The sequence below is a fragment of the Symphalangus syndactylus genome, chromosome 12, assembly GCF_028878055.3.
Source record: "Symphalangus syndactylus isolate Jambi chromosome 12, NHGRI_mSymSyn1-v2.1_pri, whole genome shotgun sequence".
Lineage (NCBI taxonomy): Eukaryota > Metazoa > Chordata > Mammalia > Primates > Hylobatidae > Symphalangus > Symphalangus syndactylus.
The window spans coordinates 98,318,777-98,390,865 of NC_072441.2; the positions used below are offsets into that span (position 1 = coordinate 98,318,777).

Sequence of the window (72,089 nt, forward strand, 5' to 3'; positions counted from 1 at the left end):
CAGGCCCAGCTGGCTTTGCCTAGTGGATCCCACGCAGGGGCCATGGGCGGAGCTGCCTGCCAGTTCCGCACTGCGCACCTGCACCACGCACCCACACCCCTCAGCCCTTGGGCATGATGGGACCGGGTGCCATGGAGCAGGGGGCGGAGCCCATAGGGGAGGCTCGGGTCTGCGGAGGCCAACGGGGAGGGAGGCAGGAGGGGGAACTCGGGCATAGTGGGCTGCAGGTCCCAACCCCTGCCCTGCAGGGAGGTGGCTGAGGCTGAGCGAGAATTCGAGCGTTGCGTGGGCCAGCCGGCGGTGCTGGGGGATCGGGCACACCCTCCGTAGCTGCTGCCTTGGGTGCTAAGCCCCTCTCTGCTGGGGGCTGGTGGGCTGGCTGGCTGCCCAAGTGCCGGGCTGCAGAGCCCGCGCCCACCCGGAACTCACACTGGCCTGTGAGCATCGCCCGTAGCTCCAGTTCGTGCCCGCACCTCTCCCTCCACACCTCCCCGCAAGCAGAGGGAGCAGCCTCCGGCCTCGGCCTGCCCAGGGAGGGGCTCCCACAGTGCAGCAGCAGGCTGAAGGGCTCCTCAAGCGTGGCCAGAGTGGATGTGGAGGCTGAGGAGGCCCCGAGGGCAAGCGAGGGCTGCTAGCACGTTGTCACCTCTCATAAGCACAATCAACTTTCAAACCATAAGAGATGATAATAAAATGATTGTGTTATTTTAAGCCACTAAGTTTTGGGGTAAATCATTATGCAGCAATAAATAACTGGAGCTGTATTCTATTTTGGTTAATGAAACATTTACCAAGTCACATATGTTTGTATTCTTAGTCATCTGTGACTCTTCCTTCTTATTCCACAAATTCGATAAATTCTCAAATTCCTACCAATTCTATCTCATAATTTTATGTTGAGTATATCCCCTTTCTTATATTCTCTGTTTCCCTGCCTTTTGGAAACCATTAAGATATGCATATAAAAGAGGATAAGAAATTAAACTGACTGTCCAGGCTTCAATCTCTTCCTGCTTGAATCCATCCTCAAGCTTATGTGGAGTGATCTTTTAAAAATACACATCTGAACTGTGCCCCTTCCCTGCCTGCCACCTTCTGTGTTAATGATGTATGAAAAGATACTCTTCATATGAAGTCCTCCGTAGCCTAGTTCCCCAAACTACTTTTCCAGCCTTGTCACCTGGCTTATACCCCATGCCCCCTCCTCATTTTGTCCGAGGTAAGTACCTTCCAGGCTCCTCTACCTTTGCCCATGTTCTTTCTTCTTCATAAAATGCATTTATCCACATTTGCTGTCCAATAAGCTCTTACATATTCGTCAAGACCTAGATTACATATCACTGCTTTGAAGAACTTTCTCGGACCATTCCCTTGCTTCCCAGAAGTTACCTTTTTTTCTCTCCTATAATAAAACCTTGCAATACTTCTCTCATTTTATTAGAATTATTTCTGTCTAGGCATCTCTCCCATTAGACTGAGAAATTTATAGCACTAGGACCACTGAATCTAGATCCAGTGCTCAATATTGGTGATTTTAAGAACAATGTACTATAGTCACCATCATCCATCCATTATCTATCCACCCATTCATTGTTCTATCCATCTATACATTCAGCTATTTATTGATTGATTTATTTCCCTATCAAATATTACCTACCAGTGGTACTTTACTCCAAGGAAAGAGTGAGCATATCATCTTTCTTATTTTGATTTAGAGAGTCTGAAAACTAAAGCCTTGCCTTTGCCTAGACAGTGCATAGGAAATTTTGTGAACAACTTTTTTTTGTCTCCAGTCTCGCTCTTTTGCCCAGGCTGGAGTGCAGTGGTGCTATCTCAGATCACTGCAAGCTCTGCCTCCTGGGTTCACGCCATTCTCCTGCCTCAGCCTCCCGAGTAGCTGGGCCTACAGGTGCCTGCCACCATGCCTGGCTAAGTTTTTGTATTTTTAGTAGAGATGGGTTTCACCATGTTAGCCAGGATAGTCTCGATCTCCTGACCTCGTGATCCACCTGCCTTGGCCTCCCAAAGTGCTGGGATTACAGGCATGAGCCACTGCGCCTGGCCGTGAACAACTTTAAGAACAAAAATAAAACATGTTTATGAAGCTAGACACTGCAAGAGCCACATTATGTATATCATTACATTTAACTCTGGCAAGAATACTGGAAAGTAGATTTTATTGTTGTGTAAATTGATACTCAGAGATTAAATATAATAACTTGCCCAAGTTTACACTTAGTAAACAGCATTGCTAGATTTGAATCTGAATCTGTTTGGTTCTAAAGTTCATTTTCTTTCCACAGTAGGTCACACTTTATTTCTCTGTTTAGTGTCCTTAGTAACTACTGCATTGTCACTATTTCCAGATCATCCAGATGTTCGCCTACTGGAAATCTAAGTGGGGCACTATTAGTCCTGACAGCCCTTCCACGTAGCTTCCCAAAGTTTAGTTTCCCCAGCTGCCTAGTGAGCAGTGTCTTATTTCTCTTTCACTCAGCTATTTTGAGCAATTCAGAAATTGAGTTTTCATGATGCCGCATAGACAGAAGTTTAATTAGTCAAAAATGGATTTGGGAAATTCTAATTAGAGACAGTTTTGTGTTCAAATAAGGCATGCAGGGGAAAGTCATAGCTGAGTAAGTAAGGGTTGTGGGTGTGACTGTGGCATCTGTGTATGGGTCTTTGTGTCTGTGTGGGTGTGAGAATGCAAGCACATGTGGTGTCTGCAGAATGAGGCATCTGTAGCTTCAGTGGTTCTGCTGCAACTGGGCGTTTTTATTGTCTGCCTGTCCATGTGTTCTTAGGTGCACATGTGGCTTCTCTGGGTGTGCCATCATGTCTGGGTATGGGTTTCTCTGTGTGCATGTGGGAGTGCTGGAGGAAGAGCTAACGTCTAAATAGCTTTTCCAGACTTCCATCCAGGACCTAAGATTCTAAGCAAAAATGATGCCAGAAGCATAAGTGAAATTTGTTGCTGATATCTTAAATGGGAGGCATGAAAGAGCCAGAAAATGAAATGAAGAATCCATTATATACCCCTTTCTTCTTCTCTTCTTAGTCTTAAAAAGTCTTCTCCCCATTTCTACCTCATCTCTTATCTGTCCAGGTGAATTATTTTTCACTCAGCCTGTGTGTCATCAAACTAAATGATTATTTCTGTGTTTCTGCCTCTAAACACATCTGTGTCTCTGCCATTGACAAGGAGGGAGAGCTGTGAGACCTGGAGAAGATTGGTAGGAAGTGTCCAGCCAGGGGGCACAGGAAGCCAATGCTTCTCCCACCATACTGAATCATCAGGTTGAGTACATGCCGGATGTGTTCTAATACAGTCCCACCCCTCCTAAATGCTCAAGTGATAGGCTAACACTGTGAGACAGGGGATAAAAGGTAAAATAGCAGCTGGAATTATTATAGAACATGAAACAAGTCAATCAGCTGTGTGAATTGTGAAACATAAATTCGATTTGTGCTGTATCAAAGTAATATTTGCAAAATAAGGGGAAAATCTATGAAAGCGTCTAGTAGAGAGCTCTAACTAATACCCAAATCAGACTTTGCCCCTCTCCAAACATTTTAACTAGTGTCTGCTTTGACTGGTGACCCTGATACATACAAATGAGAAGTTCTTTATTTTTACATTTCCACGACTTTGGGGTAACGAGAAGTGTAGATTTGAGACAAAATGAGAGGGGGGAGATTAATTCAACATGCCTGAGAGATATTAATAGATTTTTGTTCTTCTGTTGAATGGCAGCAATGCAATGGGGACAGCAGTGAGATGTTTCCTCTTACATTGGAAATGGCGGAAATAAAGTTCGCCATCTGTGGGAGTAAGTCTGGAGACTGTAAATATGTGGCTGAAGTGTTTTGGAACATACAAAACTCCAGTAAAGGTCACCTGGGTGTAATTTCAAGCAGGCAGTTCCAGAATGTGATTTTAATTTAGTAATTGGAACCCAATTGTATTGTACTTTACATGGAGAAAAAGTTGAGGACACAGAATACAGTCAGTCTGGATAAACAGAAGAGGGAACTACAGTTGAGCAGCCTGGAGACTGGGAAGTAGAGCACACACCGACTCCACTCGCTTAAGGGTATTGTGGGGCAGTGATCCTCCACCCACAGCACCACCTGTAGCATAAATATGAAATTTTACGTAAGATCATATGTATTTCCATTTGTTTTTATTCTCTGCTTGCCAAATAGCATTTTTTTTCCTTTCTTTTCTTTTCTTTTTTTTTTTTTTTGAGACGGAGTCTCTCTCTGTCGCCCAGGCTGGAGCGCAGTGGCGCGATCTCGGCTTATTGCAAGCTCCGCCTCCCGGGTTCAGGCCATTCTCCTGCCTCAGGCTCCGAGTAGCTGGGACTACAGGCGCCCGCCACCACGCCCGGCAAATTTTTGGTATTTTTAGTAGAGACGGGGTTTCATCATGTTGGCCAGGATGGTCTTGATCTCTTTTTTTTTTTTTTTTTTTTTTTTTTTTTTTTTTTTTTTTTTTTTTTTTTTTTGAGGCGGAGTCTCGCTCTGTCGCCCAGGCTGGAGTGCAGTGGCGCGATCTCGGCTCACTGCAGGCTCCGCCTCCTGGGTTCACGCCATTCTGCTGCCTCATCCTCCGGAGTAGCTGGGACTACAGGTGCCCGCCACCACGCCCGGCTAATTTTTTGTATTTTTAGTAGAGACAGGGTTTCACTGTGTTAGCTTGGATGGTCTTCATCTCCTGATCTCCTGATCTCCTGATCCGCCCTCCTCGCCTCCCAAAGTGCTGGGATCACAGGCGTGAGCCACCGCGCCCGGCTGCCAAATAGCATTTTTTTAAAAAGGTCTCACTCTGTCACCTGGGCTGGAGTACAGCAGCATGATCATAGCTCACTGCAGCCTCAAACGCCCGGGTCAGGCAATCCTTCCACCTCAGCCTCCCGAATACCTAGGACTATAGGTGTATGCCACCCTACCTGGCTTATTCATTTTAAAAATATTTTGTAGAGACAGGATTTTTCTATGTTGCCCAGGCTGGTCAAAAACTCCAGGCCTCAAGCAGTCCTCTCTCTTTGGCCTCCCAATGTGCTGAGATTATAGGCATGAGCCGCTGCACACGGCCAATCAGTAGCATTTTTATTATGAACTGTTCTGCTAATGAGAAGGTGGTACCCTGAATGAGGAAACATCATTATTCAATACCCTGGAAGGAGTATCTCTCAAGATGGTTGGGAGGAGAAGCAGTCTAATTGGGTTGTTAAACTTCAGTTTCCTGTGAGTTTGAGACAGGCTTCTCAGGACAGATGACAATGGAGATACATTGACAAGGTAAAGGCCAAATTTAGAATTGTATCACCTGTGAGGCCTGTTGGTGGACAGGAAGCTGGATCTCTTTTGGAAAGCACTTTTCTATGAACCGCATTGAATGCTTAATAGTGCTGGGACATTATTTAGAAATAATGCATATAGAATGAGATTTTTGTCCGTAACACTAAAAAGGACTCAAGCTTGGCTGACTTCTGGCTATTTCTTTTCCCCTCTCTGCAACTATGGTCCTGATTTGCTTGAATAATTTTTGGGATTTTGTGATGGAGGGTCGAGAAAAAAGTGGTGGGTGGGGGGCAGTGGGGAGGTGGTGTGGGGGGAAACAAGAGGTACAAGATAAAAACTGGATGAGTTTTATAGGGACGTTTAAGGAGATTAGCTATAATCTGTGAGAAATATGGATTAGGTTGAAAAATAAGTAATTATTCGTAAAGGAATATGTGTCAACTTCATGGAATTTTTGAAAACACAAGTAAAATACTTGTTATTCTGAAATTATTGTGGTTGGATGAAATGCATTGTTTTAAATTCAGCACCTGTATGGATCAAGACTACATGGAACACAGCTCTAGGAAGGTTCTGCGTGTGTTTTATTGCTTATTATTCTAAATTATTTGCCCTAGAAGTTTTAAAATTGATATTTTGCTTGTCTGGCTCAGAGAAGCTTCAGTCATTAACTATTAGCCCAACTTTTCCCGTTGGTTAGGATATCACGTCAAATCAGACTGTTCTCCAGAGCCCCAGAGAATATACCCGGCTATTAATGGGTCATTTCTTGTGGATGTCCCTTCAGCATTTCAGACTCACATATTCTTAGCATTGTACTTTCCAACCTTTTTTCTCCTTTAGTGTTCCCAATCTCAGTGAATGGTACTATTTTATGCTCAGATTTCTAAATCAAAACCCTGGCGACTTCTTAACACTTCCTTCTCTGATATCAACCTCCCAATTTGTCTAAATATTTCTAAAATCTGCCCGCTTATCTCTATCTCACTGCCATGACCTTGGATCAGATCACCATTACCTCTCACTTGGATAACTGACACAGCTTCGTAACTGGCTTCCCTATCTCCAGATCTTCCTTGACCCATACCTCCAGATGAAAATCATGCCTCTATTTGGTTACATTTCATTTCTTTTTTTTTCTTTTTCTTTTTTTTTCTTTTTCTTTTTTTTTTTGTTTTGTTTTGAGACAGAGTCTTGCTCTGTCGCCCAGGCTAGAGTGCAGTGGCGTGATCTCGGCTCACTGCAAGCTCTGCCTCCCGGGTTCACGCCATTCTCCTGCCTCAGCCTCCTGAAGAGCTGGGACTACAGGTGCCTGCCACCACGCCTGGCGAGTTTTGTGTATTTTTAGTAGAGATGGGGTTTTGCCATGCTAGTCAGGATGGTCTCGATCTCCTGACCTCGTGATCCACCCGCCTCGGCCTCCCACAGTGCTGAGATTACAGGCGTAAACCACCGCGCCCGGCCTTGGTTGCATTTCTATTTGGATTATGCCTTTCTTATATAGTTCTCATTTAACATTTATTTTGAAGTTTCTTATTTGCTTTGTATGTATGTGTTTTATATTGATCATAGTCTTAAGGTTTTCTGAGACTTACATTTTAATATTTATTCTATTTAATTTTCCTCACCTATTTTTTTTTTTTTCAAAAAGCTATCAATCAATGCTTCTTACTACCCACCATCCCCCTCTTCGACCAGAAACCTTCCCCAGGGAATTCTTGTTTAATTGGCTGGACTAGTTACATTGCTATCTCACAGGGCTCCCTTTTATGTCTTCCTGCGTTGGATACACAGTTGGTTGGATCCCATGTCTTCCTCTGTCTTGGTTTATTCCAGTAAGTGACGATCTAGGAAAGGGTGAATGTGAGATCCAATTTTGGAGTCTTTTCCTTTCTTAAAATATATTTATTCTGCTCCTCACACTGATACATAATTTGGCTGGCTATGAGATTCTAGATTTAAAAATTTGATCCTTGAACTCAAAGAGCTTGTTCTCTAGTACTATATAGTTTTACTGACAAGATGTCTGCGTTTCTTTCTGGAGACTTTTATGATCTGCTTTTTATTTTTTATGTTTTAAATTTTTATAATGATTTTCCTAAGTTTGAGTCTTTGTTCATTTATATTACTTTGCATTTTAGAGAACCATCCATTTTGTGTTTGTTCTTTGGTATGGGCAAAGTGTATTGTTTTATTGGTCTGATTATTTTTCTGCTCCTTCTATTCTCTCTTCCCAAATCTATTATTTGGTGGATGTTGGATCTTCTGAATTGATCTTTTAAATCTCTTATTTTTCCATATTTTCCATTTCTCTTTCTTTTTATTCCAATTTCCAGGAAACAAACTAGATATCTTCCTGTCCTTCTATTGAAATGTTGGTAATTTGGTTTTTCACTCAGTCTGATGCTCTCTCGCATCATATGTCAATGAAACCAAAGGCCTTGCTATAACCTTGGACTTCTTTCCAAACTTCTCCTGATCTGCATTTTCTATTTGACCCCTGCTCTCTTGGCTTTCTCTTCAATTTGCAGTCTTTTTTGTCACCTTTGTTTTTGTCATAGGAAATTCCTGAAAATTTTGTAAGCTACTATAAGACATCTCTTTAGCTCCAACAGGGACTTGGAACCATATGTATTTTTATAAGCACTGCTACTATCATACACATTTGTTATCAGCAGAAATAATCCTCTGTAAAGTTACTGCTATTGATCCTTGTGTTAAAGTGACTCCTTTTACAGAATGAAGAAACTTTTAGTAAATCAAATAAGGTTTCCTAATTTTTCTATTGCTGTGGGAACAGATTTTCTTAAGTAGTGTTTGGAGAAATGAGTGGGTACCTCTATTATGTGAAGTAAAAAGAGTAAGAGAAAATACTTGAAATTTTCATGGCCACTTTCTCTGTGACCCTGGGTTAATAATATGTAGTTTACAGAGTACACAGTTTTTCACTATGTACTAAGCTCTGACAGAGCAGAGATCCTGTCTCTGAGCATGAGGTTGGGTAATTCATTTCCATTAAAGGCTGTGTCAGAATAGTTATAATGAAATTGACTATATTAGCTTCATTGAGAGAAAAAGTCCACATCCTGTGATATAGACACATTGCGTAGATGAGAAAACAGAGAAGTCTTTGTCAGAAGTTGCACATCTAGTAAGTGTCATTGCCTTGCACACTCCTGCCTCTCTACCTCTCATAATCTTTATACTCCCTGAAATAATCTCCCTTCTTTTTGCCATTTGAAGGCCCTAGCAGTAGGGCATAGTGATTAAAAGTCTGGGCTCCAAAGTCAGACAACCATGGATTCGAACTTTTGCCCCATTACTTAGTGACTTGGATCCAGTTAGTGACCCAATCCATCACTGTGACCTTGCAAAGTGATTGTAACCGTCTAGATCCATTCTCCACTCTTTCCACCTTGCTCTCTGTCCCAGTAGTCTGACCTTTGTGCATTTTATCCACATACTCTCTTGATCTGGGGCTTCTGGTTGATTTTAGCTAATAGGAAGGCTCAGTAGGAAATTAGAGCATGGGAAGAGAATGAGAATGGAGATGCTTATTCCTCCACTCTTCCCTTCCATTTTCTGTAGGCTGCCTGCATCCGTCTACAAAGAGGGATCCTGCCAGGTGCCCTCCTGACTTAACTCTCTTTCTGGCTTCCGGTAATTATTCCTTTCCTTCTTCCAGGTTTGGGGATGACAATGGCCTCAACAAAATAAGAAGGAATAATGAAGCACCCTTTTATAAGCATTGCTATATCATATATTTGTTGTCAGCAGGCCATAGAATGAGCAGTGCTTATAAAAAGGTACTGCACTATTCCTTATGATTTAGTTACACCCTGCCTACATTTTGGTAAATCGTCATTTTAGTAAACTTTCCTCTAATTAACCTACTTTTAGGAAGCCATCTATTTCCTTTTGGAACTCCACAAATATATCATTATAAGTCTCAATTTTCTTTTCTATAAAGTGGACATAAGAATATTATTTACCTCATAGATTTGTTGTGAAGATTAAATGGGATAATGGACCTAAAGCATTAGGCATAGTACATAGAAAGCACTCAATAAGTTTCAGCTGTTACTATTAATAGTTGCAACATCAGTTTTCTCCCATTCTGTAGGTTGCCTGTTCACTCTGATGGTAGTTTCTTTTGCTGTGCAGAAGCTCTTTAGTTTAATTAGATCCCGTTTGTCAATTTTGGCTTTTGTTGCCATTGCTTTTTGTGTTTTAGTCATGAAGTCCTTGCCCATGACAATCTACTCACCTGACAAAGGTCTAATATCTAGAATCTAGAAAGAACTTAGACAAATTTACAAGAAAAAATCAAACAACCCCATCAAAAAGTGGGCAAAAGATATGAACAGACACTTCTCAAAAGAAGACATTTATGCAGCCAACAGACACATGAAAAGAATGCTCATCATCACTGTTAATCAGAGAAATGCAAATCAAAACCACAATGAGATACCGTCTCACACCAGTTAGAATGGCGATCATTAAAAAGTCAGGAAACAACAGGTGCTGGACAGGATGTGGAGAAATAGGAACACTTTTACACCGTTGGTAGGACTGTAAACTAGCTCAACCATTGTGGAAGACAGCGTGGTGATTCCTCAAGGAACTAGAAATACCATTTGACCCAGCCATCCCATTACTGGGTATATACCCAAAGGATTATAAATCATTCTACTATAAGGACACATGCACGCGTATGTTTATTGTGGCACTATTCACAATAGCAAAGGCTTGGAACCAACCCAAATGACCATCGGTGATAGACTGGATAAAGAAAATGTGGCACATATACACCATGGAATACTATGCAGCCATAAAAAAGGATGAGTTCATATCCTTTGTAGGGACATGGATGAAGCTGGAAACCATCATTCTGAGCAAACTATTGCAAGGACAGAAAACCAAACACCGCATGTTCTCACTCATAGGTGGGAATTGAAGAATGAGAACACTTGGATACAGGATGGGGAACATCACACACGGGGGCCAGTTGTTGGGTGGGGGGGAGGGGGGAGGGATAGCATTAGGAGATATTCCTAATGTACATGACGAGTTAATGGGTGCAGCACACCAATATGGCACATGTATACATACGTAACAAACCTGCACATTGTGCACACATACCCTAGAACTTAAAGTATAACTAAATAAATTAATAAATAGTTGCAACATCATTCATCTTAATATAAGGTCAAAATTAATCTACTATTGATTCTGATTACTTCAGAATTCTGTTTTTCCAACATTTATGCACTTTGATTTTTTCCTGAATTAGCCTGTGGTAAGAAATGTTTATTTCTCATTTTTTTTTTCTTTTTCATGTCTTGACCTTTTAACTAATCAATACTTTTCTGGAAAGATGACTAGTAGGTAATAATAGAGGAGCATTTATTAATAGGCAGGCTGAGAGAGATTATGGATTACATAGATATTGAGTTCCTATTGCTAATGTAACAGTCACACACACACACACACACACACAAAATAAAAATAAAAAAAGATTACCTGCCTATCTCTGATTGCTTCATCCATCCATGGAGATAAGAATAGAAAATATATTTACAATAGAATAAATCCAAACCTGCTTAGAAGTGTGAAGTTTTAGCAGGAGTTAGTAAAATGAACTAGTTGACTTTAGCTTTCCTAATCCAATTCTATGATTGATTTTGATAGAAAAGGAAAGTAACAGACAGGATACCCAGGAGCAGGCTCAAAGTCACCAGTACCTAACACCGTGAAGTTTTAGTCTGTGTTGATGTAAGTTCAGAGCACAGTTTTGTACACGGAAGAGTTTAAAACATCTCGGGAACAGATGTAAAGGAACTCTTTTCGTTTTTAGCAAGAAATGTGGTTATTGTTGGCCACCACAGTCAGAACCAGAGGACACGATGCTGGCTAACGGAAACCAGATGCTCTGGTAAAGAAAGCCATGGATAAATATGAATTATTTTCAGCTGAATGACCTTCAATTATCTCCCTTAGCGTTTAGACCTGGTTCTCTGCCATAATCTTTCTTTGAGTACTTAGAGAAGAGACCAACAAAGGGGCACCATTATAGAGTGATTTATGGAGGACATGGACAAGGGTCATCTATGGAATGTGAGAGAAAACAGGAGGAGGAGGAGAAAAGAGGCAGAGGGTGCATGCAAGAGAGATTGAGAATAAACTCAAGATAAAAAATAAAAACATGGGAAATATAGTTATGTGGGTAGAGTCCTGGCTAGGAGCCAGGAGTCCTGGGTGCCAGTCCTTCTTTTGGTATTAACTCATTGTGACAGGCTGAACCAATTCAAAATACATTTAGTGTGAATCCAGCCTCTTAGCTTCATTATGCCGAGATTCTCCCACCATCAAACAATGGGGCTAGTTTTTGTAGATTCTCTAATTTCCAGGAATCCTATGCGATTTGATAGTAAGATGATCTGTGTTTCTTCACCCCAGCTCTTTAATCCCAGTGTTGATACCTTTATCTCATATGTCATCCTAAGCCCATAGTTAAACGTCTTGAAGATGCTGAGACTGAATAGTCATTTTTGTCTCCCCATCCCTTTTCCTGGAAATTCTTCTTGACCACCTTTCCATTTATTAAACCACTGCTTTTCAGCTTAATGACTTTATTTTGATAACTACTGCATGCCCTTAGGAAAAGTCAGTGGTGGTGGTGCCAGCAGGAACTATTTATAGTAAGCAAACTGTTTATGAAAAATGTAATCTTTAAGAGAAGACTTGCTTGTAGACTTACTTCATCTCTTTCATTGCATTTTGCTAAATTTTTCTCAACAGTTTCAACACCCAGAAGAACATCTCTCTCTAGGTGTCTTACCAAACTCAGACTACTCATTGAGAAAGTGAAATTCATCTCATTTCTTTTTTCCTGTCTCCTTGATTCTCCTTTACTTAAAAGCAATTACTCTTTTTCTGATCCATTCATCTTAAAGGATCCACAATTCTAGAAATCCAGATTTGGTAGAATCTCTTCTTCTTCCTTATTAAGTTTACTGATTCTACTACAATATCTGTTTTAAAAAATCTCGGAAGATTTATTTTAGAGTTTGACTGAGGCCTCAGGCTAAGAGGAGCTCTGAAAAAATGAATAGTAGAGACAGATCCCAGCTATTTTCTCCTTCTCAACAAACATTTTTTCCATTAGTTCTCTCCTCTCTCTTCTAAATTATAATTTTCCCTCTTTTTTTTCCTAAACACACACACACACACACACACACACACACACACACACACACAGGCTTTTATTTCGTCTATCTGAAAAAAAAGACTGTGAGTTTACTTGGACTGCCAAAGCAAAATGTCACAGACTGGATGGCTTAAACAACAAAAATTTATTACTTACAGTTCTGGAGGCTAGAAGTCCTAGATCAAAGAGTTGACAGGTTCAGTTTCCCCTGAGGTCTGTCTCCTTGGCTTGTAGATGGCTGTCTTCTTACTGTGTTTTAGTCTTTCCTCTCTGTGTGTACATTTCTGTATGCCCTAATCTCCTCTTCTAATAAGGACACCAGTCAGATTGGATTAGGCCCACCCTAACAACCTCATTTTAACCTAATTTCCCCTTTAAAGGCCATATCTCTAAATACAGTCATATTCCTAGGTACTAGGTTGCCATATGTACCTCCTGTGAATTTTGACAGAAGACAGTTCAGTCCATAATACAAAGCAACAAAAAAAAAATCTGAAATTCACTTTTTACTCGACTTTTCTCTCCTACTGCCACGTAATTTCCTGCTCCCCTTTACAAAAACAACTTCTCAAAAGAGTTGTATATGCTTTCTGTCTCTAGTATTTTCCCTCCCATTCTGTCATAATTTCACTCCAGTCAGCTTTTTGCTTTCACAACTCCATGAAAACTACTCCAGTGGCCAAAGTCACTGATGACCTTGCTGATAAATCCAATGGTCATTCTCAGTGCTCATTTTATTTGATATAGCAACAACATTTGACACAGTTGATTATCCTTCTTCCTCAATACCCCCTGCTCCCTTGGCTTCCAGAATAACATACTCAGTTGATCCTCCTTTTGCCTTCCTGGTTACACTCAGTCTTTTTTGCTGGTTCCTCCTTTTTTTCCAGAGCTATTAATACTGTAACAATCTGGATTCTCTTTTCTATCCACATTCGTTCCCTTGGTGAACTTATCCAGTCTCATAATTTTAACTATTATGGATATACTAGACTCCATAATTTATCTCACTAGCTTTCTCTCTTAAATTTCAAGTGTCTATGTATTATTTCCATATGCTCATAATATGTGTAAAATTGAATTTCTAATCACCCTCCCCAAACCTGCCCCATTTGTAATCTTCTCTCCTCTCTTCTTTCATTCCATATCTTATTCACCATGAAATCCTGTTGGCTCTAGGATCAGAATTGATTTGGAATCAGATCACTTCTCACTATCTCTGTTACTACTAATTTGAGCCAAGACAGTATCTTCCCTCACTTGGATTACTACACTTGACTCCAAAATCTCTGTGATTTCATATTTAGCAACCAGAGTGATGCTTTTAAAATACAAGTCAGATCATGTTACTTTTTGACCTGGAATCCTCCAGTCACTTCACATACTACTCAATGAGAAAGTCTGTCTTTACAATGGCCAAAAGACCCTTCATGATCCCACTCTTTGATCTCATCTTCTAATATTATCCCCCTCATTTACTTCATTAGCCATATTGGTCTCATTTTCTTCTACAATACAGTAAGAGCATTCTACCTTAAGGCCTTTGGACTAGCATTTTCATCTGAGGCATTTGTTTCTCAAATACCCGCATGGATAGCTAGTCCTCTCTCTCAAGCCTTTACTCAAATTATACCTTTTCAACCAGGCCTACTCTGATCTCCTTTTTAAAATTGTAAATTGCCTCAAACCCAGCTCCATTTATGTGGTCCCTCTGACTGTTCTATTTTATCTATTAAATAGAACTTATTACCTTATAATATAAGATACAATGTGCTTAAGTGTATAATACAGGCATACAATGCGTAATGATTACATCAGGGTAAATGGGATGTCTTTCACCTTAAGCACTTATCATCTCTTCATGTTACAGTCCAATTATACTCAATTATACTCTTTTAGTTATTTTAAAATGTACAATGATTATTGTTGACTGTGGTCACCCTTTTGTGCTAGCAAATACTAGATCTTATTCATTCTATCTAACTATATTTTTGTAGCCACTAACCTTCTCTATTCCACTGACCCCCTGTATTAGTCTTTTCTCATGCTGTCAAGGCTTGGGGCTTGTACCTCTGAGAATATGGCCTGAGCTGTACCTTGGCCATTTTAGGCATGGCTGGAGTGCCCAGGATGAAGGACACCATGTCCCCAGGCTGCATATAGCAGGGGGGCCCTGGAGCCAGCCCAGGAAATCATTTTTCCTCCTAGGCCTCCAGGCCTGTGATGGGAGGGGCCGCTGCAAAAGTCTCTGAAATGCCCTGAAGGCATTTTTCCCATTGTCTTGGCATGAGCATTTGGCTTTTCATTACTTATGTAAATTTCTGCTGCTGGCTTCAATTTCTTCCCAGAAAAATGGGTTTTTCTTTTCAACTGCATTGTTAGGCTGCAGATTTTTCAAACTTTTATGCTCTGCTTCCTCTTGAATGCTTTGCCACTTAGAAATTTCTTCCATCAGGTACCCTAAATCATCTCTCTCAAGTTCAATGTTCCACAGATCTCTAGGGCAGGGGCAAAATCTTGGCAGACTCTTTGCATAACAAGTGTGACCTTTACTCCAGTTCCCAAGAAGTCCCTCATCTTCATCTGAGACCACCTCAGCCTGGACTTCCTTGTCCATATAGTTATCAGCATTTTGGTCAAAGCCATTCAAAAAGTCCCTAGGAATGTCCAGACTTTTCCACATCTTCCTGTCTTCTGAGCCCTCCAAGTCTCTAGGAAGTTTTAAACTTCCCCACATTTTGCTGTCTTCTTTGAAGCCCTACAGATTGTTTCAACCTCTGCTCATTAGCCAGTTCCAAAGCTGCTTCCACATTTTTGGGTATCCTTAGAGCAGCACCCCATTACCTGGTATCAATTTAATGTATTAGTCCATTGTCATGCTGCTATGAAGAAATACCTGACACTGGATAATTTAATGAGGAAGGTGGTTTAATTGACCCACAGTTCCACAGGGCTGGGGAGGCCTCAGGAAACTTACAATCATGGCAGAAGGGGAAGTAAACACCTCCTTCTTCACATTGTGGCAGCAAGGAGAAGTGCCAAGCAAAAGAGGAAAAGCCCCTTGTAAAACCATCAGATCTCGTGAGAACTCACTCACTACCACAAGAAAAGCATGGAGGTAACTGGCCCCATGATTCAATTACCTCTCAGTGGGTCCCTCCCACCACATATGGGGATTATGGGAACCACAATTCAAGATGAGATTTTGGTGAGGACACAGCCAAACCATATCACCCCCTAACTACCCTTCCCAGTGTCTGGTAACCATCCTTCTACTCTCTATCTCCATCAGTTCAATTGTTTTAATTTTTAGATCCCACAAATCAGTGAGAACATGCACATTTTGTCTTTCTGTACCTGGCTTTTTTCGCTTAACAAAATATCCTCCAGTTCCATCCATATTGTTGTAAATGACAGGATCTCATTCTTTTGGATGGCTGAAATGTATTCCTTTGTGTATGTATATATACCACATTTTCTTTATCCATTCATCTGTTGGTGGACATTTAAATTGCTTCCAAATCTTGGCTATTGTGAATAGTGTTGCAATAAATATGTGACTGCAGATATCTCTTTGACTTATTGATTTCATTTCTTTTGGATAAATAGTAGTGAAATTGCTGGGTCACATGGTAGTTCTATTTTTAGTTTGTTAAGGAACCTCTGTACTGTTCTCCATATTGGCTCTACTAAGTTACATTCCCACTATTGGTGTATGAGGGTTCCCCTTTCTTCAGATACTCACCAGTATTTGTTATTGCTTGTCTTTTGGATAAAAGCCATTTTAACTTGAGTGAAATAATATCTCATTGTAGTTTTGATTTGCATTTCTCTGATGATCAGTGATGTTGAGCACCTTTTTATATACCTGTTTGCCATTTGTGTGTTTTCTTTTGAAAAAGTCTATTCAGAACTTTTGCTCATTTTTTTATCGCATTATTACATTTTTTCCTATTGAGTTGTTTGAGGTTCTTATATATTCTGGTTATTAATTCCTTGTCAGATGAGTAGTTTATAAATATTATCTCCCATTCTGTAGGTTGTCTCTTCACTTTGTTGATTATACCCTTGCTATGCAGAAACTTTTTAACTTGATGTGACCCTATTTGCCCATTTTTGCTTTTATTGCCTGTGCTTTGGAGATATTACTCAAGAAAATTTTTCCCCAGACCAATGTCCTGAAGAGCTTCCCCAGTGTTTCCTTGTAGTAGTACTCCTCTATTTAAGCAGAGAGAAGGTGCTCCTCCTGGAGCTGCAAGCTGTGCTGCCTGGGGTTGGGAAGGGGTGATGCAAGAAAACTCTTAGCCATCTTGGCTGGTGTCTCAGTAGGACTGCATGCATCCTGCGTCCACTGGTTCTAAGCCCAGCACAGCACAAAGACTTACCCAGGAATTGCAGTACTTGTGGCCCAGGCAGCCTTTTAAGTCTGTTCAAAACCCCAGCACACTTTAGCCCTCAGTGGCGGGGCTTGCCAGAAATCAGGTTCCCACTGCTGGGATGGGTGATTCCCCTCTGGCTAAGGTTGGTCTAAATGCTCTCTTCATGAGTGCTGGCTGAATTCTGCCCACTGTTGCTTTCTGTGACAGGACAGCACTGAGTTCCAATGCAAAGTACAGCAATCACTGCTCTCTCCCTCCTGCAAGCACACAGATTCTCAATCTGTGCCACAGGTCTGCTGCAGGAGAATGGGGGAGGGGTGGTGTCAACAATTCAAGACTCTTGCCTACTCTCTTCAGTGTCTCCTTGCTTGCTATGATGTTAAAATCAGGTACCATGATCACTAGCCTGATTTTTGGTTCTTGTGAAGGTGCTTTCTTGTGTGGACAGCTATTCAATTTTGTGCTCCCATGGGAAGGATGATTGCTGAAGGCTTCTATTTGGCCATCTTGTTTCACCTCACTCCTTCCTAATTCTGTCATGAGACCCTATGTATGACTTAAGCATGCAAGCTTCTTGCTCCTATGCTGTTTGTTCATACCTGACACTAAACTCCTTCAGATGTCATTCCTCACCTCAGTACCAATTCAAACCAGCCTCCCTTCTGATCTTTCATGGTTCATTCCTACATTGACTAAACAAGACAGCAGTATTTGTCATGTTTAATATTATTGCTGTGGTCTGGATATTCATGTCCCCTCAAAATTTCTATGTTGTAATCTTAACCCCCAAGGTGATGGTAGTAGGAGGTTGGCCTAACTGGGGGATGATTAGGCTCTGCCCTCATGAACAAGATTAGTGCCCTCATAAAAGAGGTTCTAGAGAGCTGCCTTGTCCCTTCCATCGTGTGAAGACACAGTGAGAAGGCACTATCTGTGAGCCAGAAGGCAGGCCTCACTAGACACCAAATCTGACAGCACCTTGATCTTGAACATCTCAGCCTTCAGATCTGCGAAAAATACATTTATGTTGTTTGTAAGTCACTCAGTTTATGGTATTTTGTTACAGCAGCCTGAGTAGACCATGGCAAATATCAGAACACTATAGCAGTCACCTCCTTCCTGAAGATGTTTAAGTTTTGTACTGGTATTTATAATGACATCTAAATTTATCTCCCACTTCCAATCTTTTTTCACCTTACTTTTATTGTGTCTAGATTAAGCTTCAAAAATACAGCTATGATCCTATCATACCTTGAGTAGCTCCCAAAAATGGCTGAATAAAGCCCAAATACTTTGGCTTAGTATTCCAGGCTGCTGTCTATAACCTAGACACAGTCTACTCTTCAGCGTCATTTCTCACTATGTCCTCATGCATACCTTAAACTTTAGATGAAATGGAGTACTTGATGCTTATTAAACATAGCTAGTAAGTTTCCTACCTCTATGCTTTTCTCATAGTGTTAATTCCAAATGTAGTGTTCTTCATTCTTTATCTATCTCTTGAATTTCTTCTATCTCAGACTGAGCTTATATAACATCCCTTCTATGAAATTACCCTGAAGCATCCTTTAATGAAGACACATTTTCTTTCTTTAAATTACAACAGCACTCTATCTGAACTTCTCTTCCAGCTATAATTACTTCTGCCTTCTGATATATTTGTATACGTACTTGTCTTTTTTTTCCCTTCCCGCACCCACCCACCCCACCACCCCAACCCGCAGACTATAAGCTTTCTTTCACTAGGCTGAATTTTATTCATCTTGATGTGCTTCACAACTCCTAGCTTCATGCCTGGGACCTCAGAGACACTCAGTGATACTCAGTTAACGTCTGTTTAATAGATGTCGAATCAGTTTCTAATTTTCTCTATTGGGCTGTGTAATTCTGTACTAAGTCCTTTCCTCTTACAATATTCTACTCTTCTGTCACCTACTTCCTCTTCTTCTCTGGTCCTTTTTAGTTCTGACTTTATAATAGATCTTGTGCTTTAAGTTACTAATAAAAAAAAAGAGTATAAGTAAATTAGGAAATGTCTCAAATCACTATTTCTTCATGTGTGCACTTACCAAATTGGTCCATGTATTTTTAATGCAGAAGTGCAGCTTCTATTTATAGCACTTATCTTTTCATTGTGTGTTATACAGTTTTAAAGTGTTTTTATATTTATTTTCTCACATAATTGTCAAGGTCTAACTGGAAATTCTTGAGGCATATTAGAGACCAAAAGTACTAAGAACCAAACACCTTGGTTGATCCAGAATGGTTCTATTTTAAAACATCCTCTCCTGGGCCGGGCGCAGTGGCTCACGCCTGTAATCCCAGCACTTTGGGAGGCCGAGGCAGGTGGATCACCTGAGATCAGGAGTTCAAGACCAGCCTGACAAACACGGAGAAACCTCATCTCTACTAAAAATACAAAATTAACCAGGCTTGGTGGCGCATGCCTGTAATCCCAGCTACTCGGGAGGGTGAGGCAGGAGAATGAGGCAGGAGAATTGCTTGAACCCGGGAGGCGGAGTTTGCAGCGAGCCAAGATCATGCCTGGGCAACAAGAGAGAAACTCTGTCTCAAAAAAAAAAAAAAAAATCCTCTACTGGTGCAAGACTGTGTGTCTCAGTTTTGACTTCAGATATTGTGTTTGGTATGATAAGCAATCCTGTGCTTTGTTTCTTTCTTGTTCATTAGTACTTGGGGTCCTGAGTGAAGCAAGGAAAGGTGTTGATATTTCAAAATAAAACAGTAACTGGCTTTGCTGGTACATATTCATTTTGGTAGCCTTGTCTTTCCATCTAAAGAAAAATAACTGAGAATTGACTAAACAACCAGCACTTACTGAGCATCTACTCTGTACCCAGCTATGTGCTAACTTAGAAAGACCTTCAGGGATAAAACTAAATCTTATTTGTCCTTGTAATCACTCTCTCCCCTCCAATGGGCCAAGTTTAATCTACTCATTAAAACATGTATCGACCCTGTGCTATGAACCAGGCACAGTGTTTAGGCACTGGTATGGGAAGATAAATATGTCTGGTATCTGCTTTCAAGGAACCTATAATAAAGGAGGAGAAACAGTCAATGAAGCAAAATGATTACAATATAGCATGGCAGGTTCTGCATGAAATATTTCTTAAGGATGTGATAGAAACACTTAAAATGGCCAGCTCAAGTATCACTCCTGTTTAGAAGCTTTTTCTAGGTCTTAAAAAGGTTTAATAGAGACTCAATTTATGTTCATTTAACAAAAGAATGATTATGAAAATTTAATCACAATAAAAGGCCAAAAGTAATAAAATGGCCAGTGAATAGTAGAGGCAGTGAGTGTGGGATTTTGCAGGAAGATTATTTGGGATGGGTTGTTTATGGGGAGTAGCACTGAATTCCCCAAACCTAATCTAAATGATGGCCCCAAGTCTATTGAGAGTAAATTCTTGGTCTGATTGCCCTATACAGAATTATAGGTCAGCTTCTGATGAAGAATGTTCTAAAACATTCTTTAGAGTTAAAACCTTGATAACTGCCTGGATTGATTTTTGGGTATGTGATACTTTGATCCTCTGAACAGAAATTATATTAATATTCTATGCAGCTATGAAGCTTCCCTTGCTACTCTTTGTGGGAATTTGGGAAAGAAATCCTGAATGAGTGTGGAAGAAAGTCTATAAAATGACCTACTTATGCTTATTAAAAGGTAGTGAAATCTCCCTAACCAAAAGATGAGTTCTTCACAGTTAAGAAAGAAAGAGTTGGATTCTATTCTGTGTCATCTATCATAATCTGCTAGCTGTGGTCCAGCAGTTGGATATTTATTACCAGCAATGATGGGAGAGGTGAGAAGAGCCTAGTTTGATTTTCCAGATCTAAGGCTGTGTTTTGAACCGCCACTTCGACAAATGCTTTGACTTAAAAGCACTGAGCCAGCTTGATTTGGAACTGTCACCACCAAGAGGGAAAATGTCTGGAATACTGCAGTGTCATTTCTGGGCAGTCTGTCTTCTATGACTTGTCATGCACTACTAAAGGGAGACAAGTGAATACTGTGTACATGAAATCATTAGTGCTGTCATAGCAGGCAGAAGAAAGACCACCAGGCAGAACACAAGACCACCCAACACAAAAAACATGAGCTCCCATCAGCAGCATGGTTGAGACTATATGCCCTTGACATTTGCCTTTCAGAATGTTGAGCCACCAAGCATGCTGTTGGATAATTGTTGCTTTGTGATGATATTAAGCAACTCTCACAATGTGGACCACCAGTTCTGGTTTGGGTTTCTTCTTTTTATTAGGACCATCTGAGAATGTCTGTGGTAGAGACTTTGGTGAATTTCATCCATCCTGTGGCCAAAGGAATGAAAGGAAGAGCAACTTAGTTTGTTAATATGGAAGAATTCAGCAACAAAAAACCCATGACACATGTCTGGAAGAGGCTTCATTGAGGGATTTTTTTATTTTCAAACAAAGCATTCTAAAATGTTTTACTACTGCTTATTAAAGTGCACTCTCTATGCAAATAGCCTTATACTAATTAGCCTTATACTAATTTCAGAGCTGTAGTGGTATATTTTTAATCCAACAAATGTTTCTTGTTGGTATTTCTATTTCACACAGACTGGGCTATCTCCTGGTTGAAAAACAAGCCAAAACAAAATAAAGCATTTTTTTCCTAAAATAAGCTAATATGTCTTTAAACAATCATAAGGTGTTTTATTTTTAAAATATTTTTGTAAAGCAAAAATTAGTTCAATCTCTTTCCTTTATTTCCCTTTGCCTCAGACTTTTTTTTTCTTGCCTTAATTTCATTTTATTCGACTTCTACTTCTTATATTGAATGTGTTGGTCAAATTTTTAAACTTGAATTTACCAATACTGCTTCTCGTCTGACTCATTTATTTCCTGATGACAAATTTTTTGTTCAAGTTGTTTTTTTTTTTTTTTTTTTGCTTTGCCATTGCTGTTGATACTTGCTTCTCTTGTACTCTTGTTCTTTCAGTAAACATTTTATTGAAGTTATTTACAGATTTTCTCAGGCATGTGAAATCTATTAACCAACTACATATCTGTTTCACCTTTATGATTTCAATGCCTTTTAAATTCAACTTTTTTTTGAGGAGTTTCTATTCTTTCTGAAAATTTTGAATTCCAAAGAGAATGGATAATTAATCCTTAAATAAGTAACTCATTATCTTAGTTTTCTTAAAGAAACTTTAGATTGCAGATCTTTAGATTGACTTAGCATGTTACGTTGTCATCGCTTATAAAATCTACCTTTAGTGGAAGCAAACGAGAATTACTTTAAAAACATATATAGAGAGGTTAGATTTTATACCTAGTACACAAATCTCTTGATTCAAAACATTTGACAAAAATATCGTATGTTGAAATTGAGTTATCTTCTGCTGAAGCCAGTTTTCCAGCAGTGTCAGTAGTAGAACTGGGGTTCTTTACTATTCCAGTCTGTTCCTCTAGTAAGCAACATGGGTGTGTACAGGTGAGATTTTCATCCAGTTAACATTCATTCAGAGGGCTATATCTTCTAAAGCTTTCTAACTCAACAAGAGCAGAGTACGTAAGCATCCTACACAGTGCGCAACTACAAATATTTGATGAATAAATGGCAGGAGCTAAATATAACTAGAAAAATCTGTAGAACAAAAAAGAGACAAAATCGTAAAAGGGCTAGATCTGGAAAAAAACATTCATGAAGATCATGGATTTTTAAGTTTAGACCCCTGACTCATCTCTACTTATGCATAATCTGTTTTGGAACCCATTGTATATGCCACTATTTCCAGTAACTGATCCAAAATTCAGTTCCATCCTGGAATGTTGTGGTTTCCAAATACTAAATTGTTTACCAGATATAGAACAATACAGATTTTTCATCAGCTTACCCAGGCCTCTTCTGACCACCATTTCCTTAGTATCCTGAAAAGAAATTCTGAGTTTCTCCTACTGGTATATAGGCTCTCAGGCTTGTGCGAATTTGTCTTCTTTCTCACTCAGGAGATTTCTCTGCTTTCCCATGCCCTGCATCATTCTTTCATCCCTAGGCGCTGATCTGTCCGTTTCCTGTGGGGTAGATGTTTGGCCCAAACGTGTGTAATCATGAAGTTTCCCTTGGGATCTGGGGTGGTAGGATGGGGATAGTTCTTGGTGCCTGGTGCACACAGTTTGTGTCTCAGGAGTAGAATCATAGAAAACAATTAACTGAGCATTTGTCAAAAATACTGGCACGTGCACATGTCTTTTAGCTCCCCAAAGATTTGCCTTCTGCTTTGCTACGCTCAGGATACTGGCCAGCAAGATGGAAAGACTGCCAAGCAAATCCAGCTCATGTACCCAGAAGGCCACTCCGTTTGAGTATCTGGAAATCATTTTTTCGCTCACTTGGGAGGTTCTGGGGCCTCTTTATTTCCTCAGAAACAGATTTCAAGAGCACATTGCAGCCTAGTCTCCACAAGCGAACAAGCTGTGAGAGCTGGAAATCTGCAGCTCCTCCCCTGCTCTCTTTATTGCAGTACATTCTTTTCCCAGCAACATAGGTTTCGGCCTCCCAAGACCCTTCTCATGAAAGGCGCTAGAACGCAGTGTCAAGTTAAGATGAGTGATTAGGGAAATCTGTAGCTACTGAGAATGAGGTTCCCGGTTGAGTATCAGAAGCGACCACAGAAGGTGAAGGTTTGCCTCTTTTCCTTCTGTTGTCAGGAATAATGAAGATAAGCAGAAGGCATTGGTTTGCTTCTCAAATTACCAGCTCTGCTTCTCACCATTGCCAATCATGATGCACGGGTAGGAGACGGAGCTTCCTTCTCATATTCTTTCCGTGCTTTGATGGTGGACTGGCCACATCTAGAAGGGAAAGAGAAGTGAAATTCCCTGAATGCAGATCGGTGGCCAAGGTCAGTCCTTGAGCAGGAGAGCTCCTTTATCTGCAGGCCCTCACCAGAATGTCTGCAAGCCGATGACACCGATGTGAAAATAAACCCCATCTTTCACTCTGCACTTCTCTTCTTCTTATCTCAGATTAAAATGCCCCCCCTTTTTAAAAAAATCAAGCAAATACAATAAAGATGAAAAAAGTGACTGACAGAAAGATAGAAATTTAGAGGAAATAAATTTATACATGACTGTTCCTCCTCCCCACCCCTTCCATTCCTTAAATTGGACACAATACTTCAGTAATGGTCTTTCTAATACATAAATGTAACCATATTTCTTTCTTGCTTTAAAATCTGCAACTGTTATTTAGAGTCAAGTTAATGGTCTTTAGTATAATACTTCCCCACAACCACCCCAAACTCAAGCCATGCTGAATTATTGCAGTTCCTTAAATCATCAGGTCCTTTAGAGTTTCCACACCTGGACACAAGCCACTCCCCATACTTGAGATGCCTTATTTCCCTGGTCTTTCAAAACTGCTGATTTAAAATGCCATTCAGATGTCCCTCTCATTTGCAAATCTTCTCCAACTCTACCAAGAATAGCACTTGCTGTCTTTGCACCACGGAATTGTGTGTATGTCTTTTATAACATTATATTATACTGGTTTTGTTGCTGTTGTTCACTTGCATGTCTGTCCTTGTGGACTGATTTCTTTAGGGACAGGGATTTTGTGTTATTGTCGCATTAACCCCAAGGTTTCTGAATGACTGCAGTGTAGTAGATTTATTACACTGTTGCAGAATGAATGGACAAAACTGGAAAATGTAACTAAAGTTTATATATATTTCCCCATTTTCTAAATTCCCACACCTTAAGATGCTTTTTCCTCCTTTTTCACATTTTGTTGAAATAGTACAGTCTTTCATTTCTTCCCCTTATTCCCATCTTTATTTCTTGATTTTATCTTTTTTTGGAAAAGAAGGCATTTGGCACAGCATCCTTCTCTCTACTGTCACCATCATGGCTGCATTCTCCTATCGGAGACCCAGAGACCTCAGCTCTTGTCAAGCAGCCCTCTCTCATGGCTGCAGCGCTCACTGGGGTCTGTGCTCCCTCTCATTCATTGCCCTCGGGGCCCACAAGTAAAGACCACTTCCCACTATGAGCAATCCCTTGGTTATTCTCCCTCCCTCCAAATGTGTAAATAGTCCCTTCATTAAATGCTCTTTACCCTTTGAGTGAGCCATCCCTTTCCTGCCTCAACCCTGACTGATACTGTGGTCAACAAATAATAATTGACTTACTATTTATTAACTAATCTCTTAATTTATAAACAAGCATGGGGATTTCTTCCACTTAGTTACGTCATATCTACAATGATATCTGTAGGAGTCAGGAGGCAAAGTCTTGAAAATGTTTAGGGACCCCAGAGAAATATTCTCCATTGAAGTTGAAATTTGTATTTTCAGTCTTTCCTGTTATATATCTCTGTCCCACTCATGCAACAAACGTTTATTAATCACTGCTTTCTCTTCATTCTTATCTTTGATTTTTTATCTTTCCCGTTTTCTATGTGAGAATATTCTTAGATCATAAGTGAGAACTTCAACTACTGGCTATGTAATTGGGCAAGTCTCTGCACCTTGGTTTCCTTATCCATGAAATAGGGAGGATAATACCTCTCTTACAGAACCCACAGAGCTGCTGAGTAAATCAAATAAAACAATTGTATGTACAATCTGTAACCACATTTACTACTTTTATTGTTTTTGCTGTTTTGATGTTTTTAATTATTGATGTATTTCCTCCATAGTGCTTCTTTTTTTTTTAATAAAAGTTTTTTCTTTCTGCTGTTTTAGGTTTTCTTTCCTTTCCGTGATATTCCTTTCATGCTCCTCTTCCACAAGTGCCACCCTCTTGACTAGTCTTTTGAAAATACCTTGCAAGATCCATTAGTCTACACCTCAGCTCCTTTGGGACTGTCCTATTCCTTTTTCTCTCTTGCCTTAGTGGCTTTCTTAAAAGCATGTTTTAAAAAAAAAAAATTCCCCCTGTGGTAAAAGGATAAAAATTCTAGAGAAATGTAAACTTGTACCTAGACTGAGATAGACATATAATTCTCCTTTTTGAAATGGTTTGGCTTTGTGTCCCCATCCAAATCTCATCTTGAATTATAATCCCATAATCCCCATGTGTCAAGGACACCAGGACAAGACCTGGTGGGAGGCGATTGGATCACGGGGGCAGTTTCCCCATGCTGTTCTTGTGATAGTGAGTGAGTTCTCACAAGATCTGATAGTTCTATAAGTGTTCAACATTTTCTCCTACGTACACTTTTTCTCTCTCCTGCCGCCTTATAAAGAAGGTATCTGCTTCTCTTTCCACCATGATTAAGTTTCCTGAGGCCTCCCAGCCAGGCAGAACTGTGAATCAATTAAACCTCCTCTGTTGATAAATTATCCAGACTTGGGTAGTATCTTTATAGCAGTGTGAGAACGGACTAATACATTTTTTGTGTGATTTTTGAGAATAAGGTTCATAGTGAATACCAGAAAGGTTTCTGGGGTTCAATTGATCACAGCCTGAATAGTCTCTTCACATACTGCTGTTGTAATTAGTGGTCCAATAACACTACCAAGGTATTGTCCCATTCCTCTTTCTATGTATTCTCATTTCTTATCTTAATTGTATTTGCTTAGTGTTTATTGAGCAGCTATTTTGTGCCAGACTTTTGCTCAGTGCTGCATTTTTAAGAAAGGCATTGTCTTCACTCCCAGCAAGTGTACAATCCAGTGGGGATAAAAATGAGCATGCTGGTAATTACAAGACATGTTAGGAGAAAACACGAATAAGTTTTGGGTTGTTTTGTTCCCTGATATATCCACAACATCAAGAGCAGTTTCTTGAACATAGCAGGTCTTTACTAAATATTGTTGAATTTATGAATGGATCTCGAGATTCAAAATGTTGAATAGGAGTTCATCAGTTAAAAAGAGTGGGATGAGGCATTGGAACAGGCAGAAGGGATGGCTCAGAGGCAAAAGAAAGCATGATAGTTACGGGAAAGTGCAGGTTTCTGTTTAGCACGAGCTTTGTGTGGGAATGAGATTTGATGAGAATTGAGCTCAATAAATCAATATATCCCTTGATAATGACTACCACCTACTGTGTGTGTCCCACATATCAAGTACTTTATATACATTATCTTAAACCTTAAAGCTATGAAAAAAGTATTATTCAGCCTCCTTTGCTCATTCAACTCAATTTCACCTAGATAAAAGTGATGGCAGTGTTCAAGAATAGCCATATACTTGATCCTGGCCATACACTTCTTTGATGACTGATAAGATGATCAAACCCTGAAAGTTGAGTTCAACTGCCTCCAAGAAGAAGAACACAGATTTTAGAAATGTTCTTTCAGCTGATATCACACTCTTATTATGTGATAATAAATTTAAGAAGACCTTAGTAAATAATCTGGAGCCTTCAACTGTGGTGCAATGAGTTTTATTAAACAGTTGGATGCCAGATTTTAGTACAATGTGGAATAAGTAAACCAGAGGAAGTAGAACTGGAGCATAACTCTACTCAGAACAAAGAACTCTGAGAAAACACTATGTTGTCTGGCTAACCCATCAAAAGGTGTGAGTTTTGGAGTGGACTAGAGCAGAACCACAGAGATTATAACTATTTTAAATTCTAAGAACTTTCCAAATTAATGATTGGAAATTTATACTGAAGGCTATTGCTAAGTGGTCCTGAGAATCCTAGGCATTTTGTGCTAGAGAAGATCTTATAGATATTTTACTGTAACTTCCTTGTTTTGTAGAGGTGGAAACTGAGGTCCAAGAAGTTCAAGGTCTCACAGCTGGCACTGAAGTCAGTGCTTTCTCCACTGCACCACATTGTCTCTGCAGAAGTTTTCAGTGTTGCTCTTCTATGAGATGGTCTCTTTAATTAAATCATAGGATACACAGAATTTGCATCACTATTGCTTAATATCTACTTTCCAGTCACTTTGTTGTTTATTTTTTAAAAGTTACTCTAAGCTCCTTAAGGATGTGGAAAAACTCCGTGAAGGAAGATGTGAATTCAGCACTAAAATAACAACTTTTTTCAATCATGACTTTATTGCCATTTCTGTTATTTTTATTAAAGAATCCAAAATCAAAATGATTTGTCCATATATGTGCTTTATTTATTTTGCAGCATGTGGCAAGTATTCATAAAATATTAGTTTAAGAAACCAAATATGAGATAAATTGAGTTGCTGGCTTACCTTCAGGTCACATAGGAATCACAACAAGGATCCAGTTCTTAAGAATCTTAGTTGACACCAAAGATCATCATTACCCAGGGTCTTTCCTTGGATGGGACTTGGTGAACTGAAAAGGGAGATAATGAAGGTCTCAAAGAATACTTGGAGAATCCCCCCAAGAAGCGTTGCAATAGTACTTTTCTTATAAAGTGTGAGCCTTTATAAGAGAATTTCATGAAACAACTGTTATGGTGCTTTATTCATGGCTCTTTGCCATCATCATTGACAGTGAAGCTTTAATAGGAAAACAAGCAAACCAAAAACACCTGGGCTGATGAAAACAAATATGGAAGCATCTGGTACAGTATCTACCAGAGAGAAGATACTTATTACATCTTTATTGATGGAAAGAAGGAAGGAAAAAGGGGTAGGAGAGAAAGAAAAGATGGGAAGGACTTTTAAAAACAGATGATAGATACTAGAGGCTGAGAAGGGTGGGTGGGTGAAGCAGGGATGAAGAGAGGTAGGTTAATAGGTACAAACATACAGTTAGATAAAAGGTACAACTTCTATTGTTCAACAGCAGAGTAGAGTGACTATTGTTACAACAATGTATTATGTATTTCAAAATAGCTAGAAGAGAGTAGCTTGAATTGTTCCCATAGAAATAATAAATAATCAAAGTGATAAATACCTCAACTATCCCGACTTGATCATTATACAACCTATGCATGTAACAAAATATCACATCCACCTCCCTTCAAATATAAAATATTATGTATAAGTAAAAAGTAAAAATACAAAATTTAAAGCAGCTTTTAACACGTGAAATAACCAGCTAGCATCATAATGACAGGATCAAATTCACAGATAACAATATTAACCTTAAATGTAAATGGGCTAAATGCCTCAATTAAAAGACACAGACTGGCAAATTGGATAAGGTGTCCAGACCCATCAGTGTGCTGTATTCAGGAGACCAATCTCACATGCACACACATTTAGGCTCAAAATAAAGGGATGGAGGACTATTTACTAAGAAAATGGAAAGCAAAAAAAGCAGGGGTTGCAATCCTAGTCTCTGACAAAACAGACTTTAAACCAACAAAGATCAAAAGAGACAAAGAAGGCCATTACATAATGGTAAAGGGATCAATATAACAAGAAGAGCTAACTATCCTAAATATATATGCACCCAATACAGGAGTACCCAGATTCATAAAGCAAGTTCTTAGAGATGTACAAAGGGACTTAGACTCCGACACAATAATAGTGGGAGACTTTAACACACCACTGTCAATATTAGATAGATCAATGAGACAGAAAATTAACAAGGATATTCAGGACTTGAACTCAGCTCTGGACCAAGCAGACCTAATAGACATCTACAGAACTCTCCACCCAAAATCAACAGAATATACATTTTTCTCAGCACCACATCACACATATTCTAAAATTGCCCACATAATTGGAAGTAAAACACTCCTCAGTAATTGCAAAAGAAAAGAAATCATAACAAACAGTCTCTCAGACCACAGTGCAATCAAATTAGAACTCAGGATTAAGAAACTCACTCAAAACCGCACAACTACGTGGAAACTGGACAACCTGCTCCTGAATGACTACTGGGTAAATAACGAAATTAAGGCAGAAATAAATAAATTCTTTGAAACCAATGATAACAAAGTACAACGTATCACAATCTCTTGGACACAGTTAAAGCAGTGTTTGGAGGGAAATTTATAGCACTAAATGCCCACATCAGAAAGCTGGAAAGATCTAAAATCTACACCCTAACATCACAATTAAAAGAACTAGAGAAGCAAGAGCAAACAAATTCAAAAGCTAGAAGAAGTCAAGAAATAACTAAGATCAGAGCAGTACTGAAGGAAATGGAGACACAAAAAACCCTTCAAGAAATCAATGAATCCAGGAGCTGGTTTTTTGAAAATATTAACAAAATAGATAGACTGCTATCCAGACTAATAAAGAAGAAAAGAGAGAAAAATGAAATGGACACAATAAAAAATGATAAAGGGGATATCATCACTGATCCCACAGAAATACAAACTACCATCAAAGAATACTATAAACACCTCTATGTGAATCAACTAGAAAATCTGGAAGAAATGGATACATTCCTGGACACATACACCCTCCCAAGACTAAACCAGGAAGAAGTTGAATGCCTTAATAGACCAATAACAAGTTCTGAAATTGAGGCAGTAATTAATAGCTTACCAACCAAGAAAAGCCTAGGAACAGACAGATTCACAGCCGAATTCTACTAGAGGTACAAAGAGGAGCTTGTACCATTCCTTCTGAAACTATTCCAAGCAATAGAAAAAGAGGGACTCCTCCCTAACTCATTTTATGAGGCCAGCACCATCCTAATACCACAACCTGACAGAGACACAACAAAAAAAGAAAATTTCAGGCCAATATCCCTGATGAATATCGATGCAAACATCTTTAATAAAATACTGACAAACCAAATTCGCTGCACATCAAAAAGTTTATCCACCACGATCAAGTCAGCTTCATACCTGGGATGCAAGGCTGGTTCAACGTATGCAAATTAATAAATGTAATCCATCGCATAAGCAGAACCAGAGACAAAAACCACATGATTATCTCAATAGATGCAGAAAAGGCCTTCAATAAAATTCAACACCCCTTCATGCTAAAATCTCTCAATAAACTAGGTATTGATGGAACATATCTCAAAATAATAAGAGATATTTATGACAAACGCACAGCCAATATCATACTGAATGGGCAAAAGCTGGAAGCATTCATTTTGAAAATGGCCCAAGACAAGGATGCCCTCTCTCATGACTCCTATTCAATATAGTATTGGAAATTCTGGCCAGGGCAATCAGGCAAGGGAAAGAAATAAAGGGTATTCAAATAGGAAGAGAGGAAGTCAAATTGTTTCTGTTTGCAGATGACATGATTGTATATTTGGAAAACCCCACCATCTCAGCCTAAACTCTCCTTAAGCTGATAAGCAACTTTAGCAAAGTCTCAGGATACAAAATCAATGTGCAAAAATCACAGCCATCCTCATACACCAATAATAGACAGAGAGCCAGATCATGAGTGTACCCCCATTCACAACTGCTACAAAGAGAATAAAGTATCTAGGAATACAACTTACAAGAGATGTGAAAGACCTTTTCAAGGAGAACTACAAACCACTGCTCAAGGAAATAAGAGAGGACACAAACAAGTGGAAAAACATTCCATGTTCATGGATAGGAAGAATCAATATTGTGAAAATGGCCATACCTTCCAAAGTAATTTATAGATTCAATGCTATTCCCATCAAGCTACCATTGAGTTTCTTCACAGAATTAGAAAAAAACGACTTTAAACTTCATATGGAACCAAAAAATGGCCTTTATAGCCAAGACAGTCCTTAGCAAGAAGAACAAAACTGGAGGCATCATGCTACCTGACTTCAAACTATACTACAAGCTACCGTAACGAAAACAGCATGGTACTGGTACCAAGACAGATCTATAGACCAATGGAACAGAATAGAGGCCTCAGAAATAATGCCAAATATCTACAACCATCTAATCTTTGACAAATCTGACAAAAACAAGCAACGGGGAAAGGATTTCCTATTTAATAAACGGTGTTGGGAAAACTGTCTAGGCATATGCAGAATGCTGAAACTGGACGCCTTCCTTACACCTTATACAAAAATTAACTCGAGATGGATTAATGACTTAAATGTAAGACCTAAAGCCATAAAAACTCTAGAAGAAAACTTAGGCAACACCATTCAGGACATAGGCATGGGCCAAGACTTCATGACTAAAACACCAAAAGCAATGGCAACAGAGGCCAAAATTGACAAATTGTATCTCATTAAACTAAAGAGCTTCTGCAAAGCAAAAGAACCTGTCATCAGATTGAACAGACAACCTACAGAATGGGAGAAAATTTTTGTAATCTATCCAACTGACAAAGGGCTAATATCCAGAATCTACAAGGAACTTAAACAAATTTACAAGAAAAAAAGAAACAACCCCATCAAAAATTGGGCAATAGATATGAACAGAAACTTCCCAAAAGAACACATTTACGCAGCCAACAAACTATGAAAAAAAGCTGATCATCACTGGTCGTTAGAGAAATCCAAATCCAAACCACAGTGAGATACCATCTCATGCTAGTTAGAATGGCGATCATTAAAAAGTCAGGAAACAACAGATGCTGGAGAAGATATGGAGAAATAGGAACACTTTTACACTGTTGGTCGGAGTGTAAATTCTTTCAGCCATTGTGGAAGACAGTGTGGTGATTCCTCAAAGATCTACAACCAGAAATACCATTTGACCCAGCAGCCCCATTACTGGGTATATACCCAAAGGATTATAAATCATTCTACTATAAGGACACATGCACACATATGTTTATTGCCACATTGTTCACAATAGCAAAGACTTGGAACCAACCTAAATGCCCATCAATGATAGACTGGATAAAGAAAATGTGGCACATATACACCATGGAATACTATGCAGCCATAAAAAAGGATGAGAGTATGTCCTTTGAAGGGACATGGATGAAGCTGGAAACCATCATTCTCAGCAAACTAACACAGGAACAGGAAAACAAACACCACATGTTCTCACTCATAAGTGGGAGTTGAACAATGAGAACACATGGACACAGGGAGGAGAACATCACACACCAGGGCCTGTCAGGGGGTAGGGGGCTGGGGGAGGGATAGCATTAGGAGAAATACCTAATGTAGATGACGGGTTGATGGGTGCGGCAAACCACCATGTCACGTGTATACCTATGTAACAAACCTGCACACTCTGCACATGTATCCCAGAACTTAAAGTATAAAACACACACACACACACACACACACACACACAGAAAAATATGGACCTAAATTCAAATTGCTTAGTGTTCCAAATATAATGTAAATGGAATTTTTGGGCCTCTGCAAATCATTCTATTTGTAAAATTTGTAACTTACACTTGGAGTAACATTTTGAATTTGATTTCATGGAGTATTTGAAAAACCTATTTATACTGGGCTTTCTTCTCATACATTTGTGTAATTGAAGTAACTTGGCCTTTTGGCCAAAATGTGTAAGATCTATTTTACTTGTAGTTGCACAGATCCAAATGTCAGCTCTACCATTAAAAAAGTACATGGAGCTAGGAAAAGAGAATCTTCTTAAAAGAGTATTCTCAGTTTTCAAATCACATTTCTTATGAAAATTACTGAGCTTCATTATAATATAATATAATATAATATAATATAATATAATATAAAATATATAATATAATAAAGGTACTCTGTACTTGTAACTCATAACACAATCTCTGAGGAAATAGTGTTTTGTTAAGAAATTTTATTAAATTTTGTTAAATTACCAAGATGTTTTAATTTTTAATACTTAGATGCTGGACACAATAAATGATAGGAGTATCTTCCTGTGTTATATGGGGAAGAGCTAGAGATAAAGCAAGATATTTTCTCAGGGTCAGTTTCTAGAGCATACCTCTAATTCAAAATCCACAGCACCACCAGTTTCTTCCTCAGGAGGCCCTTTTCTTTTCTTTTCTTTTTTGAGATGGAATCTCGCTCTGTTGCCCAGGCTACATAAAAATGTAAACTTCTTTGGCCAAGTCCATCCAAGGCTCACCAAGGACTACCCTTTCTACCTTTGTGGACTTCTCTCTATGAAAAACCCCTTGTGTAAGCCCAGAATTTGGATACCACCCTTCTATCCTGAAAATAACGATAGCAGTTGACATTTATTGAGGACTTACCATGTGCCAAGCAGTGTTCTAAGTACTTCTCACATGTTAATTGCCAGGACAGCCTGTGACGTAGGTATTACCATTACTTTCATTTTACGGATAGGAAGCTTAGGCAGAGAGGTTAGAATTTGCTTACGTTGTACAGAATGGTAACTTGTACAGAATGGTAACTTAAAGGGCCAGGATTAAAACCCAGGCAGTCTGTCTCCAGAGCCCTCACTCTTAATTTCTTTATAAACATCCTGCCCCTTTCAGCCTTGCCCTAAGTCTCCCAAATAAATGAAGTCTCATGTGGGCACCTTCTTTCCCGGTTAATGAAAATATTCATGTCCTCTCTTTAAAAGACCACATGTGTTGTAGTTACATGAGTGAGTCTTTGGCCATCCTCAAAGAGAGCCACAGTGTCTGCTTGATAAAAGCCACAATTTTCCTGACCTGCTCTGGGGCTGGCCCCCTCAAAGAAAATGCAGGCAGACACTTGGCAACTGGGCTCTCCCAGACCCTCAAGCACAGAGCTGTGTTAGTGTTGGCAGTGGGGGACGGTTTGCTTCCTCCCCATTTCATGAACTGTCACATCAGCCTCTTTGATCCTCCCAGGGTCTCAAGTGTGCCAAGATCATTACTCCACGTTATTGCTCTGTTTCAGATACTTGCCAGAGAAAACGCCAAGGTCGGTAATGACCAAGGTAAGGAAATATCGCTCCCTGCACGGTATACCATTTATATATTGCATACTCAGAAAGGCTCCAGAGTGGAGGCATTGCTTATTTTTATTGTCCCAAAGCCATGAGGGGGAAAAAGGGGAATGAACAGAAATTGATACATCTGGAACAAGAGCCAGGCATGATTTACTCACATTTTTACCTGACCTGAAATTGCTTATTTAGAAAAAAGAAACATTATAAAGTCTCAGGAAAATGTCATGAATCAGAGCCAGCATGATTTCACATTGGGGCTTCATAAACTGTGTGTGTGTGTATGTTTTTTTTTCTTCTTTAAAGCAAAGAAACTGTCCAGGAAAATCAAATGAGCCAAAGGTAGCCCTGCCACCATGACCATCACCATAGCAACCACGTAAGAGCATGATAGCACAGCAGGGGAGCCCCACCTCTCAGGACTGCAAACGGATGGAAACCTGCTGGTTCATTAGAGGCCATTCTTACTATGAAAAGACGATGGGCACTGACTTGGGAATGTAACAAACAAGAGACAGCAGACTTTCGCTATTACGCTATTGCCTCAGAAATGAACTAATCATACACTACATCACTGGAACACACAACTACAGGAAGTCAGAAGAGAGAGGGAGGAAAAAGTTGATTAAAGCCTTGCATTCTACTTTAATAGTTCCCTTACTTCATGTGCTCTTAGCACTTTGTAAGCAATATGAACACAGTTTTGAAGCAATTAGATAATAAATGCTATTATTATAGCTATCAGCTGGAAGAGACTTTAGAGACCATCAATTTTTTTTAATTAACTGAATTCCAGGCTTTATTTGGTTTTCATCTGTTTTTTCATTAATGTCCTCTTTCTAGTCCAGGATTTTACCCAAGGTAGCACAGTGCATTTAGTTGTCATCTCTCCCCAGTCTCCTCTGGTTTGTGACAGTTTCTCAGTCTTTCCTTTTTTTTTTTTTTTTTGAGACAGAGTCTCGCTTTTTAAAAAAAAAAAAAAAAAAAGACCTTGGAAGTCCTGAGGAGTGCTGGCAGGGTATCCTGTAGAATGTTCTCCAATCTGAGTTTGTCTGATGTCTTTCTCATAATTAGACTGGGATTATGGGTTTCTGGGAAGAAGACCACAGAGGTGAAATGCCCTTCTCATCATATTCTATTGAGGGTATATGATAACCACCTGACATCTCTGGGGGTGTTAACCCTCATTACTTGGTTAATGTTATGTTGGCCAGCTTTCTCCTGTAAAGGAGAAAAGTGTAAAGTTACTATTTTTCCCTTTCCCTATTCTATTGCTTGGGGTGGAGTCATTAAGCCTAGTCTACTCTCAGGGTATGTGTAGAGGGGTGTCAAGTTTCACCTTTTTTTAGTGGGCGGAGTAGTTACATATGTTATTTGAAATTCTTCTGTAAGAAAGATTTAACTTTTCTCTTCATTTTTTAAATTTAGTCATTTATTTATATTGGTATGCACTCATGTAGAGTCACAGATTGATCATCCCTAATCCGAAAATCCAAAATCCAAAATGCTCCAAAATCCCCAACTTTCGGAGCACTGACATGATGCCACAAGTAGGGAAGTCTACACCTGACTTCATGTGATGGGTTGCAGTCAAAATGCAGTCAAAACTTTGTTTCGTGCACGAAATTATTTAAAATATTGTATAAAATTACCTTTAGGCTATGTGTATAAAAAGCATAAATGCATTTCATGTTTACACTTGGGTCCCATCCCTAAAATATCTCATTATATATATGCAAATTTCCAAAAATCTGAGAAAGTCTGAAATTTGAAGAACTTCTGGTCTCAAGCATTTCAGATAAGGATAGCCAACTAGTATTTCATATTTTGGGTTATAATTTAATGCCATGTTATTTATTTTGTTGAACAAGTTACTTCAACTTTGGCCATTGGCAGTGCCTTTGGGTTGGCTTCTGATTCTTTGACATGCTCCCATCCATTCGTGGGTTGAGCACTTCCTTCCTTTTGGCACTACAAGATCCTCCAGTTTCTTCTATTGTACCTGCCTCAGCCCTCACATTAGGTATTTCTCCAAGGAACCCTGGTTCCTTTTATTCAAGAATGGTATTTAAAAACCAAAGAAATCATCAATTTTTAACTGCTTCATTGGTCAAATAAAGAAGCTGAGGTGCGGCCGGGCGCGGTGGCTCACGCCTGTAATCCCAGCACTTTGGGAGGCCGAGGTGGGTGGATCACGAGGTCAGGAGATCGAGACCATCCTGGCTAACATGCTGAAACCCCGTCTCTACTAACAATACAAAAAATTAGCCGGGTGAGGTGGCGGGCGCCTGTAGTCCCAGCTACGCGGGAGGCTGAGGCAGGAGAATGGCGTGAACCCGGGAGGCGGAGCCTGCAGTGAGCGGAGATCGCGCCACTGCACTCCAGCCTGGGTGACAGAGCGAGACTCTGTCTCAAACAGAGCGAGACTCTGTCTCAAAAAAAAAAAAAAAAAAAAAAAATGAAGCTGAGGTGCAGATGTCAAAGCAAATCGCCTGATGCATCATCTGATATTGAGTTAGTGGCAGGCAGGGATTAGAAATCTGGGCCTGACCCCTAGTTTGATAGTGTTTTCAATACTCCAGTCTTTGTTATATATCTTTGCTTTTCCAGCCAGCTTGTGAGCTCCTTTGAGGTAGGAAGTATATTCTCTGCTCTTTGTAGAGTCTCCACTGTGCCTTATATAAAGCTGGGCACGGTGCATCTAGTAAATGCATGAAGAGACTCTCTGCTGCATCCTATTTAGCCTCACTCTTCTCTGCTCAGGTCAGACCCTCATTCACCCTTGCTCTAGACTATTGCAGTTTCTACAAATACAATGGTTTTCTTCTTTTCTGATCTATCCTACTTGTTGTTGCAAAATAAAAGATGAAATTGCAGAGTTCTGAAAATCTCTTTCTCAACACCTATTTCATAAAGTTAAACTCACAACTCAAATTCATTCCCTTTTTCTGTTTATCTGAAATCATGTGTGGTTTCCTATGACTATATTAGCAAACACTGCTTCATCATATATTGCCCAGAAAAGAGGGACCCTCAGATATAACCTCCCTCAGCTTTCTTGTTTTCTATCACTAGTTCTATCTCTGTCTTCCACCAACCTTACATTTTTCATTTCTGTTCCAGAATAAGTGTCCCTACTTCTTTCACAGGTTTTAACCAGTGTTAAACCTGACTTCTCTGAGATAGGGCTCCAGTGGTTATTATTTCTGAACCTTAAATTCATACTGTTTCATTTTCTACTGGTGCATTCTGTTGAACATGTTTATAGGCTGAAGTTTTCCTCTTCCTAAATAAATAGATACATGAAAAATCTTTCCTAGCCCTTTCTTCTTTACATCATGCCATTTCTCCTTTCATTCCTTTTTTCATTACTCAAGAGAAGTCTCTACTCACAGCCTCTACTTTCCCACTAATTACTAACTGACTTATCCTACCTGAATTTAGATTCCCCCACCTAATTAATCCTTTACAGTATCCCTAAAGTGTTATGAATGATCTCTTAAAATATTTTAATGACTCCATCAGTCATGGTCTAGTAGGAAATGGCACATTCAAAGGGTTTAATTTTATAAAGTGAATTTTGGTGAGATGAAATAACCCGGTGGGAGGTTAAAGAAGCCAAGCAGGATGATGAGGTATCCAGAGACCAGCAAGAGCAGGAAGGCAAGTGGGGAAAGAAGTGTTACCAGAAATAAGCAAGAGCTGTAGCCGCTTGATATGAGCTGTGGTCTTAGTAGAGGAAAATCGACTTCTATCAAAACTATAGACCATCAGGGAGGGGGAGCAGAAGAAATTCCCTTACTTATCTTTGTTCTTACCCATGATGTCCTGTTGGTGTCTCCCACTGGTTAAGCCAGTCTTAAGACAGAGGGCAGGAAGCTCAAGTAACACAGTTTGTAGAGGTCAGCCCTCTAGGGGGTTCAGGAGACAGATAAAGCATTGCGAGGGGCAAAGAGAATAACCAGCATAATTACTTATCTGATTTAACAACTGCAAAGATTTTTCTGCTCACTTTTTAAAGTTTTTCCTCCCTAATGCTATCTCCTGACATTTTTCAATAATGTGTGGATTTAAAAGATAAATGAGCACCTGCTCTGTTGAGAGGGCTGTGTTAGACAGTGGAGATTCAGTGGTGCAAAGAAAAGTGCTCTCCCTTCCTTCAGAAACCTTATGTTCTGAAAATTCCTTTTCAGTCTGCTCTACCAGCTCTTTCTCTGCCTTCCTGGTTTACTGTTGCCATTCTTCAAAATTCTCTCCACAGGTCTCTTCTCTCTCTGGGAAACCCAATTTATCCCCAGAGATTTTTGTTCTCACATGTGTGCGAGGACTTCCAAATCCACATTCTAAACTCAGCTTCCTTAGCTTATTAGGAAATAATTTAAGGTGCTCAATATGAAGGCCTCAATCTTTTTCCTCTTATCTTACGGTCTCTTACATTCTCTGTGCTGCTTCTTCCCATAAGAGGATCCAAGTCAGGGTTTTTGTTTTGTTATGTTTTAATCTGTTTTTGTTAATTGATGTATCATAAGTGCCTATAATAGAATCTGGCACATAATAGGCACTCAATAAATATTTATCGAATAATGAATGAATTCCTTCCAGTGAAATCAGATTATTCTCTACTCCCTAACCATATGACCTTGCTTATTTCTGCACTTTTGCTCACGTAAATTTTCTTCCATCATTCTAGCATCTGTAATCCAATCTTCCTCCAAAATGCAACTTAAATATCTTTCCTATGAGCCCTTTAAGATACTGCCCAAATAGAATTAATCCATTCATCTTCTGTGTTGCCATTATATCTTGTTTATATTTCTGCTTCGGCACTACTATTATTTCATATATTATAGTTAAATGTATGTATTGCTTATCTCATCCTACAACATCACTAAAATTATCTAGGCTAAGTCATTTATTGTCATTCCTTCTTCACATCTCCAAAGAGCCTGGAAAAGTGTTTTGTTGAATTTAAGAAGCTAAACATTAAGTCCCAGTCCAAGTATATAAATTAACCTCTCTCGGTCATTTAAAATGTTTAGTTTCTGTCTCTATACATAATTAATGTGTGTCAGGAAAGTGAGGGCATATTGCACCTTTATTTTTGTGGTTCTGGAGAGGTGTCAGGAGGTATAGCTGAAAAAACAATGTCAGGTAGCACCAATTGGATACACCTTTAGTCTCTATAGTCAGTGAGTCCTCAATTAGGGTGACTTTTTGAATCTTCAATACTGCAATGTCGTACCAACCTATCTGTGCTCTGAAATTTATATGATCCAGGCTCAATTAACTCAATTATATTGACAGGAAGTCACATTGATCCCGCTCCATACCCTCTGAAAACTGACTTTTGCAGAAAAAAAAATTGTCCTAGAGTAGATATTTACAGAGATCCAGAATAAGTTTCTGCTTATTTGTAAATATTAGAAGTGTTCATCTAAGTCTATATGGAGATAATTGAGGTTTGTTTGTATTGATTCAATTGGACCTATTTTTGAATCTATTTATCATACCCAGGGTGGAAGATCAACAGCCAAGTCTATGTGGGACTTTAGCAATCCTGGTCTGCGTCCCTTCTTTATTCCTCCACTAACATATGGTGAAGATCGTGCTTCCTTGTCCCTCTTTATATTTTTTGGTCTTGGCTCCTCCCGATCCACAGCAAGTGACTGTAAAGACTAGAACACATATGGAGTTTAAGAACTACTGCATGCAGATTAACTCCTCTGACTTCTATAATATAAAAATTTCTCACTTCCCTCAGGTTGCAATTAGTTAGAAATTAGTAGAACTGTAGCTTCCCAAGAAAAACTGTAACCTTTCAACTAAAAAAAAAAAAACTTAGACTGATGAAGAAACAAAGAGACTGTGATTTATTACTGGCCAGCTCTTTGCCAAACCCACTTACGTTCCTTCCTGGGCATGTAGTAAGAACATATTTTCCAGCCTCTATTAAATCCATGTCATGTGACTAGCTTTAACCAGTGTAATCTGAGCAGAAGCAATATGTACTACTGAAATATCTACCCTATAAAAATTTCCTATGCTTCAAACTCCATGATTTTTCCCTTGAACAGTTGGATGCAAATGAACATAGTAACCTGAAGCCACATGTTGAGGATGGCAGCATCTTGGGTCCTTAAATCACAGTGTGGAGGAGAACTGGCCAGTGATTAGGAAGACTTACTGTAGACTTTATGTAGTATATTTCTATTACTTTTGGTGTTACAGCAGCTGGTGTTAACAAAACAGAGGAAGAGTCAATGGAAGTGTTAAGAAAGAGAAGGATAGAATAAATTATGCAAAGATTTTAATATAGGGTCATATATATTAGAGATTTGACGTAGTTGGAGTGGCTGCTCATAGTAAGTTCCTATGGAAGGCAAGACAGCTTACAAGTAATAAAGTGCAAACTGAACCGATATTAACTTTCTCTAGGCCTGATCGCTCATGGCCAGCAATGTGGGAGGGACAATTTAGCATCACAAACAGACATTCGTGAGTCTAAGACTGAGCAGTGTAATCTAAATATGTACCTAGGAAAGAAATATTCCTCTAAAGGAAACAATTTCCTGAAATACAATGTCATCTCTTAATTCTAACCTTTTACATTATTGTGAAAAGCAGTTTAATTCATTCCAGTCACAGTGACTCAAACCTCTCTATTCATCTGCTTAAGGAAATCCTCATTGGGAAGGTTATTCCAGCTCAAAGTGATGCACTGCCTCAGACTTTATGTCAAACCTCTACTTCCCAGGGGGCAGAAAAAAAATCTTTTCGATAACAGATTTATCCAGACTCTATGCAAGAAGGATTCCAAAACATTTTGTGGTTGGATCTGGGTTCCATACTCTGTACAACTTTCTTTTATCCCAACATATTTTTTCAAAAGTTATGAGATTTAATTTTGGACATGACACTCATGTAAATTTTCATTATTCCATTCACAAATGTACCTAGAGATCACTATTGCAAAAAAAAAAAAAAAAAAATTGGCAGAGAGACATTCTAGTTTTACCAGATATGTAAGTGGAAATTTTACAAAGTATTTTGAGATAAAACATAATCAATATCATCCATGAGATAAAATGTAAAATCAACATAGATTATTGACCAAGATTTTTGGCCTTGTCTTCTAGAAAAGTAGGTACTTTTGCTTAGTTATGCTGAGTAGCCTCACATGGACAATCCTGGTTTATAATTCTTCCAATGTCAGAATCAGTTCCAGGCCAATGAAAAAAGCTACTAGCCAAGGCTTTCATGTGAACAATCTCCAAGCGTGCTGTATGTAGCATGGCCAAGAAAATGTGGTGACCATTTTCTGCAAAATCAGCATAATTTCTTTATATGATCAAATGACTCATAGTGATTACTTTTGAATAGCTTGAATTTATTTATAAACTTCCTTATGTACACTTAATTTAAGACATAGACCAGTGCAGGAACACTAGTTAACAAATGCTGAAATTTGTTCGAAATTTGATTAACTGGAAGGGGAGTGGGAGCGGGGGTGTTCAAGGAAGTTTTCATTTACATATTCAATAAACGTTCATCCAGCAATCTTGACACTGACGTGGCAGACATTTCTCAAGCCTTGGCATTCCATTCTTTTCTTCTAGATTTGTGGCAAGACATGAAATAATGATAGGAAGAAAACTGACATATGCCCACAAAGCACCAGGTGCCATGTTCAGTGTTTATCCCTTACATTAATTAATTTAAACACTTAAAGAATTCCAGAGTTACATACGTAATGATAGAATTTAGTGTTTCAGCCTAGCCTTAGAAAGGATGCCAAAGCCTAGAGTTTGATCTTCTTATACCTCACAATGACAGCTGGGATTTTTATTAAAATGTGTAGATAATTAGATGCCACAAAAGATCTGTTTTGAACCAAATGTGGTTGGTGCTTCAGGGTCATCTGGAATTTGGTGACCAAATACAAATTCAATGTTATTATTGTTATTGTCATCATTTATTTATAATATAACTCAGCATACTGCCTACTATGACCAGGCACTGAAATAAGTATATTACTTTCTTATTTCATTTATCCCTTTCAACAACTATTTGGGGTAGATATGATATTTATTCCTATATTAAATTACTGGTTTAAGATTACATAACTAGTAACAGGCCGGTCTTAACTTAGGCAGCCTTAGGGTATCAACATAGAGTAATATTCAGTGACTGTATTCTAGAAAGTGTCTTTACATTGGTAAATTCAAAGCTTTGGAAATTCTTTTAACAGTAGGGAATGAAATAACTTAGCTATGTCTGTGTAAATTTTATGAAAGATAAATAAGGTCAGAAATAAGTAGGCCAGGGAAGCTTTACCCTTTTGCTTTATTTTTAGAATAAACACAAAATGAAATTCATGCACATTTCTCCTTTTTCTCAACTTAAAAGATATATCTTTTAAACGGTTGGATAATATACTTGCTGTTCTAGTAAACTGATATACTGTATAGTCTGTACACCTTTCTAATACAAAAACCTAGAAACGCTGGATAAAATATAGCAAACATTCTTTTGTAGTCATAGCTGAGAATGGGCAAGTGTCAGGTTCCAGACTCAAAAAGGAGACTGAAAACAAGTGGGGAAGGAAAAAATGGTGGAATGCGTGTATATGAGGTGTGTTTGTCATTAAACTAGGGACGTAGTTACTTTTGGCCTTATAGACACAGATGGTGATGCCTTGAGAGCATGGAAGGCAGAGAGTTAGAACAAAGACCATCTACACAGATCCAGGATCTGAAAAGTTTGTATCTTTAATTAAAGTGTGAGATGGAAAAAAACCCTACCTGCCAATGATATACAGACATGGCAAGGAAGCTTGTATACCACTATCTGGGTTTTTAGAGGAGAATGAAAAGTATGTCTCCTGATAATTTATAAATGTGGTACTCTCTTTGGCAAGTATTTAAAATTTAAAGTTGCATGGCCTACTTGATCTAGAAAACCCTAAGCTTAGAAAATAACAGTAAAATTGGCCTATGTCTGGTAATACTCCTGGGTCATTGGGAGATGCAAACATTAAACTAATTTGGAATTTCACCCATAGGTACAAAAGATTGTCAGAGAAAAAAAAATCTACCCCATTTAAAGAAAAGCTTCTGTTAAAAATTACAAAACATTCAGAAAAATAATCTGCCAGAAGTAAAAGTTAGCAAATATGACAAAAAGCAAGGTAGGGATCTCCAAGAATTTGAGATAATTTGTTAACAATATGAATTTAAAATGATTATGCTAAAAGCATACAAAATGAAGTCAAATAAGTGAATAAGACATGAAAATGACATATTTTTAAAAAATGGTTTACTTCAAGAATTTTTTAAAAGTTGTTATAATTAAATATTCAGTAAATAGTTTAAACAGTACATCAGAAGTATCTGAAGAGAAATTAGTAAACATTAGAAATAAGAAAATTTCAAAAGAATTTGACACAGAATGAAAAATAATGAGACAAAAATTATGTATAAAAAGTAAGTCAAGAAGACTCATTTACTTGATTGGAGTCTAGAAGTGCAGAGTAAGGAAATGGTGAAGAGAAAATATAAAAGAGGTGGTGTTTTTAAATTTTCTAGAATTAATTTAAAAATGAATCCTTTTATGTAAGATTCACAAAAATTTTAACAGCGGAATAAAAATAAATCTACACTTGTGAATGTTGTAGTGAATTTGCAGAACACTAAAGACGAAACCTTTGAAGCAACCAGATTGAGAAGATAGATTACCTATAAAGTAACAGCCATGGAAATGAGAAAAGACTATTTCATAACAACAATTGAGGTCAAAAGACAATGCAATAATATTTTAAAGCACTGGTGGAAAACAACTGTCTATCTAAAATTCTATATACTAGCTAAATTATCCATTTAAGAGTGAAAGCAAAATAAAAATATTGTCAGTCAAACAGAGAGAATTTATTATTCAGAGACTTCCACTAAAAAAGAAGTCTAAGACAGTGAGGTAATGGTGCAGGATTGACAAACAGACAAAGCAGCGGGGGAAAAAGTTTAGCTGTTTCATAAATAGAGCTTACAAAATTAGTCATCTATGTATAAAAATAAAATAAAATTAGTCTTACTTTGTATTACGCACAAAAATATTTTCCAAAACATGAAAACTTTAAAAATGTTAGATTAAAATATGTCTTTGAAAGAAAAAGAATTTACAAAAGAAGACATTAAAGGCAAAAATTATAAAAGATTGATAAATGTAATTACATTAAAATAAAAGATAAAGTGTAAAACCAATGGACAGAAGTTATTTGCACACATATAACCAATTGTATTCATCAGGATAGGCTAGGTTATGACATAACACAAAAATTTCAGTGGCTCAAAGCAATAAAAGTTTATATCTTGGTCATGCTACATGCCCACTGAGTCAGCAGTGGGCACTTTAATTTACACCGAGACCCAGGCTGATGGAACACCCACATCTTGGTCATTGCTAAGACCATAAAAAAGGAAAATAAAAATTTCAAGGATTAACACTGGCAGTTAAATATTCTAACCTAGAATTGACCTACGTCACTTCTATTCATAATTCATTTGGCAGAATTGGTCAGATGGATCCATCTATTCCCAAGGGAACCAGGACATTAAATCTTTATGTGCCAAAAAAGAAAGGAGAACTGGGTATCAGTAAGTAGCACTACTGACTGTCACACTGACAAAGTATTTGTATTCAGAATATATAATTAACTAAAATAGATTAAAAAGAAAAAATTAAAATTTAAGAGAAAAATGAATGAAGAGCTTGAAAAAAAACTCACAGAAGCAAGAAACCAAAATGGCCATTAAACGTATTAAGAAAAGTTCAACCTGATTACAAATCAGGGAAATTACAATTACAAATAAGTAGATAATATTAAATGACCATCATACTGACCAAATTAATGTATGATAATGCCAAATGATAGTGAAGATGTAGAGAAATAGAAACCCCAGCACATGACTGTAGAACTCTACATTGTTACAATGACCTTGAGAAGAAACTGCAACATTCATTTAAGTTGAACATATCAATATTCAGAAAGACTACGACTTGTGTCTCTCCTAGAGAGGCTCTCACACATATGTGCAAGGAGACAAGCTCTAGGATGATTGTTTTAGCTCAACTTATAACATGAACTAAGCAAAACAACCTAACTATTCTGCATTAGGGAAATGTGAACTATGTATACAATTGAGTAATGTATTGCAGTAATATAAACTATCTAGTTAGATAAATGTCAACATAAATGAACCTGACATATGATACTGAAAACTCAAGTCACAATAAGATAGATTTTTACATTTCCATCAAATACTTTTTCTTGCAAATTTTTTAAACATGGGAAAACACCACTACATCTTTGTTAAAGACACAGGGACATGTATGTGTACATATAGGAATGTATGTTTCATTATGTATATTAAGTACACAAGAATTATAAATGTCATGTATAAAATAACGATTACCTGTGGGAGAACAAAGGAAAAGAACAAGTGGATTTCAGAATCATTTGAAATAGTTTACTTTTCAAAAAATAAAAGAAAGATCTAAAGCAAACATGGCCAAAAGTTAACATCTGTTTTATCTTGGTGGTGGTATACTGGGGAATACAATATTTTCTGAACTTTTATGTATTTTTAAAATTTCATGATTACCAACTAAAAATGAAAGAAAAATAATAAATGCACTTATAATCAGGATGGAGCTTTGAAATCACACTTTAAATTTCTTCTCTACTCCAAAGACTTAGCAGTGAAAGGTTTGTATTTGTGTATATTTGAAAGACACAGACGTGGTTAAAACAATAAAACAATGTTAAATATATCTGCTGATCTGATAAGGAATAAGGAGCAAAACAATAAGCAAGGGAAGAAGACAAGGGCCTGCCAGGCTCTGGAACTAGAAACAGTCTGAAAGAAATTGGACTCCTATGAGGTAATGGGGAACATTAACATGTTCCATGGATGGCAAACCATGAGAGCCAGTCTCACTGAGAAATAGGAGGCCGCACAAATCTTGTGGCAGACTAAAAACAAACCAAAATGCCCACAAGAAACAAAACAAATTCAAACTTTTATTCAAGATAAACTCACAAACTAAAATTCTAAAACACATGAAAAAACTCATATTTGCAACCAACATATTCAGTAATCAAATGATGAATTATCTCTCAACTGCAGACAGAATCTGACTTAAGATGGTTTGACTTACAATTTTCTGACTTTGTGATGATGTGAAAGCAATACACATTCAGTAGAAATCATACTTTGAATCTTGAATTTTGATCTTTCCCTGGGCTAGCAATATGCAGTACAATACTCTCTTGTGATGCTGGGCAGTGACAGTGAGTCACAGCTTCCAGGCAGCCACATCACAAGGGTAAACAACCAAGACTCTACAGTGTACCATGTTGGCAGCACGTTTTGATATTGTGTTTTGTATTTTTGCATCCCATTGTGTCTACAAAATGCCCATCTATGTAAAGTGTTCAACATTTTATTATAAAATAGGCTTTGTGTTAGATGATATTGCCCAACTGTAGGCTAACGTAAGTATTCTAAGCACGTTTAAGGTAGGATAGGCTGAGCTATGATGTTCAGTAGGTTAGGTGTATTAAATGTATTTTTGACCTAGGATATTTTAAATTTATGATGAGTTTATTTGGGATGTAACCCCATCATAAGTCTAGAAACATCTGTAAATGAATACAATAGAGCAATCTAAAAACGATTTTTAAATAATATGTTTAAGATTCTCATATATCAAAAGACATAATAACCTTATAATATAGAACAATTAATCATGAAATAAAAACCAAGAGACATTACTGAAAGACAGCTGGGTAGAAAAAATAAGAAAATTGAATTATTGGAATTGAAAATATAATAATTAGACCAAAAATATCAAAAAGATGAGTAAATATCTCATATAAGGGTACAAGAGAAAATTAGTGAATTGGAAGATACTACTCAGGAAACTTTCTCAATGTGGCACAGGAATAAATAAAGGATAAAATTAGATGCCTCATTATTAAAACTTCTAAAGGTAGAGAATAACGAAAAGATGGAAAAACAATATTCAAAGGAATTCATATTCATAGAAAACTTTTTAGCCTTAAACAAGAGTCCCCAGATTTAAAGTGAATACCAAATGCTATGCAAGATAACTAGAAATAAATTCACATTCTAAACATATTGTAGTAAAACTTCAGACCATCAAGAAATAAAGAAAAAAATTGAGCAGAATGGACAGTTTATCTACCAAGGAATCACAGAACATCTAACAATAAGTTTCTCATTTGCAACAATATATGCAGAACACAAAGGAGTACAAACTTTGAGGTACTGTATTAACATCCCCTTCCAATTATATATATATATATATATACACACACACATATATGTATATATGAACATATATACATATATGTATTAACACCCCATTCCAATTATATATATATACACACACACATATAGGTGTATATGAACTATTTTTCTTGAATAAGGAGGTAAATAAAAATAGTTTAGACATATAAAATTAAGTCTGTTTGGCCACCCACAGATGTTTATTGAAAGAATTTTAAAGGGTAAACTCTATTAAAAGAAAATGTGAACCCAAAAGGGAAAAAAGGAAATGCATGCTTATTGCATATAACTTGAAAATAAGAAAAAAGTAGAATAAAATAAGTTATCTATTAGCCATAACATCTGGAGATGTTCACATTTTATTTTCCTTCACTTTTAAAAATTTATCATTAGTTTTCGCATTTTTGCATATAATTATAGTAATCTTGCATATTAAAATTTGTATACTGCTTTTTAAACCTCATATAACAATCATTTTCTTCTGTTATTATGCTAGTCTTGTAAATATAATTTTTGAAACATTCATAATCTTTCAAATTGCTTTTCTGGACATAGACTTTTAAATATGTGACTTACTTTGAAACAAGAATAGAAATTTCAAAAATAGTACAAAAAACTTTGATATATAAATATATCAACATTTGATATATATATCCTGTATATTTAATCACTACTATATATTTATTCAAGGCATAAGCACCCAAGCATGGTAAGTAGCTAATCTGGATTAAGAAAACATCAGTATACTCAAGATAAAAATCCAGAGCAAAGATTAAGCCTGGTTGAAAGTCCTAAAGATAAAGGGAGAAATAAAGAAGTCTAATATTTTCTGCATAATTCTTACTTATTTTTGTACTTTTCTTCCCTGAGGTTTATTCACAACAATAAATAAAAGCCCAGAACTAAGAGAAACACTAGATACCATTTAGTGCATCCCTTCCCTACATTTGACAGATGGGTAAACTGTTCTGAAATTGGGGTAGGCTTAGTGAGATCCTCCACTTCCATGAACAGGGTTTTTCCCCAAAGAAAGCTGCCACTGCAGTTGACAGCCCAGTGGCTTTGGTACTGGATCATCCGAGATCAAAGCCCAACTCTGTCTCTTACCCGCTGTGTGACCTTGGACAGAGGTTCTAACTCTGAAGAGCTTTAGTTTCTTTGACTCTAAATGAAGCAAAGAATATATAACTAATGAGCTTAGTGAGAGAATTAAATATAATAATATATGTGTTCCTTTTGTCTACCTAAGTATTTTATTCTTTTGCACCTATCATAAATGACATTACTTTCTTAATTTTATTTTCAGAGTGTTCATTGGTAGTATACAGAAATAAAATTGATTTTTAATATCAATCTTGTATCCTGCCACATTGCTGAACTTGCTTATTTGTTCAAATAATTTTTTGTGGATTCCTTATGATTTTCTATATACAAGATTATGTCATCTGCAAAGAAAAGTAGTTTTACTTCTTTTTCTAATCTGATTGTCTTTCATTTATTTTCTGGCATAATTGCCTTGGCTAGAACCTCCAACGCAATGTTGAGTTAAAATAGTGAGAATAGATACCCTCTTCTTCCTGATCTCAGAAGGAAAAGCATTCAGTCTCTCACCATTAGGTATGAGGATAGCTATAGGTTCTTTTTAAATACCTTTTATCCAGTTAACAAAAATTACCTTCTATTCCTAGTTTGTTGAGTGAATTTATCATAATGTTTTCTTGGATTTTGTCAGCTGCTTTTTCTGAGTCTACTGAAATGAACATGAAGTGTTTGTCCTTTATTACTATGGTGTATTATACGGATTTATTTCTAGCTATTAAGTCAACCTTGCATGCGTAGCATGTATATGTACTTTAAAAATTTAAATAACACTGTATAACACCTTTGTGCATATAATTTTTTGGTATTGTGGACTATATCCTTAAGAAAGAGACTCTCAAGTGGAATTCCTGAATTTTAATAAATTTATAAACATTTTAAAGCTTTTAATTGAGATTTTATATATATATATATATATATATATATTCATCAGGATAAATACCAGCAATATTTATACTGTCGCCTCAGGAGGTAACAAGTTTCCCCTTTTTTACCCAGGTGTTCAAATATATGTTAATAATATAGGGGCTCTTAAAGTTTTTTTTGTTTGTTTGAGACAGTGTCTTACTCTGTCGCCCAGGCTGGAGTACAGTAGTGTGATCTTGGCTCACAGCAACCTCTGCTTCCCAGGCTCAAGTGATTCTCCTGCCTCAGACTCCCAAGTAGCTGGGATTACAGGCGCATACCGCTACCGCCTGACTAATTTTTGTATTTCTAGTACAGAGGGGGTTTCACCACGCTGGCCAAGCTTTTCTTGAACTCCTGACCTCAAATGATCCACATGCCTTGGCCTCCCAAAGTGCTGGGATTACAGGCGTGAGCCACTGCACCTGGCTGAAGTTTTTTAAAATATAAGCTTTACTGACCTCTGTTAATTGACATATTTTACACACCTCAAATACTAAGAAGGATTCTGATGTAACAGTGGAAAATTCTGGAAGCCAGAAGATCACAACTGAAATAAATTTACTTACAGAATTTTTGCTTGGGTAGACAGCATGCTTTGGAAGCAGACACAACTGTGTTCAAAATCTGAATTCCACCACTTATCAGGCATGAAACCTTTGTCAGTGTCTATAACCACGATAAAACTCCATTTTATTGCCTTCATAATGGAAATTGCAACATTTTCTTATAGGATCATTTTAAATGTGTATAGAGCACAGTATGGTGTCAGACATTAAAACTGCACGACATATGGTAGTTATTTTCATTATTTCTTGAGGTAGTAGCTACATTTTTGCTTGGTAAAATTTTTAAATACTATCATAATTTTAAGAACAATAGGAAAATGACCATGTTTAAATTTTGTTTCCCTGACCATAAAAGGCACTGTTAACTCTCAAGAGAATTAGCGCAAAGATTTGATACCCTGGCTCCTCCAATATAAGTTCTCAGTTGAATGACAAATCCCTGAGCAGTTTGATAGCAACTTTGCAAATCTTATTGTTCCAACAATGTACATATTTTGGGCAAAATTTTATGTTAGCAGGAATCAGTTTCTTTAAAGCACATAGAAACCTTGAGACATTAGTGGAAACAAGCAGTGGAATAGTAATAATAGCATATGTGTGTGTATATGAAACTACATAAATATTTATAATACTATACATAATGATATATATACATATACATAATTTCATTTACTCTTAACTCTGTGAGTTATTGTTATGAATTTCATTTTATGAATGAGGAAAATAAGGTTCAGAAACATTGATGAAGTTGCCTAATATCACAGGAAAACTAGGAGGTAGTGCTGGGCTTGGTATCAGACTATGCTGCCCTCAGAGCCCACTGTACTACAATATCACTACATAATAATACTTCCCTGAAAACACATATTTCTTAGCTTCCTGGGAAGAACCAGAGGAAACAATTCTTTGGGAATAGTTGGGTCTTCTAGATGACAGCTTAAACAGAGTAAAACAAGAAAGAAAATAAACTCATTAGCAAAAATCATTGTCATTTAAACTTATAAAATATTAATCTATTTTATAGAATTGGATAGAATTTTAAACGTAAGTGGACAATAGACTTGAACATCTTTAAAATTGTCTTTAATGACTGAATTTAGTTACACTTATAACTGCAGGTAGGCACTTTCTGCTTCATGATGCTTCATCGTGAATGTTTAGAGAGCTGCCCAGGGACTTGGAGGAGAAAATCCAAAGTATTCATTATTTAGTGACATTAAATGTTTTGGAACTATTTCCCTTACATGTCAATATTACCCTTCTTTGGTTTTTATTAAACAGTGTGTCTTAAAAGGCCTTCCTTCTGGCTAGAATACAGTTTATATTAAGTTGATTACATAATACAACAAGCACTGCTGATTGCTTGTGTATGCCAAATACTTTACTTACATTATCTCATTAATCTTCACAAAAATACTTAGAAGTAAGTACTACTGTCATGTACATTTTATATATGGGGCAAAGGAAGGGAGATAATTTGCCAGGAAGCATTAACTAAAAGGGATAGAACTTGAAGTTGAAACCAAATTTGGTTTGATTCCAAAGCCCTTGTTTTTAACTACTAGTTAATACTACCTCTTATAAGCATATAACATGACCTCAAGATATATACGACCTAATTGTTGCTTTCTCTGGATTTCCTTCAAGAAGCAAAAATTGGGTAGGTGAAGTTAGAATCTTTGAAGAGTCCCCATCTCTGCCAGAAATCTGAACCAATTGAGAAATAAAACAAAGTGGCAGGTCAAATGGGGGCCAAACTGTCACCTCCATTAATGGTAAAGCCAGTATTAAAGTACTAACTTAAATTGATGGGCAAGTGAACTTTCTAGTATTGAAACATAGACAGAGTTGGCTTTGTGGACGTGCATTCAGGTGGCATGGGGCCCCATGCTAAGAGTCCCACAGTTGGGATTAAATGTTCTGTAGTCACATTGTTAAAATTCTTAACAATTTTATCTTTGAATTTGTGTTTTGCGAGTGAAGTTCAATGTGACAAAGAACCATGCTCTGGGGCTTGGAGCCTTGTCTCATACCCAGTCTTTACTCCTGCCTCCTTGCCAGAATGAGTTCTCAGCTGACTTCTCCCAAGCCCCTGCCCACCTGTCTTCTCCTTCCTCACTCTATAACCACTGCCACCCCTCTACCCAGGCAGGGGCCTAGACGTGAGCTTGGGAAGAATCAAGAGTGAGTGCATATATCCATGGCATCTTTCGGAGAGGCTTGGCAGTGGCTGTTCCCACCCTGAGCTGGCAGCAGCTTGGGTGCATTGTGGGTGACCAGCAGGAGGCCACATCTCAGGAGGGGTGAACCTCTCAAATCCCTCTCCATCATTCCACCACTCCAATCAAAACACTGAACATGACCCATTGCAGAGGTTTAAAGATTTTTGGGAGTAACCCATCTGCTGTGAGATAGGGTTGTGGGTTTGTAGAAAGGGGAGATTCTTGGATCAATTTTCTCAGGCTTCACCCCCTGTCTAAGGCCTCGTGTATCAATCCAGTGACTGGTAAGAAGGGGAGACATTAGACCTAAGCTGTTGCTGTTTTCCTACTTACTATATCTCTAAGTTATTTCAACCACGCTTTGTAGTTTTCAATGTACAGTGTACAAGTCATGCACTTTGTTGTTAAATTTATTCTTAAATATTTTATTCTTTTCTATCCTATTGCAAAGATAATGTTTTCTTAATTTCATATCCATTTGTTCATTGCTACTGAATAGAAATATAATCGTTTTGTATATTGATCTTATATCCTGAAACCATGCTGAACTCATTTATTAGTTCTAATTGTTTTTTGGTGAATTCCTTAGGATTGTCTACATATAAGGCCATGTAATCTGCAAATAGAGATGTTTTTACTTCTTTCTTTCCAGTCTGGTTGGCTTTTCTTTTGTTTTATTGCCCAATTCTCTTGGCTAAAACCCCCATTACAATGTTGAAAGGAGTGGTGAGAGAAGCCATTCTTTGCTTATTTTTGATCTTAAGGGCAAAACATTAAGTCTTTCACCATTGAGAATGATGTTAGTTGTGTTGTTGTTTTTTTAATAGATGACCTTTATCAGGTTGAGAAAATGTCCTTTAGTTCTCGTTTGCTAGCATTCTCTATTGCCAGTTGGAATGTTTAGCTTATCTGGCCAGCTTGAGGCACCCTCTAAGAATAAGCCAATAAACACAAATTGAGGATTTTTGTGGTTTTGCATAGGAATTAAATGCTCTGATGTTTTTGCTTAAAACTATTATTGCAGAATATGAAGATGAATGAAAAAATCATAGTAATAATTATTGAAAATTTTCAGTTTACTTAGAATGACAATGAATAGCAAACAAAAAGCACCATGACAAGTTGAGAGTGAAAGTGGAAAAAAGGAAAAGCTTTATGTCTTCCTTTAGTGGCACATTTTTCCTGATCTTTAAACAAAGGAAGTCACATTTTCACCTTTCAGTGGGCCCTGAAAATTAGATAGTTGGTCTTGACCCTAAAATTGTACCAACATATTCATTTGCAGCACTGGACTGGGACCGGTTTTCCTATTCTGCAGGAACAAAGCCGGTTCCCAGAGATAAAGAGATGAATACATGTACTCTGAACATTGCTCTTCTGAGAAGGAGAAAGGAAGAGACAGGGCTAGGCATCTCCAATTCTTCTAAAGAGCACCAATCAGCTGATTTACTACTTCCTGCCCCCTCTACCGCCACCCTTCCAGGAGTGAGCAAAAAGATGGAGAGAGGCCACAAGTGTTGCATTAATGCATACCCTTTACGTAAGAGGTAACACCAGGAGCAGGAAATATGCATTTCCCCCAAATAGGGGAATTCTCACAGGATGAGATATGGGTCACAGATAAACATATATTGCATCAAATGGAACCTCTTCGAATGAACGATCCTTGATTTAGCTGACTTTGGTGGAAGTAGCAAAAAGGTTCAGAGCCAAGTTAAGATATAAAAATGAATATTTCCTTGTTTATAAAATAAATCTATCATTATTTTACTCACATTCAGTTGACCCACCAAACTAATAAAAGACAAAAATGAATAATATCTGAGATTCAATTAGGTCACTGGAATATTCATTTTCCTATTTAAGTCTGCTTATCGATACTGAAATCAAGAACCATAACTTGCTTCAAGCTCGGAAGGAAACTCAATACCATCTAATTTTTGCAGAATATCGTATTATAATAGGCAAAGTCATCACCAAATCTTTACAAGTAAAGCTATCATCAATGCAACTTTTCTAAAAGGAGGCTGAGTCGACAGTTCTTTGTTTAGATGTCTTTTGTCTCTCTCTGAAGCTCTCATGGTGAAAAGAAGAGAGGTTCTTGAACCATTTCCTAGACCTAAGATTTAGCTCTTGTCATCTTCTACAATGACCTTCTACAATTGACCTATTGCCTTTAAACTTGAAATGGTCCTATTTTCATTTATTTAAGGTATAAAATGCTACTTGGTTTTTATTCACTACTTCATTTGAATTTGTGGCGATCAAATTGTTTTCAATGATAATCACAATGCTTATGTTTTGTATTAGGCTTTTTTTTAATTAATGTGTTTTCCTACTGAAAAGTATTTTTATTTTCATTTTTAGTGAGTCACATCCTAATGCAAAATTAAAATGTTGTGATAAATGCAAACTTCATTTTTTGGGTGTTTTTAAAAATTTTTATTGTTAGGTATACAATAGTTGTACTTCTGTATGTACAAAATAGTTGTACATATTTATGGGGTATATGAGAATCATTGATACAAGCATATCATATGTAATGATCAAATCAGGGTAACTGATCCATCACCTCAAGCATTTATCTTTTTTTTGTGTTAGGACCATTCCAATTCCACTCTTCTAGTTATTTTGAAATATACAAATAATTTGTTTTTAAATATAGTCACCTTATTATGCTACCAAACACTAGATCTTATTTCTTCTATTTAAAAAATAAAAATTATCTAAATGAATAACAATTGATAAAAGAAAACCAAAGGACTCCTTCTTCCTCTTACACTCCCATTAGCCTTAGGGTATCCTTGCTGAAAACATACCTAAAGGAAACTTGAGCCTAAATGTCAAGGTCTCAAGCCCCAGGAATCTAGATCTTAAATGAAAGGGCCTGAACCCAGCAGCCTTATGGCAACTGGAACCTTCAGGCCTGAAGTTAGCAGAAGAATGGAGAATGAACTCATCTCTAAAGACAACATGTACTGGGGCAAGCTGGGGCTTATTCCATTTTCTCACTGGCTTGGGCAAGGCATTGATTCGTTAACTAGAAAATGGTAAAAGAACCACTTAATTTTTAGGATTCTAGTTATTATTAAATGACATAATTTAAAAGTGTGCAATATTATAGTTAGCTTATGTTCAGTAATCAATAAATAATAGTTATTTTTATTTCCTCTGGAATGGAAGCAGAGAAAATAGAAGAGGAGAAAAAGAGAAAAAAAAAGAAGAAAAATGAAAATAAAGAAGGAAAGCAATAGCAACAGAAAGGCTAGTGCTCAGGTGGAGGCTGCTGAGGAATTTCTTATGTGGATGTTGCTACAGTGTGAATATGATTTGTCCTCACCAAATGTCATGTTGAGGCTTGGCCCCCAATGTCATGGTGTTGGGAGCTGATGCCTTTAAGAGGTAATTAGGTCCTTAAGTTGGATTAATGTCTTTATTTTGAGACTGGGTTAGTTCTCATGGGAATGGAGTAGCTCCCTTGAGAATGGGCTGTTATATGGCCAGGCTGCCTCTCCTGTTTGTTCTCTATCACATGTTTGTTTACCCTTGCACTTCTCCACCATGCTATGAGGCAGCATGAGGCTCTCATCAGAAGCCGTCAGTTGTAGCTGATCAGTCTTGAACGTGCCAGCCTGCAGAACAGGGAGCTAAATAGACCTCTTTTCCTTACAAATTATCCAATCTCAGATATTCTATTATAGCAAAACAAAATAGACTAAGACAGAAGTGAACAATGCTACAGATAGAGATTGGAAATGAACACTCTCCTTTCCAAAGTGCATTATCTTCCACTGGCTTCCCACCCTACTGCTAATCTGGAACACACAATATTGAGTGAGCAAAAAACAGAGGATGTAAAAAGTGAAAGATATGAGTCAGTGAGCAAGGGAAAATATGAAACAAGGGAAGAAAGAGAAGACATAAAAATAAAATTTAAAAGTGTAGAGGAAAATGTAAGATAATAAAATAATAAAGAAAAGGTTAACTATTTTGGGTAGTAATACAGGTTAGCAGGCAAAGAACCACCAACTCTTTTTATTAATTCAAAAAAACAGGCAGATCTTAGTTCTGTTAGTTTTGACCTTTAAGTTTGGGGAATTTTTAAAGGTTTATGACTAGGCTAAATCATGACAAATGCTTCATTTAAAATCGATTTAGCTGCCAATCCCCTCTCCTGTGAGAACCAGCTGCCAACTCTGCTCTAAGACAAATAAAAATACTTGGATTAATCCATTCAGCAACAGAAAAACATATCTCTTTTCTGGTACATTGGAAACAAAATAAATCAGCTCTGCTAAGAAGAGAGACCCATATAAAGGGAGAAGCCTTTTTAGGAAATTATTGGGTCAGGGTCTCCACTGTTGAAAGCCAGCGGGCACTGAAGGTAGCAATTCTTGATTGAAAACATGGTTCAAGCACTGGTCCAAGTGGGCTTTTTAGGGATCACATGTCATGGACACTATTCCATATCAAATATTTTCTTTCCAGAACACAGTGACCGGAAAGGTTTCTCATTCCAACCAATGTGTAAAAAAAAAAAAAAAAAAAAAAAGCAACCCCCTCACCGCCAAAAAAAAAACACATGGTATACCCCTCTGATCCCATGCTAGCAGCCCTCCTGGGAACAGCTTACATGATAAGACAGCTTTGCAACAAAACACTATTAACTCTCTCCCTTTTGTCACTCTTCTCAGTGAGGCTGTTTACAGGGGTGCAAATGCCCTATTTTGTAGAAGAGAATTGACACTGCATAGCAAATACAAACAGCAAAGTTATTCTGACAAACTATGTAAGCCAATGTCCTCCTCTTTGATCCATTTTTTTTTGTGTGTGTGTGTGCCTAATTTTTGGCAGGCCAATAAGCTCAGAGCCTGTGGCACTGGAAGAAAGAGGTGCAAGAAGCCTGCAAGTTTATGCTGTCAGGGAAGGATTTCAAGATTCCTAGCATTAAAGGATTTGAATCCCCTGGCTGCTTTGGGAAAGTGTCCTGTTTGTGTTGGGGGAGTCCCAGGGCAGACTTCCATTACAGAAATTGAGAGATGTTGTTGCCTTAGGCTCCAGCACCTTTCCCAGGCTTGTTACATGCCATTCACTCATTCCTTCATTCAATAGATATTGATGAAACACCCCTGACTCAGAGCTGGGGAACATGTGAGGCCAGGGAAGGCAGTATGCTAGGAGTTGTCTTAGGAGGTGAAAAGGTCACTGACCCTGACCTTGAATAAGCAGAATTGTGTCATGGACATAAGTAATGCAGATATTAAAGTCAATGTTAGGACAATATGATAATAAAGAAAAGGTTAACTATTTGGGGAAATAATATAGACTAGCAGGCAAAGGCCCACCAACTGTCAGAAAGTTTTGAGTCCATGTCCTAGACCCTCCATTTTCTAAAACCACCTTGGGCATGCCATTAACTTCCATGAGGTTCAGATACAGAGAACAATGCTCACCTCATAGGGTTACTATGAGCCTTAAATAAGATAATGCTTTAGCTAGCACATTATTGTCTGTGTCATAGTAACTATTATTAGTATTTTGATAGTCTAATGTTAAAGCACATCTCTTTCTTTCTTCAGATCCCTAAATTAAAATAAAGAAGTATAGCTATTATTGCAGGAGATAATCCCATATTTAGTAAATATCTCCACAGATCATTCTAAATAATGGAGTTGAGCCCAAGGCAACTTTGCCAAAAGGTCTTGATCTTTGAATGCCTGAAAGTGACTTATGTTCATTAAAAACTGTCTTGTTGGCCGGGTGTGGTGGCTCATGCTGTAATCCCAGAACTTTGGGAGGCTGAGGTGGGTGGATCACCTGAAGTCTGGAGTTCAAGACTAGCCTGGTCAACATGGTGAAACCCCATCTCTATTAAAAATACAGAAAATAGCCAGGTGTGGTGGTGTGTGCCTATAATCTCAGCTACTCTGGAGGCCGAGGTAGGAGAATCACTTGAGCCCTGGAGGCAGAGGTTGCAATGAGCCGAGATTGTGCCATTGCACTCCAGCCTGGACAACAAGAGCGAAACTCGTCTCAAAAAACAAACAAACAAACAAACAAACAAAATACAAAAACTGTCTTGTTTCCACTGTATTGCTTGGTGCTTTGTTAATATAAACTGATCCCCAGAGAGATTGATGCCCATTGTCTCTGAGAGAAGCTCTGTGCCTCCACCCCAGCCCACTCTACTATGTCCAAGGCTTTTCTTTCCAGACTATTTGAGAGCTGAGCATTATAGTGAACCTCATTAAGCTGAGAGGAGATTTGAAGGTTATCAACTTAAGCCCTACTCCATTGCATGAGCCAAACCATGTAGCAAGTAAGAGACTCAGGTTGGCTGATAACATTTCCTCTGAAAGTCTCATATTTTTTCTTCTTCTAATTTTAGTTCAGAGTTTCAGGACCCCAGATTTTCATGGAATAGGCCGAGTGACATTGGAGAGACTACCTGTGAATGACTATTTAGTAAATGGGAAAAACAGTGATGCCATTTGGGGGCTTCTTGTGTTGATGATGGCTGAGCATCAGAGACTCTGGGATTGGTGAAGGGGATGATTGGCCAGCCTGCTGGCTTTTGGAATGAACTATGAAATGATATGAAGGTGTCAAGAACCCCATTGCTTTCACCATCTGTACAGTATTAAGACATATGCATTTGCTTTGTGTGTACTATTTGGAAATACATTTCTACATATGCATTTATGTAAGAGTGTTAGCAGTAATAGCCACAAAAAGGGTCCAAGAAGTAGTGATTGGAAGGCAAGGAGAGGCCACCAAATCATATCCAAAGGCAAGACGTAGAAAGAGGATGAAGTGCTTTTTCAAAGTAATGAATAATAATAATAAGGGTAATAATAACCAGCTACTACACCAAGAAGCAAAGGGTTAAGTGGTGTTGTTCATTGTCACATGATTCTGGGAAAGAGCTGAGCAGGAACCTCAGGGATCCAGGGATCAGGAGGAGGCACATCTTGCTTGCACATGTGGCCTCTACCACAAACACTTCAAAGTGCCTCCTCAGACCGACATAACATTCTGACGCCAACTGTAAATGCCCTTGACACGCAGAGTGGAAAATATCAAACACTCCAGCAGTCCCCCAAATGCAGTGTCTCTGCACTGGGAAAGGCCTTAATGAGCCTGCAGTGAAGGGAGGGAGGGGGGTTTGAGGGTAGGGCTCATAGCCAGAGAGAGGGGAGGAGGTGTAACGGGTGGTTCTGATTTAAAGCTTGTACTGATACATGCCGGCGTGTGCAACTGGGCTCAGGCCACTGTGAATCTAAATGCCCTAGGACCTTGCAGAACAGCCCAAGCATCAATTCCAGGCCTTGCTGAGTCAAGACCCTACTGAGACTGTTTCCCCTTGCACATTCCAGAGCATATGACTCTTAAGTGGAAGAATTTCCCAGCCCATAGAGCTGTACTTTTCTGCAAATGAATCTTTGCACCCAATTTTCTCTTGCATGGTCCCCCTCTATTCTTATTGATAACACTTTGTGATGCTGCCCTCTCTTTGGTAAATTTTAATGACAGAAAACTTAAGAAGCTCTTTCATCCCATGAAGTCCCCCTTGCATTTCTGTAAACATGGAGTCTTTCCATGGGGGTCTGTTTGTATCATCTTCCAGAAAACTCTCTACGAACTGAGTCAGTAGGTTAGTCCAGACAAGGTGGAAGCAAAGGGCAGGTCCCTGCTTAATATCTCATCTTCTTTCCCATCTATCATTGGACCCATGTGCTGGGTTGGTTCATTCATTCATTCTTTAATTCATTCACTACTTTTGAAACACTGGGGCACATAAAATTCATAAAACATGTTTCTTCTTCTTCTTCTTATTATTATTATTATACTTTAAGTTTTAGGGTACATGTGCACAATGTGCACGTTAGTTACATATGTATACATGTGCCATGTTGGTGTGCTGCACCCATTAACTAGTCATTTAGCATTAGGTATATCTCCTAATGCTGTCCCTCCCCCCTCCCCCCACCCCACAACAGTCCACGGAGTGTGATGTTCCCCTTCCTGTGTCCATGTGTTCTCATTGTTCAATTCCCACCTATGAGTGAGAACATGCGGTGTTTGGTTTTTTGTCCTTGCGATAGTTTACTGAGAATGATGGTTTCCAGTTTCATCCGTGTCCCTACAAAGGACATGATCTCATCGTTCTTTATGGCTGCATAGTATTCCATGGTGTATATGTGCCACATTTTCTTAATCCAATCTATCATTGTTGGACATTTGGGTTGGTTCCAAGTCTTTACTATTGTGAATAGTGCCACAATAAACATACGTGTGCATGTGTCTCTATAGCAGCATGATTTATAGTCCTTTGGGTATATACCCAGTAATGGGATGGCTGGGTCAAATGGTATTTCTAGTTCTAGATCCCTGAGGAATTGCCACACTGACTTCCACAATGGTTGAACTAGTTTACACCCCCACCAACAGTGTAAAAATGTTCCTATTTCTCCACATCCTGTCCAGCACCTGTAGTTTCCTGACTTTTTAATGATCACCATTCTAACTGCTGTGAGATGGTATCTCATTGTGGTTTTGATTTGCATTTCTCTGATGGCCAGTGATGATGAGCATTTTTTCATGTGTTTTTGGCTGCATAAATGTCTTCTTTTGCAAAGTGTCTGTTCATGTCCTTTGCCCACTTTTTGATGGGGTTGTTTGTTTTTTTCTTGTAAATTTGTTTGAGTTCATTGTAGATTCTGGATATTAGCCCTTTGTCAGATGACTACGTTGCAAAAAATTTCTCCCATTCTGTAGGTTGCCTGTTCACTCTGATGGTAGTTTCTTTTTCTGTGCAGAAACTGTTTAATTAGATCCCATTTGTCTATTTTGGCTTTTGTTGCCATTGCTTTTGATGTTTTAGACATAGGGGAGAGGGACAAATAAAAATTAATTTTGCAAACTAGTGTGTACTGTGCTAGAGTAGACGCCTGTTACAAAGTGCCAGGATCACAGGGGAGAAAGTGACTATGTCAATTTTAGGCACTGGGAATCCTTCCCTTAGGAGACTATATTTAAGCTGAGCTTTGACTAATGGGTGGGATTTCACCAGGCAAAAGAAGCAGCCAACACAAAGACTTTGGAGGGAGCAAATCATGGTGAATTTGGGGAAGGATGAGTTTTGCGTGGTTGAGGTGGAGGATATGACAGCAACGGTGATAGACAAAGCTGGAAAGGCACAAAGTTAAGGGCATATGTGCCAGGCTAGTGCCTTCATTACAAAGTCTAAAGAGTTTAATGTAGAGCTCTTATTCAACCATAGCTGTGTTTCAGAAGGGCACATTTAGTTTTTGAGTGAAAGATGATCAGGAAAAGGGAAAGGCAGGAGGCTTGCTGTGTGTGACAGGCTCTGTAAGTCTGAAGAACATCATTTGCGCACCGAAAGAGGAATTAATTTCTATTTGTTCCCAGGTCTGCTAAACTCTCTTGGTACTGCTGCTCCCAACTCCTTAAAGACGTAGCATCTAAATTAATAGTGTCCTCAAGGCATTCCTTTGGCCTCTGTTTTAGTATTTCCAGATCATGTGTTCTAGGAGAGAGAACTTCGGGAAGACATCAAAACCATTGGTTCATTATAGAGCTACACCCCAGGGGGAGTATGGAGGATGAAGTCCAGCTCCAGGAGAGCATGAACACATTCTTACATAAATATGGAGCAAATGGGAAGTTTTAGCCAGAAAAATGTACTGACTTAAAATGCATTCTGTTACTAAGCTTATATCAAATAGGCCCAAAGGGACCTGTCAGAAACTTTCTTGCAAATTATGTTTATGTGTTTTTAGATGGTGTTTGGGTGGTTACAGTTCTTCTAGTATAGTAACCTGGGAACAGTAGGTAAATGACTAACAAAAAATGGTAAAGGAATCCCTTGTGTTAGGTTCTAAAGTTTTTACCTCTTCAGGGATTAAAGAGGAATTAACCCATGAGCAGGAAGCGTTCTGGAAGAAAAGAAGCAGTTGTCAGTGTTGTTGTTTTGTTTGTTTGTTAGCTTTACAAAATTTTAATTGTCACTGCTGGAGAAAAGACCCCAGAATGAAAGGATTAATTTGCTTGATGAACCCCAGCAGATTTTACATAATTTAAAGATAACTAATGGGACCTGCTCTAAAAATATTCCATCTTATTTCTCCCCACAGAAAGACTGTAGGTAGTCAAAAGTGATTGCTTCATCTGGAATATTGGCTCTGTTTAAAAATCTTTAGACAGGACTCGGTTATTTGTTACTGGAAACTTACATAGCTTTGCTTGCATGCACTGACCATATTGAACATCCACTTTTGATCTATCCATCTATCTAACAGTGTCTACCATTTATAGAATACCAAGCAGTGTGCTGAGATCTGCATATGCATTGTGTTATATTATCCAGTCTTACAACAACCCCATAAAATCAGTCCTACTATTAGCCCCATTTTACATGTGAGGAAATTGAAGGCTCAGAAGGATTAAGTTAATTTGCACCAAGTTAACTTGAAGCAACCAAGGAGAACAAATGAGATCCCAATCCAGATCTGACTCCATTACACTGTATAACACACTGATATTTCTAAAGAAGGACACTAAAAGCTGTTACCTGAGTATGAGGGCAGAGAAAGGGGATTGGATTTGGTTTAACATAATCAAGTAGCTTGGGTGATTAAGGGGTGGAACCAAAAACTCATCTCCCTTGTCTTTGGTCTGAGCTTTGCTTTTGACCCTCTAGAGTGTAGGAAGCAGGGGACTGTTATCCCCGTGCCTGGAATTGAGTCTCCAGGTCACCTTGCAGAGCTGGACAAAATCACCACTGCAGCAAGCTCAAGGTCTGAAAGCCATTATACTAGGCCTAAAAATAAATGAGCTGCAAGTAAAACACAATTTAATAATGTCTAATTTATAAATTCCCCCTGCTTTTACAAAGACACCCAGCTCTTACATGTGGAAGTTCTGTGTTGTAGTGAAGGGAAGTGAATTACAAGGATTTTATTCCTCAAAGAAGCTGCCCCTGCCAGACAACCTTTCTGTGAGCTCATTGCACAGGCAGTCTGCCCTTGTGCACTTGGCACCTTGCTCGTCTCTTAATTTAAATGGTCCAGGTGGGCAAGCAGAGCTCTTTGAGGCCCTCCTTGCTCTCTGCCACAGAGGCAAGAGAACAGCCTTTACTGCAGTTCCCCTCTCTCAGCTCCCACTCCTGACAAGATAAGAGGAAAAAATAAAAGCATAAATTTGGTTTTGGTGAGCGTCTTCATGTGGCAACCAGCCTTGCAAGGAGCCTGAGTAAATGTTCTGCTTCCTCCTGCATATGAGCTAACAGGCTTCAAAGCCTGGAAGAAATAATTCCCAGGTTGCAAGAAAACAGTAGGGTGACAAGTGATCTTGTTCCTCATTTGATTCTAACAGAGATTGGGAGTCCAGCCAAAGCAGTTGAAGTCTTTGTCACCCTTTGAATGGAAGCAGCAGGTCCCTCGAAATGGCGTAATATCAATGCTTTGGATTGGAATAGAAAATTGAGATGCAAGAGGACATGATTATCTGGATGTGGTAAAGGCACCTCATCATTTCCCTACAAAAACTTTCCCTTGCCCACATCTTTTATCAGTGAATGGGTCCATCACATACCTAGGCACCCACATTGGCATCCTACATTCTTCTTTTCAACCTCATCTTCCACTAAGTCTTGTTGTTTTTCTCCTGAATGTCTCTTTTCTCTATCTTCTTCTTTTCACATTGTCAATTGTCCAAATCCTCTTAATCTCCCCATCCCGTACCCATCCTCCACACTGCTACCAGAGTGATGCTTGTAATCAAGGAATAATAATCATTATAGCTAACATTTTATCTGGGCTCACTAGGTGCTGGGCTCCATGCTAATAACTTTGCCTCTATCCTTTTATTTACTTTGATAACATCACATCCTGCTCTGCAGTTTTTAATGATTCCTTTTACCAGAAGAATACAATTGTAATTATTTAATACAGTGTCATGATCTGGCCCACTCCTTACTGTGATTCACCTCCTGCCACTGTCACCCTTTCACTTGACATCTGCATGATCAGGCACTACTCACAGCTCCCTTCATACGCTCTCATTTTCTGTGTTTTTAGACTTGCTGGCTCTTGTCCTCTACCTGCACACCCCCCCATCCCAACTTTTAACCTCTGGTGCCTCATTAACAGGATCACTTTCTTAGATGAGACAGTTTCACCATTGAACACCTTGGAGAATAGTAAGATCTATATTTGGGAACTTCACTACTAAACTTCATTGCCACAAATTAGTGCCCTCAACAGACTATAAATTCTATATTCAAACAATCTATGTCAAAAGGAAGGCTTTAGATCACCATTACAAAAGCCAAATCACAATTTTTGCCAACAATCAATATTTAACCAGCCAATCTGGTGATTGGCTTGTGAAAACACAGACCTTAAGTGGCAAATTTTGCAACCAGATTCTCTTGAGGACAGGGCTCTTTGCCTGTTTTGTTTCATGCTTTCTTCCCACTTTCTAGGACTAAACCTGGCATATTTTAGGCACTTGAATATTTGTCTTGTTGATATGAAGAGACACTTTTTTGTCTATAACAAACATTTGGATATGTACACTTAATTTTTCCCCGTGTTTTATTTTTCATTTTCAATGATGATGAGAGTGTAAACATTTCTTAAAAAAAGCAGTTTAGCAATATGTATCAAGACCCTAAAATAATGTATATCCTTTGTGGCAGAGACTGCAAACTGCGTACCCAATATCTATTTCCCTTTTCTTTACTAAGAGAAAGAAGTACTTCTTTACTACAGAAATCCTTTATTATTGAGATGAAAAGGTGTCCTGCTAAACCTCTACATTTCCCAGCCTCCTTGCACCTAGATGTGGCCGTGTAACTAAGTTTTTATGGCTAGCGAGATGTAAGTGAAATTCTGTGAGAGGCTTCCAGGAAGTCTCCTTAGAAGGTGAACAGAACACTGATGAAATCCCCTTTGCTTCCCTGTCCTTCCTGAAGTCTAAAACTAAGGTTAGACTGCAGAATCTTCTGCAGCCATCTTAGACTCATTGAGTCAAAAACGGTTTACTAGAGGCTGTTGGCAATATACAGAATTTCTAAATGGTCCATGGAACTTACCAAGCTGGGGAGTACTGGCCAAGGGCAGCATCCAGGGGAAATGATGTTCTGAGGCACATCCCTCTGTCATGGCCTGGTTGCTCACCACTTGTCACTTGTGACAGGAGAATGTCAGCTCATCTTAAAGAATCCAGGCTCCTCCTCCTCGACACCATCCTTTCCAGAGGATCTGGGCTTTCTCTAATTGACCACCACCTCCCCGTGCTCCCTTCTGCCTCCAAGTCTTGCATCAGTGTGTGTGCATGGAGGAAATCAAATCCCCTTAGAACCTGGAGCTACCAGGAGACCTGGAAAGCATCATTCTCCTTTCTGCTTTTCCAGTCTCTGAAGTACAGGAAGACACATGCAAAGGGGACTGGAGCAGGTGTTGAAGAGCCAGTAGGAGGTACTTCCCACTCTCTCAACTCAACGTCATCTGCAGTTCTTTGTGTCAGGGCTGTCATTGTTCAGAATCAGCAGGGATATCCAGCAGTAGGAATAAATAGTGAGGTTTGTTTCATGCATGTTATACCGAGGGAGAAAAAGTTATAGAGCCCAGAAAAGAGATGCTATAGAATCACACTTGGCATTTAGAAGACCTCAAAAATGACAGGAAATACCAACTACCAGCTAGGCATAATCAATTCAATAATTCTGGGGAATAACAACGGCCTCCTAGCTGGGCTCCTGCTCTGACCATTGTTCCCTTCTCTGCACAATAATCAAAGTGATTGTGATAAAACTCAAGGCACATCAAATTTCTCTTCTGCTCAAAACTCCCCAAAGTCATCCCTTCTCAGGTAGAGAGAAGCCACAATCTGCACTCTCCTTGCTCCCTCCTGGACCTCATCTCCCACTTCCTCCCAATGTGCTTCCTCTTGGCCACTCCAGCCTTTGTTTCTCTACTGTTCCAAGTACACTCCTACTCCGGCCTTTGCTTTGCCACTTTGCCTGGAATACTCTCCCCAGGTATCTGTGTGGGCTTTTCCTAGGTGACACTTTTTAGGGAGGCCTTCACTGGCTACCCATCCCTTATTTAAGCCTCCCCTATCCACCAACTTTCTACGTCTGTTCCTCTGTATTTTTTTCTTTGCACTTATTGCCTCCAATGTACCATATTTTTCAGACATTTATCTTATTTACAGATCATCTCTTCCCATCTCCTAGAATATAAGCCCAATGCAGGTAGAGATTGCTGTCTCCTTTCTTCATCATTGTTTCCAAAGAAACTAGAGCAGTGCCTGGCACTCAATAAGTGCTTCATAGATACTTGTTGAGTGGATGAATAAATGAATGTACTGGTAGAAATAGGAACACTTTTACACTGTTGGTGGGACTGTAAACTAGTTCAACCATTGTGGAAGTCAGTGTGGCGATTCCTCAGGGATCTAGAACTAGAAATACCATTTGACCCAGCCATCCCATTACTGGGTATATACCCAAAGGACTATAAATCATGCTGCTATAGAGACACATGCACACGTATGTTTATTGCGGCACTATTCACAATAGCAAAGAGTTGGAACCAACCCAAATGTCCAACAACGATAGACTGGATTAAGAAAATGTGGCACATATACACCATGGAATACTATGCAGCCATAAAAAATGATGAGTTCATGTCCTTTGTAGGAACATGGATGAAACTGGAAACCATCATTCTCAGTAAACTATTGCAAGGACAAAAAACCAAACACCGCATGTTCTCACTCATAGGTGGGAATTGAACAATGAGAACTCACGGACACAAGAAGGGGAACATCACACTCCGGGGACTGTTGTGGGGTGGGGGGAGTGGGGAGGGACAGCATTAGGAGATATACCTAATGCTAAATGACGAGTTAATGGGTGCAGCAAACCAACATGGCACATGGATACATATGTAACAAACCTGCACATTGTGCACATGTACCCTAAAACCGAAAGTATAATAATAAAATTAAAAAAAAGAAAAAATTAAACTGTTAAAAATAAAAAAAAATAAAATAAATTAAAAAGCCATCAGACTGGTGACAAAATCAAAGAAATTTTTCCGTAGAGGGATCTAATGTAAGTGGGGTTTCTAAAGAGATAGAAAAGGAAATTTTCTAACTCCCTCTTCCTTCCAGAGCTCCTTGGGTTCAGGACTGTGGAGGGGCTGTCTGCCAGCCACCCTCTGTAGAGAAACCCTGGAGCCGACATAGTTGTGGCTGGGAAAGAACATTGGCAGGGAAGCCAGGAGAGCAGACTGCAGCCTCGCCTCTACCCTTCCCACTCATGTGGCCCCTGATTTTACTGATGGAGAAACTGAGCTTCTGTGGGTTCCTACTTTCTTCCATGGTGTATTGGCACTGAAGGAATGATTCACTGATAAGTGACTTATACTCCATGGGTGTAACTCCAGTGCTCAGGGGCTACGTTTTTAGCCTTTGAATTTCCTCCAGAAAGGCTCATGGCAGTAAAATTCCTTCTTTCCACCCCATGGAGTGGGGCCACGTCCCCCAGGCTGTGACCTTCTGCAGGCTTACACTGACACTCAGGGCCCATGGGGCTGGCCATGGCCTGCCTCTTTTGGATACTGCATCCGATCTGCTGCCGCAATGCTGCTGTCCAGCCTCTGTTTCTTCCCTAAATACACAAGCTTTCCCTGCACCTTTCACATGAGTGTCTTGAAGGAATCCAGAAACATTTTTCTTTAACCTGCCTGAAATTTGTTTTGGCAGAAATTCTGAAGGCTGAAGTCTTGAAAGATTTGGCCTCTGTTAAATTACAGACATTAAGTTCGGTGAGGTAAATAGCTCAGGCAAAAATTGGAGTACCCTCACTGTTATTTCTGTGCCTGAAACTCAACCCATTCTGCAAACCCGACTCTAGAGCTGTCTCATCCACGAAGCCTTCCCAGGTCGCCAGAAGGCAGGGCATCCTACTCTCCCAGTGGCTGAGTGGCAGCACGGCATGGAAGAGGAGCCAGGCTGATCAGATCCCAGGTCCTGTTAGCGGGTAACTTCAACCAAGTTCTCCAACTTCCCTGAGCCTCAGATTTCTCAATTGTAAGTAATGATAGTGACAATATATTGCATACTTGAAAACTGCTAAGTTCAACCAATTTCTTGAACTTCTCTGAGCCTCAAATTTCTCAACTTTAAGTAATGATAATGACAATATATTGCATACTTGAAAATTGCTAAGACTGTGGATTTTAAATGTTCTCACCCCCCAAAATAAGTATGTGAGTTCATGGATATGTTAATTAGCTTGATCTAACCATTCTACAATGTGTACATATATCAAAACATCATGTTGTGCACCATAAATAGACACAAATTTTGCAATTAAAAACAATTTATAAATAGTAATAGTGAAAATAATAGTACCTAACATTTATCAAGAGCTTAAGCCAAGAACTGTGCTAGATATATTACATTATCTGTTTTAATCCATCATTTTTAACAACCCTGTGAGATAAGGTATTTTGTTATCCCCTCTTTACATATGAGGAAACTGAAGGCAAATGGGATGATAATTTATACCTCACTGGGTGTTTAAAAATACATGCGTCCTATCATGCAGTAAATACTCAATAAACGTAAGTTCCTTCTCCATCATACCCACTAAACCAACTTGTAGGTGTTATTCTCAACACTTACCATATATTGTCTTATATAGTGATGTACAGTACTGTACAGTCCTGATTAGAGCATATAGGACAGGAGACAAGGGTTAGAGACTATTGAGAGTGAGCCAGGCCTGGGCTCCTGTGCTTGGACATGTTACTTAATCTCTTTCACTGTAAAATGGGAGTCTCTTTCATCTTAGTCTCTTTCACTGTAAAATGGGAGTAAGACTGTTAACTATAAGGATTCATTGAAATAATATATGAATATAATCTAGAATAATGCCTGGCATATAGTAGCTATTATTACCACTATTATTTATCATTAATGTTAAAATACATATCAGTATTTGTTCAAAGTTTTCTGAACAATAAGACAAGTCTGTTCCATGTTTGTAAATCTGTTTGGGGCTTCATCCTATGCCTGAGATGCTATAAAATTGTTTCTCACAGTGCATCCAAAGGGTCGTCAGCATCAGAATGTCCTGAAAGCTTGTTAAAAGGAAACGTCTTGAGTATCTCCCCAAAGCAAATGAATCATGATCTCTGGCAGTGACCCAAAATTTTGTATTTGAACAATCTCTTCAGGTAAGTCCCATGGATACTGAAGTGTGAAGACCATTCTACTAGGAGCACCAAATATCCGTGAATGAAGTAAGCAAATGGGCATATTATTAAACTAGTGCTAATAACTTTAGGTTACAATGACCCTGGTTTTGCTCCTGACATAGAATTTTTTACTTCAATTCCTCATTTGGCTTTTCCTTGTCCCAAATCCTCCTTCAGTCCATTTCCTTTGGTAGGTGGAATAGCTTTCTACTTAGGCACAGGTCTTCCTTAGGCTCTGAAAAATTCCTGAGAGTTGTTATACCCCATCTGATTCATCAACAACATGTGCATAGACGTAGGCACACTCTGGGTTCTGGCCTCTGAGTATCATCCTGAAGCTCTATTAAGACAAGTTATATTGATGAAGGCTATAAGAAAACAAATACCTCAAAACTTTCAAAATATTATAATAATAATTTTTAATTGGCATATAAATCTTTTTGACCTGAACATTTTAGCAAAGGGAAGAACAAAAACTTGAGTCACATGAAACATATGAGTTAAATACATAGGTATTTTGGATTTATTTTTACACCAACTAGATGTTTTTAAAGGACATTTTTTAAAGCATCACTAAAGTGAAAGATTATTGTTCTATGAAGACATGTCATACCAACATTTCAGTAGGACACTACCCCTTTAAAAATAACAGGGAGGAAAGAATAGTGATGTGGTCAGCAGAGTAATAAATTAAATTCACCTGGCAGAGTTCATTCTTCAGGTCTGAGGAATGTAAAAAAACACATTTCTAGTGAATGAAAAAATATCCACAGAAAAAGAGACCAGTTTCAAAACATGAAAGGAGAGGTTACAGTCTCAAAACCCTGACTCCAGCACAAACAGCATGTCCAGTTAAGAGTCATACTCCCTGGGTAATTTCTATACCAAATATGCAACATTTTATATAAGCCAAACAAAAGCTGTCAAGCCCAACAAAGCCCAAGCTTGTTTAATTTCTCCCACAAAAGGAAGACAATAACAACCTAGAATTGAGCACTGCTTTTTTATTAATGGTGCCTATATTTTAAGTTTTTAGTTGAGTTGGATATTAAAAAACTACACGCTAAAATGACTTACTCCAGAAGGCAGTAATTGTCATATGCTAAAAAGCTGAGCCTAAAGTTCTGTAGCATTTGCATGGTCTCAGCTCTTGCAAATTTCTCACCCATTTCTGCTTCAATTTCTTCATCTGCAAAATTAGAAAAAGAATCGTGCCTATTTCAAAGGGTGGTTGTGAGGATTCTATGTTATAATGCCTGTAGAGCTCTTAACACAGTTCATTGCATATTGTAAGACCGTAATCAAAGCTAGTTTTTATAATTGTACAAGATTTAGCTTGGAGACACAGATGTCCACCTGTATTGGAACGAATAATCCATGCTCAAGACCCTAAAAATAATAATGAGATATGGTGTTGTGTAGCCCTAGGAGGGGAGCTAAAGCTCACATGGAAACTGAAGAACATCAGGTAAATCCAGTTATCTGAGCACTGAGCAGCAGGAGGTGTTTGATATACATTAGTTGGACATAGCAAACTGTAAACAGATGGTACTTTTAAACAGGACTCATGTCATCAAGAAGTTTCTATGCCAACAATAACTCATCATAAATTTAGGAAACAGTGCCAAATCCAACCCCAGATTAGCTGAGTTGTAATTTCTAGGGATAATGGCTGTTAACTCCTTTTTCTCTGAGATATATAAAACCCTGAATATGAATTTGTATGTTTTCACAAGTTACACTGTAATAGTGAGGGAGTGGGTGATATTAATTTCTGTTTTCTGTTGGATAGAAGGAGGTCTAAGAAGATAAAACTGCTTTCATAAAGTTAGTCAATTGAAATAGAAACTCCATCTCTTAACACCAGATTTCAACTTCAGTTCTGTAAAACTCACCGCCTTCACATGGGCTTAGAGTGCACAGTAGCTCTGATTTCCTTTGGTTTCATTTTTAAGAGTAATAACTTATAAATTTAAACCAATTCCATGGTTTTTCCTATCACTGTCTTTCTGGATATGCTTTAGGGTGTTTTTCTTTGCAGCTTCTAAGTAAATGTGATGCAGGTGTGAGTCTCGTGCTGGGAAGGATTAGAAG

General features: G+C 38.4%; 1 long non-coding RNA gene across 2 annotated transcripts; it reads right to left on the bottom strand.

The window, feature by feature from the left end:
* Nucleotides 1–20,657: 20,657 nt before the first annotated feature.
* LOC134734531 (uncharacterized) lies at nucleotides 20,658–33,918 on the bottom strand. 2 transcript variants are annotated; one of them, XR_010117629.1, is made up of 4 exons: nucleotides 33,848–33,918; nucleotides 28,061–28,166; nucleotides 22,791–23,748; nucleotides 20,658–21,234 (listed from the first exon to the last, which is right to left on the bottom strand). It is a non-coding gene; the product is annotated as an uncharacterized lncRNA (long non-coding RNA). The 2 variants fall into 2 exon arrangements; XR_010117628.1 differs by lacking the exons at nucleotides 20,658–21,234; nucleotides 22,791–23,748 and adding an exon at nucleotides 27,282–27,732 and having other exon boundaries at nucleotides 33,848–33,895.
* Nucleotides 33,919–72,089: the final 38,171 nt, after the last annotated feature.